Below are 72,089 nucleotides of genomic sequence, written 5' to 3'. Positions count from 1 at the left end.
CCACCACTACAGTATATATAATATGCCAGACAGTGGAAGGCCACGCTGGCCCTGACGGCCCACCACTACAGTATATATGATATGCCAGACAGTGGAAGGCCACGCTGGCCCTGACGGCCCACCACTACAGTATATATGATATGCCAGACAGTGGAAGGCCACGCTGGCCCTGACGGTCCACCACTACATATATATGATATGCCAGACAGTGGAAGGCCACGCTGGCCCTGACGGCCCACCACTACAGTATATATGATATGCCAGACAGTGGAAGGCCACGCTGGTCCTGACGGTCCACCACTACATATATATGATATGCCAGACAGTGGAAGGCCACGCTGGCCCTGACGGCCCACCACTACAGTATATATGATATGCCAGACAGTGGAAGGCCACGCTGGCCCTGACGGTCCACCACTACAGTATATATAATATGCCAGACAGTGGAAGGCCACGCTGGCCCTGACGGCCCACCACTACATATATATGATATGCCAGACAGTGGAAGGCCACGCTGGCCCTGACGGCCCACCACTACATATATATGATATGCCAGACAGTGGAAGGCCACGCTGGCCCTGATGGTCCACCACTACAGTATATATAATATGCCAGACAGTGGAAGGCCACGCTGGCCCTGACGGTCCACCACTACATATATACAGTATATATAATATGCCAGACAGTGGAAGGCCACGCTGGCCCTGACGGTCCACCACTACATATATATGATATGCCAGACAGTGGAAGGCCACGCTGGCCCTGACGGCCCACCACTACAGTATATATGATATGCCAGACAGTGGAAGGCCACGCTGGCCCTGACGGCCCACCACTACAGTATATATAATATGCCAGACAGTGGAAGGCCACGCTGGCCCTGACGGTCCACCACTACATATATACAGTATATATAATATGCCAGACAGTGGAAGGCCACGCTGGCCCTGACGGTCCACCACTACATATATATGATATGCCAGACAGTGGAAGGCCACGCTGGCCCTGACGGCCCACCACTACATATATATGATATGCCAGACAGTGGAAGGCCACGCTGGCCCTGACGGTCCACCACTACAGTATATATAATATGCCAGACAGTGGAAGGCCACGCTGGCCCTGACGGTCCACCACTACATATATACAGTATATATAATATGCCAGACAGTGGAAGGCCACGCTGGCCCTGACGGTCCACCACTACATATATATGATATGCCAGACAGTGGAAGGCCACGCTGGCCCTGACGGCCCACCACTACAGTATATATGATATGCCAGACAGTGGAAGGCCACGCTGGCCCTGACGGCCCACCACTACAGTATATATAATATGCCAGACAGTGGAAGGCCACGCTGGCCCTGACGGTCCACCACTACATATATACAGTATATATAATATGCCAGACAGTGGAAGGCCACGCTGGCCCTGACGGTCCACCACTACATATATATGATATGCCAGACAGTGGAAGGCCACGCTGGCCCTGACGGCCCACCACTACAGTATATATGATATGCCAGACAGTGGAAGGCCACGCTGGCCCTGACGGCCCACCACTACAGTATATATGATATGCCAGACAGTGGAAGGCCACGCTGGCCCTGACGGCCCACCACTACAGTATATATGATATGCCAGACAGTGGAAGGCCACGCTGGCCCTGACGGTCCACCACTACATATATATGATATGCCAGACAGTGGAAGGCCACGCTGGCCCTGACGGCCCACCACTACAGTATATATGATATGCCAGACAGTGGAAGGCCACGCTGCGGAACTCATTCAAAGTTTCATTTCACGCTCACAATTTGCTCATTAGAAATGTGGGAAATGATTTGTTTAACAAAATAATTTACAATTGCACATTGTTTGTACAGGTTTCCAACTGGTTTGGAAACAAAAGAATCCGATACAAGAAAAACATTGGAAAGTTCCAGGAAGAAGCCAATATGTATGCTGCCAAAACTGCAGTCAACGCGACCAACGTATCCTCACATGGAAGCCAGGCTAATTCGCCCTCCACCCCAAATTCTGCAGGTAAAGAACAATACCAATGGGTTACCCTTTTTACAGATAGGCTACAATATTTGGAAGGCTCTGAATAAACTCTCTATATCAGACAAGGATAAAAAAGGCTTTGTCCAAGAGTAGGATACCTGGGCCCCATATCAATGCTTTCTGCCCCTGTTGTTTTTCTTTTCAATTAACATAGCTTTTCTCCTATTTTATCTCAATACTTATTCTTTTACACTGTCAGAACATTACATTTTTGTTGTACCATTTTCATTTACAAATTGAATGAATTAATTATTCTTGTTGTCCATGAATAACATTTGTACAGAAACACATCACATATCATGATGCTAATCATTTTGACTGTAGAAACATACTATCATTCTACTTTCATATTGACAAATAAGCACAACAACAACAACCGCCCCTGATGTTGGTGTTTGACTCACCTTTGACTCACCCCTGATGTCGGTGTTTGACTCACCTTTGACTCACCCCTGATGTTGGTGTTTGACTCACCTTTGACTCACCCCTGATGTTGGTGTTTGACTCACCTTTGACTCACCCCTGATGTCGGTGTTTGACTCACCTTTGACTCACCCCTGATGTTGGTGCTTGACTCACCTTTGACTCGCCCCTGATGGCGGTGTTTGACTCACCTTTGACTCACCCCTGATGTCGGTGTTTGACTCACCTTTGACTCGCCCCTGATTTCAGTGATTGACTCACCTTTGACTCTCCCCTGATGTCGGTGCTTGACTCACCTTTGACTCTCCCCTGATGTCGGTGCTTGACTCACCTTTGACTCGCCCCTGATGTCGGTGCTTGACTCACCATTTGACTCTCCCCTGATGTCGGTGCTTGACTCACCTTTGACTCGCCCCTGATGTCGGTGCTTGACTCACCTTTGACTCTTCCCTGATGTCGGTGCTTGACTCACCTTTGACTCGCCCCTGATGTCGGTGCTTGACTCACCTTTGACTCGCCCCTGATGTCGGTGCTTGACTCACCTTTGACTCGCCCCTGATGTCGGTGCTTGACTCACCTTTGACTCGCACCTGATGTCGGTGCTTGACTCACCTTTCCCTCAGCTTTATGCTGCCACTCTCTAATCTGTCTGCTCACTTTGGCCCTAGCCCTAACTCTATATTCTAACTTTAGTTCTATATTCTAACTCTAGCTCTATATTCTAACTCTAGCTCTATATTCTAACACTAGCTCTATATTCTAACTTTAGTTCTATATTCTAACTCTAGCTCTATATTCTAACTCTAGCTCTATATTCTAACTTTAGTTCTATATTCTAACTCTAGCTCTATATTCTAACTCTAGCTCTATATTCTAACACTAGCTCTATATTCTAACTTTAGTTCTATATTCTAACTCTAGCTCTATATTCTAACTCTAGCTCTATATTCTAACTTTAGCTCTATATTTTACCTCTAGCTCTATATTCTAACTCTAGCTCTGTATTCTAACTCTAGCTCTGTATTCTAACTCTAGCTCTATATTCCAACTCCAGCTTTAGCTCTATTAACTCTTTGCATAGTGCTTCTCCGGGTCTAACCATGGACGGGGCCAAGTGGCTGAATCCTGCTCTGCTTGCTCCTCTTTCACTCTGCTCTGTGATTCCAGTGCTCCCTCCCTCTCTCCTCTTCCAGGTTCTGCTGGCTCTTTTAACATGTCAAACTCCGGCGACTTGTTCATGAGCGTGCAGTCTCTCAATGGGGACTCGTACCAAGGTGCTCAGGTTGGAGCCAACGTGCAGTCACAGGTAGGGCCCTATAACTAAGCAGTACAGAAGACACTACTATAGAAACAGACCCAAGACCCACTTCCCGAAGAACAGGCCTTGTACTCTATCTTAATCGCACCACAGGAATCTCAGTACTGCTCTAGTGTCTGGATCACTTTGGGCTCCTAATACCACCACTACATAGGGTTTTCAAGGTATTGTTATCGACCATTGTTACTAAAACATGCATACAGTGAGTGTAGTGATGAAAATAATGTAATACTCTCTGCAGCACTTTTTATATGCCACAAGTTCATCCTTTCTACATTCTTCTAAATACATAATAACATGTTTTGGTTATCTTGCTTTTTCTTGTCAATAGCTGGATGTAGTTCATGTGCGTTTTGTCTGCCTGGACTGTATTATAATACTACTTTCCTTCTGGTCTTTCTGTTTGTCTTGTCTGCTCTGACCTTGCTTTGTCTGTGTTCCTGTGTTGTGTTTCAGGTGGATACCCTTCGCCATGTTATCAGTCAGACAGGCGGATACAGTGAGGGCCTCACAGCCAGCCAGATGTACAGTCAACAGAGCATCAATGTCAGTTGAAAACAACTCTCTTCCCTACCAATTATTTCAAAGCCATAGGGCTCAGAATGACACTTAGTTGGATTTGTCTCAGCTCCACCACAGTCACCTAGTTGATTGCTTCTGTATCGGTCATGCCACGAGCCATGCGCTGGCCGGCAGAACGGCGTTGGGCTGGCCACACACACACGGCACAGCCGCCTGAGCCTGTCACGTTCAATCAGCTCTCTCGCAGCACCTGCAGCCGTGCAGGGACGGCACAAGCAGGTGACACCTCCTGCGACGCGAGGCTCGGGTCGGCCCCTCCCCCCCGACGCTCACGCCGACCACCTGACCCTGATTATCGCTGCAGGTCCAGAGGCCCGGTTAAAATCCTATCAGAACAACCCCAGAGTAGTCACACAAATAAAAATAAACAAACTGCTAACCCCTAGACAAAGCACTGGGGGCGTAACATGGGGGCATATTTCCATCATGTTATATTTCATTTGTATTTTTTAGGAGATTGGGAATGTGTGTGTGTGTGTGTGTGTGTGTGTGTGTGTGTGTGTGTGTGTGTGTGTGTGTGTGTGTGTGTGTGTGTGTGTGTGTGTGTGTGTGTGTGTGTGTGTGTGTGTGTGTGTGTGTGTGTTTTGGTTGAGGGTGGGGGAAGAGGAGGGGAAGAAGGGGGAGGTTAGCTGGCGGCTGCAAACAGCAGGGAAATTCACAGCGACAAGCCGTGTCGTAAAAGGGGAAATCGATAAGACAGACACAAGAGAGCGGAGTGTGGACTTAGGACAGCAATCCAAGCGAATTGCTCAGATCATGTTCCCACCACTCTAATGGCCCTGACAGCAAGCTGCGGCGGCGTGCTGTGGTGAAAGCTACGACGAGGACGAGAGAGGACGGTCACAGTCACACACAGCCACGCAGCTCGGCTGCTGGCTTCCTCTCCCGTCCCTAAGCCTCACTAGTCGTGCCTCAATGGCCGTATGATAATGAGATGAAATGTCTCCTGTGAAGAAAAAAACATGTATGTAGTGTATTCAAATCCCCCTCCCTGGCTCGCTCTCCGCTCGTCTCCCTCTCACAGAACAGGCTGTGATAACCCTGAGAGAGCAGTACTAAAGTTTTGAAGCGCTGTTCTAAGACAGCACTCTGACCTCATGGATATCGTTATCCTTGGGGGCCTGCTTGCTCCACTGTATCCTAAAATGTTACAATATGTTATTTTCCACACATGTGCATAGCCTTAAAAGAGCCTCTTACTGCATAACAAGAGAATAATATTATCTTATCTGTATGATAAGAGAAGGATATCTATCATCTTATCTGGATGGTAAGAGAAGGATATCATCTTATCTGTATGATAAGAGAAGGATATCTATCATCTTATCTGGATGGTAAGAGAAGGATATCTATCATCTTATCTGGATGGTAAGAGAAGGATATCTATCATCTTATCTGGATGGTAAGAGAAGGATATCATCTTATCTGTATGATAAGAGAAGGATATCTATCATCTTATCTGGATGGTAAGAGAAGGATATCTATCATCTTATCTGTATGATAAGAGAAGGATATCTATCATCTTATCTGGATGGTAAGAGAAGGATATCTATCATCTTATCTGGATGGTAAGAGAAGGATATCATCTTATCTGGATGGTAAAGAGAAGGATATCTATCATCTTATCTGTATGATAAGAGAAGGATATCTATCATCTTATCTGGATGGTAAGAGAAGGATATCTATCATCTTATCTGGATGGTAAGAGAAGGATATCTATCATCTTATCTGTATGATAAGAGAAGGATATCTATCATCTTATCTGGATGGTAAGAGAAGGATATCTATCATCTTATCTGTATGATAAGAGAAGGATATCTATCATCTTATCTGGATGGTAAGAGAAGGATATCTATCATCTTATCTGGATGGTAAGAGAAGGATATCATCTTATCTGGATGGTAAAGAGAAGGATATCTATCATCTTATCTGTATGATAAGAGAAGGATATCTATCATCTTATCTGGATGGTAAAGAGAAGGATATCTATCATCTGATCTGTATGATAAGAGAAGGATATCTATCATCTTATCTGGATGGTAAAGAGAAGGATATCTATCATCTTATCTGGATGATAATAAAATAGCACATAAAATATGGTTCCTCGTTCTCAATATAGGATTTGGGGAGATATAATAAATTATTTATATATTTTAGTATTCTGGAGTGGGTTTGATTACTATGTAGTTTATTTCCTTTGTCTCTCTGGAGCAATATACTTCAATAGTATTTGTGTTAAAAATGACAGATTTACCTCAGTATCAAACCCATTCACAAAGCAAAGCGCAGGAAAGCTGTCAGCTTAGAAACAGTGAATGACCTTTGTGCTCGTCCAGCTTTACAGACGGAGAAGAGAGAGAAAGAGAGGTCGGGAATATGTCCTATCTACTTGTTTTACGATGAAAAGCCTCCCCTCTCTGTTGATAATGACTGAGCAGATGCATAATGTGATTTGTGGTAGACTAGAGCAGTAATTACAGTTAGGAAATAGACAGAGTGTCACCAAAGTCATACATTTTAAGACATTTATTTTGCTCCATTTTTTAGTACAGACTTTCTTCTGCCTGAAATAACGGGCTTTGAAATTAAAGGCTGTCGAGGACCATTTCCATTTTTTCTGATGGCATGAAATTTGCAATTCATATCCCAAATTCTCTTTAGCAGCTCGTCTCCAGGACTGGAAATGGCCTACAAGTATTTCATTGTGTTTTCATTCAATCTCCCAATGTCATCATTTTCTACCATTGATTCCTCTTAGGACTGTTTTGTGACTTTTGTTTTAAGGTCCTTTTCAGATGTTGTCATTGTTATTGTGTGTCATTAAATGTGGCAGGGGTTTCTATCAATCCCAGTGATACAAGATTCAATCATATTGGTTTTGAAGTGAAGACAAAATGTTTTCATAATAATCATTTTAGCACACTGTATGTGATCTGACAGTGATATTTGTGATTTACAGAATTTTCAGTTGCTTCAAAAAAGTACAATTGTTATGACAATTTCATTCTGAAATATGAGGTCTAGTTTACTGTCATTTGAGTGAATTAGATGTTCATCCAATGCAGATTTGGCTTGAGGCTGTAGGGGATTATAGGTTGAGTTGTTTAGGAGTTGTTCTAGCATTAGGACTAAAGCCCATACCGTTGTTACTACATGTGCCCTCAGGACTTCACAGATACAGCATTCAATGCTGCAGATGAGATGATATAATAATCTTATTGAACTGCATAATGAATATGTACTCTGAAAGAAAAGAGAGAAAAAAAGCATAGAAAACCTTTTTTTACATCTTTGAACTTGTCCCATCGCTGAAACTCTGCTACGGACTCGGGAGAGGCAAAGGTCGAGAGCCATGCGTCCTCCGAAACGCGATCCTGCCAAGCCGCCCTGCTTCTTGACACATTGCTCTCTTAACGTGTAGCCAGAGAAAACCTGTTATGGGTATATGCCTGTGTCCCTTGCCTGTACTCATCTTTCCTCTCTCCGTCTGTCTCTTTGGTCTCTCTCAGGCAAACGGAGGCTGGCAGGATGCAACCACCCCCTCATCAGTGACATCACCCACAGAAGGACCTGGAAGTGTTCACTCTGACACGTCCAACTGATCCCTCCACCCTCCACCACTATCCAGACACCCCCAACCTCGATCAGCCAGCCCCCAGTCAGCTCCCCTTCAGAACTGGAGGTATCACTAGACTGGTCACAAAGCAAGAGACCTCTCTCTACAGGTGGGGACGACAGGATGAAACGCCATCATCACCACCACAGACAGTTCTTCATGTCTTCTGTCCCGTCTCTACAACCAACTATGACACAGTCAGTCAGTAGCCTGTGTAGGGCTCTGTTCTCCCATTTATCTACGACCTCATTCACTGTCTGTCTGTACAGTTTTCTTCACCAGATATCCTTGTTGCCTCTGTGTGATCCGACTTATAACACAGTAGGCAAATAGTTACAACACATATACACAGTATTGCCCGTATCTTGTAGATTGAAATGCTTTTCTCACTACCTCTATTGAAAATAACAACAAAACAACAACTTCTAAAAAAGCATCATTTTTTTTTCTTTGTAATAATTGACATTGACAGTAGCTCCCAATCTCCCTTGTCCTGTCTCAAGGGTTGTTTTGAGGACAGTTTTGCCTTTGTGACAAGTTTTACCCGATATAATTACTTAATTCCCAACATTTGTTTTGTCCATAGTGCCAAAGTTCAACACAGAAGGGGAATTTTTATAATATGATATTGTGCTTGTGGAAAAATACATATCCATCTGACTATTCACATCACATACCGTAGCTTAATGACATTTGTTGTTAGTAGCTAACAATGGGATGATTTGAAAGGAGAACCTTGAGATTCAAATGGTCCTCCTCATCTTACGCATTCTGTTTCAGAGCTTCTACAATGGTCAAAATAAAACATGGCACATTTTTACTGCAACAATGGCGTGTGTTCTGTTCATACTGAATGATGGTCAACAATGCATAAGCAAAACACAGAATAGTAACGGTATACTCCAGAATTAATGGAAGGGATGGTTTGGAAGGTTATAAAGAAATGGATCATGGTGATTCTAACTTCATGGTTATTCTAGCTTCATGGTGATTCCAGATCATTTTTTAAAACTGATACTCAGTCCACACTACAAACAGAGCAAGAAGCTTATAGCTTCATGGTGAATCTATGTATCCGGAACACTTAATCAGTGAGTACATTAGCATCAATTAAAATAAGCCAATATAATGTCTTTAAGCACAGGTACTTCCAGTGATTACCCTATGAAGGGTAACATATGTATTTGTCAAAGAGAAGAACACAGACACATTAATAATATGCTTGTATCATTTTCATATGTTGAACATATGGTGTGTGTACACACACACACACACACACACACACACACACACACACACACACACACACACACACACACACACACACACACACACACACACACACACACACACACACACACACACACACACACACACACACACACACACACACACACACACACACACACACACACACACACACACACACATACACACATACACACATACATACATACATACATACATACATACATACATACATACATACATACATGCATACATGCATGCATACATACACTACCATTATCACTGTACATCAGTGTTATCAAAATAGCCAAATACTGCTGGTAACCAAAACCACTTGTGTAAGGTGTAAGTGCAAAAAAGGCATTTTAATGTAAATGTTCATTCTGATGTTGTGTAACCAGGTGGTAGTCATGGAATACACAACTAAACACAATTCTGAAATCTTTCTCAAAGTTACTCTTTTCCCTCATAATTTCATGTTATTGATTCTAATTTGTATCATTTTTTTTGTTGAATAGTTTATTTCTGTCCATTTATTATTGTCACTGAGTTTGAACATCCGTCATATCATTCTGTTTTTACATTTTGGTTATCAAGGTTGGTCTCTACTCACTCTTATATTACAGCTTTCTCCTAGCATTTGACTTGAGTCTAAATTACGCAAAAAAAAATCAAAAATGTGATATTACATTTATTCATTTTGTTGTAGCTACAGTATTTGCTTACACACCCTACCATTCCCTTGATACCAAAAAATAACTGCAGAAGCTTCATCTCTATAGATTAGATTCAGCTTAACCAATTTAGCTTTGTTTGTTTTGTATAATGGTGTATTATCTGAAGTATTCATCTCATAGAAATGTTCAGGTACTCTCTCTGTACTACAAAACCAAAAATACACTAGTGTTTGTTTATAGATATGACATGGAAAAGACTAACCCTGATAGCACACAGACAGATACAGAAGATGTTGGGATATATTTTTATGTCCTCATGTTGTGAATAAATTGCATCATCATTTTTATCTTTATCGTTTTGCTTTTATTTTGCGTGGTTACAGGATTTACAGTACGTTACATTTGATTGTCTTGCTAGCATAATGTTAATTTGCTAAAGATTGCTCTATAGAGTATCAGTAGATGTGGACGGTATCCATTTGAAAACAAAGCAGCTACAGTAGGCCGTCATTGTAAATAAGAATTTGTTCTTTACTGACTTGCCTAGTTAAATAAAGGTTAAATGAAATGAAAAAGTCATGTTTGACAGACACAGACAGATAGTAGGAAAGAGGTCCTCTCACATTACAGATATAATCCACACAATTCATTTTGTACTTTCAGTCTAAAGCATTGACACACAAGCTTGCTTTTAAGATACACACAAGCTTGCTTCTAAAATGTTTACTGTCTGTTAATTAACGGTGATGTGAAAGGTTAGTGTCCAACCAAATCCGTATACAATGATAACAGATATACATGATACAGTGTAACTAAAATACCACACAGCTGAATCCACCATAGTCCTTCTTTCAGAAACAGTACATTTTATATTTGATATCATTTTTGAAGACGTGGATGTGTACTATGATGAGTGAAGCAGAATATCTTTTCAGTTGACAGACAACATGTGTACCCTATGAGTGGACTATGTTGGAGTGGTGTTCCCTGGCCTTTCCATCCAGATGTTTGTTTTCTGTTGTTGATCATTTTAGCCATGTGGCCAGCAGAACAATAGCTTTTGTGATGCAGTGCCCCTAAAAAAAACGTTACTCTACTTTTCACATTGCCTGTCCAATATCACCGTATTATTGAAAGCGTCATGTAATGATGCTTTAAGTTTTTGAATATAAAAGGAAAAAATTACTATAAAAAGAAATAAGAAACTGTAAAATTTGTCAACATCAAATGTTTTCTTTGTTGCATGTATTTTGTTCTTTAATAAAATACCGTACTGCAGTGTTTTTGAATGTTACTTATTTTTTTATAAAGATTTCAGAGTGAAATCGTGGAGCCGTTTACTTGACAGGTTTGAACTTTTAAGATCTCTACAAATGTAAAGAAGGTATAAAAATGGAAACCGCAAAACTATTGTCTTTTTAATTCCTATTTAAACCCGTTTTTCTGTGGAGAAAAAATTAGCTAACAAGGTGTAGTTTTTATGGTCTCTTTCTTTGTACTAGTAATGCATATTCCAAATAAATTGTTTCTTTTGCTGCATACTTTTGTATTGTCCTCATTGATTTTCCTTGTCACACAGATGCTATGAAGATGTCCATACATTAAAGGCACAACCCTTAATGAATTTATCCAGCCCCATCCCTCAGCTTTATAGCAGAAACAAGTAGTGGGGCGGCAGTTGACCGAGAAACAAATCAAGCATTGTTGATTTTAGACATGTAAGACATGCCAAGAAAAAAGTGAACTGTCTTTTTATTATGTTTTTGTGTAGTATCTCCTCCAGACTTCAGTAACAGGGTCATGAGTTACTGTCGGACACAAGTTTTACACGTCTCAGACTTGTCAATCCTTCACCTCTGGATAGCATCGCACATCACACTTGAAAAACATGGTAAAGCATCAGGCGTTTTCTCACTATTGACATAGCGTCAGAGCTGGGTTGAACTAGAGAACATGCGTTGGGGACATTTTCTCCGTTTTCTAAGTGAGTTTTCTAAAAAATCTGTGTGCTTACGGCCAACAGACAGACACTCGCTCCCTTCCCCCGCTCCCTTCTCCCCCCCCCCTCCACACATAGCAGAGGGAGCCTTCAAGGCACGGTTAATGTGCGTTCCCTGAGAGAGGCGGGGTGCTCACTTATCTCTCTCTTCCAGATAAATGAGACAGGATGTCTGATTCTACTCTTCCAATGCATCTGTTTCTTCTTCTACATACTGAAAAAAGGAAAGAGAGAGAAAAGGGGTTGAAATCAACTTTTGGATTAGGAGCTAGGAAGGGTCTCCAAAAGGATCAGAGAGAGCAGCCAAATCACAGAGCGTGACAGAGACTGTGGGAGTGACATATGCAAACATGATCAAATATAATTACATGTGGATGTCTCCTTGCTTCTATCAAAGGGTTTCTTGTTAGGCTCTGTTAGCAGGATGAAAGAGAGGAACTGTTGGACGTGTACTGTATGCTTTAACATATTCACCATGGCTTTACAAACCTAAAAGGCATTGTGAGTTTAAGTAATTACTGTAGGTTCTCAGCAACCTCTTGAAAAGGCATAAATCCCATACAGAGCAGCAAATTGGTTGCCCTTTCTATTGAATCATGAGCAAATAGCCTGGTTAATGGTTTACACCTGTACTAAGCCATCCATATATGTTTTTACATGTTCCTTTATTTAACTGGGCAAGTCAGTTAAGAACAAATTCTTATTTACAATGACGGCCTAGGAACAGTGGGTAAACTGCCTTGTTCAGGGGCAGAACAACAGATTTTTACCTTGTCAGCTCAGGGATTCGATCTAGTAATCTTTCGGTTACTGGCCCAATGCTCTAAACACTAGGTTTTAATTTTTTTTATTTCACCTTTATTTAACCAGGTAGGCTAGTTGAGAACAAGTTCTCATTTGCAACTGCGACCTGGCCAAGATAAAGCAAAGCAGTGTGAAACAGACAACAACACAGAGTTACACATGGAGTAAACAATAAACAAGCTAATAACACAAACAAGTCAATGACACAGTAGAAAAAAGAAAGTCTATATACAGTGTGTGCAAAAGGCACGAGGAGGTAGGCAATAAATAGGCCATAGGAGCAAATAGTTACAATTTAGCAGATTAACACTGGAGTGATAAATGAGCAGATGATGATGTGCAAGTAGAGATACTGGTGTGCAAAAGAGCATAAAATAAAATAAAAACAGTATGGGGATGAGGTAGGTAGATTGGGTGGGCTATTTACAGATGCACTTTGTACAGCTGCAGCGATCGGTTAGCTGCTCAGATAGTTGATGTTTAAAGTTGGTTAGGGAAATAAAAGTCTCCTACTTCAGCTATTTTTTTACAATTTGTTCCAGTCACTGGCAGCAGAGAACTGGAAGGAAAGGCAGCCAAATTAGGTGTTGGCTTTGGGGATGATCAGTGAGATATATCTGCTGGAACGTGTGCTACAGGTGGGTGTTGTTATCGTGACCAGTTAACTGAGATAAGGTGGAGTTTTACCTAACATAGACTTATAGATGACCTAGAGCCAGTGGGTCTGGCGATGAATATGTAGCGAGGGCCAGCCGACTAGAGCATACAGGTCGCAGTGGTGGGTGGTATATGGTGGGTGCCTTTACAATTTCTTATCAATATTCTTTATTCTAGTAAGAGTAACACTTCTTATAAATATTCAGTAGCGTAATCCCCTTGAAGATCACTTGGTTTTGAGGTGGCAGACGCTTGTTCGGGTATCATGGGCAAACTGAAGGGACACATAGTGTAAAAAGCATGTACTTTCTCTAGTTCTGTCAATACTGTATATAGTGCTATTACCAGCTGCACTTCATGAATAAATTCCTTCTCAAACACAAACTGTTTCCGCCATATTGGCTGTTTTTCTGGAAGGTCAGCAGCCAAGGGACTGGTGTCTGGGAAACATATTAAGTTAGGAAGAAGAACAATGCAAATCAAGGGTCTGCTGTTAATTGCTGGCCAGTATTTAGAATCCCTCACGGTCCATCACAGCAATTCAGAGATAACAAAATTAATAATTAATAATTTTCCTAAAATGTTTTAAATTAAATATCCTTAGAATGTTCTCCTGACATTCACTAAAATGTTGTGCACAACATTTTTAACAACCACCACAGAACATTCCCCAAAGAATCTCATTAGGTTTACAGGTAATGTTATAACACAATGTGCCAGTAATATTTTCACAGCAAACCAAAATTGGTTCTGTGAAAGTTCCCAGAACATTCGTTAGGTCGCGGCCAATGTTCTCATAACACAAAAACTCTCCATTCGTGGCAGTGATTATAGAATGTTTGTATAACAGGAAGGCTGTTTAAGCTCCCAATTCACCACTTTACTGACAACGTTTTGATCCGAATCAGATCTTCGTCAGGTCAAACAGACTAAAATCAGGTCAAACAGACTAAAATATACACATTTCACCTCACATGACCATTATGCACATGACCCATGGTGGGTGTGGAAACAATTCAATTCACTTTTGTGAATAGTCAATCATAATTAACCACAGATGTACATATCATCATAAAGGATTATATACATACAAATCTAGGTAACAATAAAAATAATAAAATAAAAAATATGACCTTGAAAACTATTGGAATCCCCACCCATTTGACCATTACGTGCAGGATTCACGGTGGCCGTAGACATAATTACAGTGGCCTACTTCAAAAACCTCTAATAATTTGATATCAATGAGCAGCTACAGAAAATCTAATACATACGTACAAAATCACCAAGTGGAGACCTGAATGGCAAGGCAAATAAACGTAACAGAATCACGTAAGAAATGGTTTGATATCAAACTCTTGATTCAGACCTTTAGGAGACATGGCAGACAAACGGTAATTCCAATGCAATTCTCTTCTCACTAATAGATGATCAGTATTTCCACACCGCCTAGGACTCTAGACATGTTCCATACCAACACCAAGAGAGCTGATGTTGTGACGAGCCTCAGTCTGGTGAGAACATTGTGGTGACATCACAAAAGATGTTCCCAAAACACAAAATATGCTCAGTTGTGATGGCATTTATGCAATGCTTAAGTTAAGTTGCACCGAACATTTCTTTAATTTTGTAAGAATGAAATAAGTACGTTTTTATGATGTTCAATTTCATAGCTTATTTGTTTTAGGTTTAACATAACATTCCATTGATGTTCACGCAGTATACATTTGACCTTGTCTTGGAGGTCTTCAGAACATTTAAAAAATATATATATTTAAGTTTCACCTAATATTACCACAACATTCTCAGCATAGCAAATGAAAGCAGATTGGAATACATCCCCATTATTTCTCTCCAGATTTAATGGCAATTCTTATTTGAGGACTGCATTGCAGGTGATTTCGAGACACATGCCATTTTTACTTTCATTTATAGGATATTTGAACAGCATTTACTCACACAAACACATTTACATTACATTTACATTTAAGTCATTTAGCAGACGCTCTTATCCAGAGCGACTTACAAATTGGTGCATTCACCTTATGACATCCAGTGGAACAGTCACTTTACAATAGTGCATCTAAATCTTAAAGGGGGGGGGGGGGGTGAGAGTGATTACTTATCCTATCCTAGGTATTCCTTAAAGAGGTGGGGTTTCAGGTGTCTCCGGAAGGTGGTGATTGACTCCGCTGTCCTGGCGTCGTGAGGGAGTTTGTTCCACCATTGAGGGGCCAGAGCAGCGAACAGTTTTGACTGGGCTGAGCGGGAGCTGTACTTCCTCAGTGGTAGGGAGGCGAGCAGGCCAGAGGTGGATGAACGCAGTGCCCTTGTTTGGGTGTAGGGCCTGATCAGAGCCTGGAGGTACTGAGGTGCCGTTCCCCTCACAGCTCCGTAGGCAAGCACCACAACCATATACTGTATTTTATGTTTCATATGTTGAGTCTGCACATGTGTGGTTTAGAATTTGCAATGTTTGGGTCCCAAGCCAGGTCTTTTATCCTCTGCGCCACCAGGGAAGCTTTCTTGCATATATTTTTATTTTATATATATGTAGCCATGGCAGTATGGTCAATAAGGAATTCCAGGATTCCTTTTTAGTCTTTAGCCTGGTAACTGGGTTATTCACCATCCTCTTCATATACTGAGTACTTCTGGGCCCATATTTACAACGTATCCAAGACTATGAGTGCTGAGCAAGGATCATTTTTGCTTTTCAGATCACGAAAATTAAGTGAGAGAGGACCATATCAAGCGTCTTAAAATAGGAATTGTATCAGGTGCGTTTAAAAAAAAGTTGAACAGTCCATTTTTACACGTTTTATTTTTTACAGTTGGTCGAAATTCTGCATTTGTATTTATACGTCTGGACAAAATAAAGACATAGTATCTTTTAGTAGATTTTTAATTTTAAAAATTCAAACAAAACATGGCACCCACTAAGGTCGATGTCCGCACCCCGTGGAAATTAATTAGCATAATACAAAACCCCCATAAAAATTTGTCAATTTAAACTCGAGATATGTCCACCGCATCCTCCTAAAAACTTCTGCAATTGTAGTGAAAGGTGACAGAGCTAGAGCTGTGTATTGTCAGACCACGAGACATCTCGAAAATCGGGCTTCTCACTAAATCATCTGTAGGGCCAAAAGGTTTGGACTACAAATTATGACCCCTCTCTGGAAAGAGGAGACTCTCATGAACACGATGGTGTCCTCTGAAGTCGATACATCCTCTCCGCCAACTTCTGTCTGTAGCGTCCGAACAGTTTGTGATACACACTAATATGACCCGTGTGGGAAGGTGAGACTCTCAAGAAGACATACACTATATATACAAACGTATGTGGACACCCATTCATTTAGTGGATTCGGCTATTTCAGCCACACCCATTGTTGACAGGTATATAAAATCGAGCATACAGCCATGCAATCTCCATAGTCAAACATTGGCAGTAGAATGGCCTTTCTGAAGATCTCAGTGACTTTCAACATGGCACCATCATAGGATGCCAACTTTCCAACAAGTCATTTCATCAAATTTCTGCCCTGCTAGAGCTGCCCCGGTCAACTGTAAAATTGGCAAACATTTTTTGCTTTGTCATTATGTGGTATTGTGTGAAGATTGAAGAGGAGAAAAAAACTATTGAATCCATTTCAGAATAATGCTGTAACGTAACAAAATGTGGAAAAGGGGTCTGAATACTTCCAACATAGTATAATGCACAATGCACACAAATATCCCGTGCCAATGCAAACATTGACCGTCTCAATGGCAAAACAATAAACAATGCACACTCCTCATATCAAGGTTAGTGTTATTCAGAGTGCATATTGTGTGTTAACAAAACCAATGCCTGCCCGCACAATTGACATACACTGTATGAATACAATACACCGTATGAAGGGCTGCAATAAAAGCCTGAGGGAATGGCTGAGGAAGCAGAGACATGGCAAGCTCTGAGGGGCTGCGGTCTGATTACAGGGACTGAGGTGCTGAAGGGTTGTGGTCCTGGAAGGCAGGAGATAATAGAGCCTCTTCTAGGAGAAGAGATCGGTAAGGGAAGGGCCTCTCTCTGGGTCCTGCTGGGAAGGAGTTGATATGATGATGGGCAGTTGGAGATGGACACATCATGGTGAGGGAGATACTGCAGTGTTGACCAGGGTTGGGGTCAATGCCATTTTAATTCAGTCAATTTAGGAAATTAACTGATTTTTTTTTTATCCTCCTGAATGAGTTGAAGTCAGAAGTTTACATACACCTTCGCCAAATACATTTAAACTCAGTTTTTCACAATTCCTGACATTTAATCCTAGTAAAAATTCCCTGTTTTAGGTCAGTTAGTACCACCACTTTATTTTAAGAATGTGAAATGTCAGAATAATAGTAGAGAGAATTATTTATTTCAGCTTTTATTTATTTCATCACATTCCCAGTGGGTCAGAAGTTTACATACACTCAATTAGTATTTGGTGGCATTGTCTATAAATTGTTTAACTTGTGTCAAGCGTTTCGGGTAGCCTTCCACAAGCTTCCCACAATAAGTTGGGTGAATTTTGGTCCATTCCTCCTGACAAAGCTGGTGTTACTGAGTCAGGTTTGTAGGCCTCCTTACACGATTTTTCAGTTCTGCCCACACATTTTCTATAGGATTGCAGTCAGGGCTTTGTGATGGCCACTCCAATACCTTGACTTTGCTGTCCTTAAGCCATTTTGCCAAAACTTTGGAAGTATGCTTGGGGTCATTGTCCATTTGGAAGACCCATTTGCGACCAAGCTTTAACTTCCTGACTAATGTCTTGAGATGTTGCTTCAATATATCCACATGATTTTCCTCCCTCATTATGCCATCTATTTTGTGAAGTGCACTAGTCCCTCCTGCAGCAAAGCACCCCCACAACATGATGCCACCACCCCCGTGCTTCACGGTTGGGATCGTGTTCTTCGGCTTGCAAGCATCCCCCTTTTTCCTCTAAACATTAAGATGGTCATTATGGCAAAACAGTTCTATTTTTGTTTCATCAGACTAGAGGACATTTCTCCAAAAAGTATGTCTTTGTTCCCATGTGCAGTTGCAAACCATAGTCTGGCTTTTTTATGTCAGTTTTGGAGCAGTGGCTTCTTCCTTGCTGAGCGGCCTTTCAGGTTTTGTTGATATAGGACTCGTTTTACTGTGGATATATATACTTTTGTATGTGTGTTCACAAGGTCCTTTGCTATTGTTCTGGGATTGATTTGCACTTTTCGCACCAAAGTACATTAATCTCTAGGAGACAGACTGTGTTTCCTTCCTGAGTGGTATGACGGCTGTGTGGTCCCATGGTGTTTATACTTGCATACTATTGTTTGTACAGATGAACGCGGTACCTTCAGGCATTTGGAAATTGCTCCCAAGGAAGAACCAGACTTGTGGAGGTCTACAATTGTTTTTCTGAGGTCTTGGCTGATTTCTTTGGATTTTCCCATGATGTCAAGCAAAGAGGCACTGAGTTTGAAGGTAGGCCTTGAAATACATCCACAGGTACACCTCCAATTGACTCAAATTGTGTCAACTAGCCTATCAGCAGCTTCTAACGCCATGACATAATTTTCTGGAATTTTCCAAGCTGTTTAAAGGCACAGTCAACTTAGTGTATGTAAACTTCTGACCCACTGGAATTGTGATACAGTGAATAAGTGAAATAATCTGTCTTTAAACAATTGTTGGAAAAATTACTTGTGTCATGCACAAAGTAGATGTCCTAACCGACTTGCCAAAACTATAGTTTGTTAACAAGAAATTTGTGGAATGATTGAAAAACTACTTTTGTGACTCCAACCTAAGTTAATTTAAACTTCCAACTCCAAATGGACTGAAATTAATTAAACTCTGGTCTAATTTTTGTATATTCAAATTGGTTTAGGTCTAGTTTTCATTTTTGGAAACTTCAGTTTGGCAAAGGCACTAATTGTTGTTTGAAGGAATGCCTGCGTCTTGTCTTTCCTTTGCCTCCCACATATCTGTAATACATTTTTCTGATTCCTCTGGTACTCAAAGTTTCATAAAGGAGACATGTTTGCAAGCGTTTTAATCAGATTTCACAGATCAGTGTGTCATCATGGTCTTTCATGTGACTTAAACCTTATACTTTTGGCCCATTTTTTGGTGTGGGAGTTTGATGTTGTACTGAAGGCTATAATGTTGCTTTATGATGCTAGCCCAAAGCTTTCTTAATGAGCCAGATATGGACCTTATCCTCTTCTTCAAAGTATGTAGAGTCTATTTCCCTCAAACTGTGCCAAAATCAATTATTACAAAGCCAAAATTCAAATCCAACCCATAAGAAAAACCATCAATCTTCTCTGGAACATAAATCCAAACCGAACTGAGAAATGCTAAACATTCTCCTCTCCAGATGATCAAGGACATAGATATACTGGCATTGCAATCACCTCGCAGACAAAGCCAGAACAAAGTGAGCATTGCGAGACTATCTTGCTGGGCTAGCTACATACATTCACAAAAATAACCTTTGTATCTACTACAGAGGTGTTTTCAGGGGGAATATGGGATTTTCAGAGAGGATCATGGATATGGAGGAAGCTGTCATGTTAAGTATTCATCAAAAACTCTCAGGGAGAAGAAATGTGTAATTATCATGTAACATATGTAAGTATCATAATTGTCAGAGAAAAAGGCAACAAATCTCTAAAATATCACAGTGTATGTTTGGACCATGAACTTGCATCCTAAAGACTGAAGGATTTACTGTAGATTGTGGAATATTTTCACAAAAGACTCAGCTGTGAAACACTGCTGACCCCTCATGGTCAGTTCAAAGTTCAACACCATGTCTATGAAGACTAATCCAAAGGAAGATGGCCTGACTGACACACCAGCAATGCCACATAATTTACATATTAGTAATTTAGTAGACGCGCTTATCCAGAGCGTTTTACAGGAGCAATTAGGATGAACTGTCTTGCTCAAGGGCACAACGGATCGGTGATACTCCAACACTATTAACCGTTATGCTACATGCCACTACCTAGAGATAATGGCTTTATGTTAGGTGGCATTCAATGACATCCTGAAGCTCATTGCATCCTAGAAAAGATTAAACACTTTCTCTTAAACGGAAATAGCAGATTTCACCCTATCATTAAAAGATAAGAATCAATTATTGGAGGATGAATCCGAATCAGATTGAGCATGTGATTGAGGAAACAAGAGCAAATTATGAATCTAAAAAAAATCAATAGGAGAATGACAAGAACAATGCACCCTCTAAATTCACCACAACCATTTCATAGCTTATTTTCCACACGAAGGCACTTCTGGTGCACCACGCAATTCATCTTGTGACAAATGTTCCATACACATTATTACTGAAATATTTAACAGGAGAATTCATCTTTCCACATATTATCCTCCAGTACGTGCTAATTGAATGTGGGTAGAGGTCAGCCCAACCCTCAAACCTACTTCATTATCACAACACTTCTCATGCTCTACTGGGACAAAAAAAAAGGGAAAGTACAAAATACGTCATTTGACAAAGGACTCACATCTCCAGGAAACATAGATTTTTATTGTATAAAGAGTTGTAGCCCTACATTTCTTTCACATAGAGGGAGCTGCAGTAGGGTCAAAACAAAGCAGTAACAGCCTGTTCAGGAGTCTCTCTCAGTTAGCCCAAATGGACACAATGTCCATCTGCCTATAGTCCACTGTTTATAAGACATCTATAGAAAGTCTGACCCTGTGCATCTTCTAGCTGTCTCAGCAGACTCTCCTTTCTTACCAGGGCATTGAGGCTGACACAGCGAGACGTCAGACCGGCAGAGGACATTGTGTATGTAGGTCACCCAGCGACCTGTGTCGTATCGTGTGACAGCCACAGCGGTCATTGTCCCTGTGCTGTAGTGCCGGCCGCCCAGCGGGAGGTGGGATAGGGATTAGAGTGGACAGACCACGGTGGGGCTGAGCACAGAGCCCCCCAACACGTCAGCATGAACTTTCTCATTTCCTCCCTTAACGACTTTGACATTATCAGGCCAGGCAGTGCAATGTCCAGCCGCATTACTCTCACCGGGCTTACATTATTCAGAATGGCCGGAATGGTGAAGGGATACTGTAAGAGGCAGTGCTAGGGTTCAGATGACTGGAGAGGCAACATGGTGAAGGGATAGGAGGCAGAACTAGGGTTCAGATGACTGGAGAGACAACATGGTGAAGGGATAGGAGGCAGTACTAGGGTTCAGATGATTGGAGAGACAACATGGTGAAGGGATAGGAGGCAGAACTAGGGTTCAGATGATTGGAGAGGCAACATGGTGAAGGGATAGGAGGCAGAACTAGGGTTCAGATGACTTGAGAGACAACATGGTGAAGGGATAGGAGGCAGAACTAGGGTTCAGATGACTTGAGAGACAACATGGTGAAGGGATAGGAGGCAGTACTAGGGTTCAGATGACTGGAGAGACATGGTGAAGCAGTTGAAGTAGGTTTTGAATATATTCCTTTTGACTGACACTAAACCCCACAATTGTATTATACATTTCTGAAAGACATAACATAATGCAGACTTGTTTACATGTTTGTTATTTAGCAGACACTCTTATCCAGAGCGACTTACATGAGGTATTAGGGCTAAGTGCCTTGCTCAAGTGCACAAAGAGATTTTCACCTAACCGGCTTGAGGATTCGAACCAGTGACCTTTTCTGCAACAATGACCAAGTTCTCAAACTGTCTTGTCCCTTGAATATAAATGGAAAGACAGTGCTATCTAGTGTTCACAAATGGAAGCACATCTGACAAATTTCTGCACTTTCACAGTATGATACTTTCTTCGAAAAAGTATGTATTTCATAAAAAGATAACATAGCATACATATATCATATGAATACTTGCATTACTTTACATGGCTCACTCTGTAGGCTCCCTATCAGTATGGGATAGAGAGCGGATCTTATCGGTTGTAAGGGTGCATTGAGGAGGCAGCCTTGATGTTTGTCTTGATGTTGCATGGCATTTTCCCTGAAAAATAAAATAAACAAATCAGTTACAGAGCAGTCTTTTTCTCAATACCTGAATGGTCTGGTACATTTAAAGTTATTTTTTTGTCCAGGACTAGGAATCTGTGTCTGAAAAACCAACTGCCCTTATTATTCAGGTCTATAGAACCTTTAGTTATGGCCTTAAAGTGAATAAAACACTTAAGTGTAGCAAAGCAAGACTCAGGTCTATATGACATTCAGGATCTTCATACCTGGCTGTCCTTGCTGCTGAGGAGCACCAGGCCCCATGCCTTGCTGCTGGCCTGAACCCCCACCGATGGTGACCTGCTGTAAGGTGGGACCTCCGCTCATCATGGGCCCTTGTCCTGTGTGTCCAGGGGCCACAGGACCAGGGGGCCTGCACTTCGAAAGCCCCTTCCCAAATCCCACCGCTGCCACCAGTGCATTGGTGTCAGCAGGGTTGAAAGATGGTTTGTTCTGCCGTATAGCTAAAACAGAGTGGAGAGTGCATAAGTATAAACTCCATGCCATGGATTTTAGGTTAGACCGCCTGTACATCTTGAGTACATAAGCATCAATAAACTCCATAACAGTTCTTACGTTAGCGTATCTGTAAATGTTCCCAGGTAAAAAGGGAATCTTGGTTCAATCAGTGTACCTGCACTGTCTGCATCCCTGTCATCGCGAGGATTGTTCAGTTTCTCCAGTAGATTTGAACAGAGTTTGTTCAGTGTCTGGATTTGTTTCTGTTGGGAGAAAAACAAGGCATTATTTTGTTACTCCAACTTGAGTTGTTGGATAGATAGACTACAATGTACATGGGTGCATTACATGACAAGCACCATTTTACTTTGTGTCTTCCCACCACACAACATGAGTTTGTGTTCATTTGGGCATATGTAACTAACTGTTATAGTACCGTAACCTCATTCCACAGCTTGAAATGTACGCACAAAACGTTCGCAAACAGTTACATGTGTTTGAGAGGCAGATGACCCTGGTCTGAGCCGTTGTACGGCCAGTGTGGCGAGAAAGGGAGGAAGCTCACCTGCTAAACAAACACAGTGACGTCCGTCACGCTGGCTTGAAGTGGCTTCAATATTTTATTATCCTTTTCAGCAACAGGTGGATGTATAATTTCCCTCAGTAGTATGAAAATGATACAGGTCTCCTTATGTGAACCAGGGAACTGCTTTCCTCTCAAACTGCAGTATGATTAGATGAAGACCAAGTCGGTTTACCTGTGCCACCTCAGGTCCTATCCGGGCAGCTTCCGCACTCAGCTGTTTCTCCTGCTCCTCCACCTCAGGATCAGGCTTGGTGCGCAGGTGATCCGGCACAATCTCATGGCTGAACACAGGCACGCGTTGCTCTGTCAGTTTCTGGAGAGAGGGGGCAGTGTGTACGGCGGTAAGCAAAGACTAGGGTATGTCATCACCAATAAATCCATGATTATCGAAAATTTCAAGAAGCATTTCTCTACAGCTGGCCATGCTTTCCTCCTGGCTACCCCAACCCCGGGCCAACAAACAGCGCCGCACCCCTCGGAGCTACAGTGGGAGAACAGGTATTTGATACACTGCCAATTTTGCAGGTTTTCCAACTTACAAAGCATGTAGAGGTCTGTAATTGTTTATCATAGGTACAGTTCAACTGTGAGAGATGGAATCTAAAACAAAAATCCAGAAAATCACATTGTAAGATTTTTAAGTAATTAATTTGCATTTTATTGCATGACATATGTATTTGATACATCAGAAAAGCAGAACATAATATTTGGTACAGAAACCTGTGTTTGCAAATACAGAGATCATATGTTTTTCAGACTGTGGACCCAGCTCTCTTCAGGTCATTGACCAGGTCCTGTCGTGTAGTTCCGGGCTGATCCCTCACCTTCCTCATGATCATTGATGCCCCACGAGGTGAGATCTTGCATGGAGCCCCAGACTGAGGGTGATTGACCATCATCTTGAACTTCTTCCATTTTCGAATAATTGTGCCAACAGTTGTTGCTTTCTCACCAAGCTGCTTGCCTATTGTCCTGTTGCCCATCCCAGCCTTGTGCAGGCCTACAATTTATCCCTGATGTCCTTACACCCTCTCTGGTCTTGGTCATTGTGGAAAGGTTGGAGTCTGTTTGATTGAGTGTGTGGACAGGTGTCTTTTATACAGGTAATGAGTTCAAACAGGTGCAGTTAATACAGGTAATGAGTGGAGAACAGGAGGGCTTCTTAACCTGTTAATCCTACCCCCTACTTTTTCGAACATTCTGTTAAAAATCGCGCAACATTTCAGCGCCCTGCTACTCATGCCAGGAATATAGTATATGCATATGATTAGTATGTGTGGATAGAAAACACTCAGACGTTTCTAAAACTGGTTAAATCACGGCTGTGACTATAACAGAACTTCCGTTTCAGTGAAAAGTTCAGGAAAATCTGATCACTGAGAATTGGAAAATATATCAATGCGCCACTTGTATGTATTGTTGAATGGAAACCACATTACCTGGAGCCGAGATTGCAATTCCTACAGCTTCCACACGATGTCACCAGTCTTGTCAATTGCCTAGGCTTTGTTTCTTGGTCAAACGAAGAAGAGACAGCCCATTTCCTCCGGTCTCCGACAGGATGTTTTGGAGTAGAAATTTCTGAACATGATTTGAAGACGTCGAGCTATTGAATATACATCGCCCCGTGATCAATTTGATAGATTATTAGCATTTACTAATACCTAAAGTTGCATTACAAAAGTATTTAAGTGTTTTGTGAAAGTTTATCGTCGACTTTTTTAATTTTAAAAAATGACGTTGCGTTATAAAATGCTGTTTTTTTCCTTGATCACGCAGTCTTCATAGATCGATATATAGGCTATATATGGACCGATTTAAATCGGAAAAAAAGACCCAATAGTGATGTTTATGGGACATCTAGGAGTGCCAACAAAGAAGATTGTCAAAGGTAATGAAGTTTTATATTTTATTTCTGCGTTTTGTGTAGTGCCGACTATGCTAATTATTTTGTTGCAGGTCTTTTGGGGTGTTGCATGCTATCAGATAATAGCTTCTCATGCTTTCGCCGAAAAGCATTTTAAAAATCTGACTTGTTGGCTGGATTCACAACGAGTGTAGCTTTAATTCAGTACCCTGCATGTGTGTTTTAATGAACGTTTGAGTTTTAACGAGTGCTATTAGCATTTAGCGTAGCGCATTTGCATTTCCAGATGTCTAGATGGGACGCATGCGTCCCGGGTCGACCCAAGAGGTTAAAAAAAAACTAACAAGTCCGTGAGAGCCGGAATTCTTACTGGTTGGTAGGTGATCAAATACTTATGTCATGCAATAAAATGCAAATTAATTACTTAAAAATCATAAAATGTGATTTTCTGGATTTTTTTTTATAGATTCCATCTCTCACAGTTGAAGTGTACCTATGATAAAAATGTCAGACCTCTACATGCTTTGTAAGTAGGAACACCTGCAAAATCGGCAGTGTATCACTTGTTCTCCCCACTGTACTTGCCCGAGCCTCCCCAGCTTCCCCTTCACCCATATCCAGATCACAGATGTTCTGAAAGAGCTGCAAAACCCAGACCCGTACAAATCAGCTGGGCTAGACAATTTGTACCATCTCTTTCTAAAATTATCTGCCGCCATTGTTGCAACCCCTATTACCAGTCTGTTCAACCTCTTATTTCGTCCGAGATCCCTAAAGATTGGAAAGCTGCCACGGTCATCCCCCCTTCAAAGGGGGAGACACTCTAGACCCAAACTGTTACAGACCTATATCCATCCTTCCTGCCTTTATAAAGTCTTTCAAAGCTAAGTTAATAAACAAATCACTGACCATTTTGAATCCCACTGTACCTTCTCCACTGTGCAATCCGGTTTCCAAGCTGGTCACGGGTGCACCTCAGCCACGCTCAAGGTACTAAACGATATTATAACTGACATCGATAAAAGACAGTACTGTGCAGCAGTCTTCACCGACCTTGCCAAGGCTTTCGACTTTGTCAATCACTTCTTATTGGCACACTCAATAGCCTTGGTTTCTCAAATAACTGCCTTGCCTGGTTCACCAACTACTTTGCAGATAGAGTTCAGTGTGTAAAATCGGAGGGCCTGTTGTCCGGACCTCTGGCAGTCTCTCTTTTCTCTGTATATATCAACGATGTCACTCTTGCTGCGGGTGATTCCCTGATCCACCTCTACGCAGACATCACCATTCTGTATACTTCTGGCCCCTCTTTGGACACTGTGTTAACTAACCTCCAGACGAGCTTCAATGCAATACAACTCTCCTTCCGTGGCCTCCAACTGCTCTTAAACGCTAGCAAAAATAAATGCATGCTTTTCAACTGTTCGCTGCCACACCCGCCCGACTAGCAGCACTACTCTGGACGGTCACTACTCTGGTTCTTACCTAGAATACGTGGACAACTACAAATACCTAGGCGTCTGGCTAGACTGTAAACTCTCCTTGCAGACTCATATCAAACATCTCCAATCCAAAATCAAATCAAGAATCGGCTTTCTATTTCGCAACAAAGCCTCATTCACTTACGCCGCCAAACTTGCCCTAGTAAAACTGACTATACTACCGATCTTCGACTTTGGCGATGTCATCTACAAAATAGCTTCCAATACTCTACTCAGCAAATTGGATGCAGTCTATCACAGCGCCATCAGTTTTTTTATAACTAAAGCGCATTATACCACCCACCACTGCGACCTGTATGCTCTAGTCAGCTGGCCCTCGCTACATATTCGTCGCCAGACCCACTGGCTCCAGGTCATCTACAAGTCTATACTAGGTAAAGCTAAAGCGCCTTATCTCAGCTCACTGGTCACGATAACACCGACCCGTAGCATGCGCTCCAGCAGGTATATCTCACGGGTCATCCCCAAAGCCAACACCTAATTTGGCCTCCTTTCCTTCCAGTTCTCTGCTGCCAGTGACTTACATTTCCCTCACTAACTTTAACATCAGCTATCTGAGCAACTAACCAATCGCTGCAGCTGTCCATAGTCCATCTGTAAATAGCCCACCCAATCTACCTACCTCTTCCCCATATTGTTTTTATTTACTTTGCTGTTCTTTTGCACACCAGTATCACTACTTACACACCATCATCTGCTCATCATCATCTGCTCATCTATCACTCCAGTGTTAATCTGCTAAATTGTAATTACTTTGCTACTATTTATTGCCATACCTCCTCATGCCATTTGCACACACTGTATATAGACCTTTTTTTCTATCGTGTTGACTGTACGCTTGTTTATTCCATGTAACTGTGTTGTTGTTTCTGTCGCACTGCTTTGCTTTATCTTGGCCAGGGCGCAGTTGTAAATGATAACTTTTTCTCAACTAGCTTAACTGGTAAAATAAAGGTGAAATAAAATAAATAAATGTGTGTCTGACAAACTATTCTCCTCTAGCCTGGTTAAACCAGACTCAATGCTGTTCTCACCATTGTTTCACTGCCTGAGTACAGCATTCAGTCTGGTTTAATCAGGCTAATCCTCATCCACAGAAAAGATACTCACAGCTAGTTCTTCATCCCTGTCTGGAGACAACAGCAGGGGGATGATGATCTGCTGGCGGAAAGATGGCGTCTTCTCATTCCGCAACAGTTTATTGATGGTGTTCAACTGACCAGACAAGAGGGCAAAGTTGTCCAACACAGAGGGCCTATTGTCCAGGTATAGAGAGACAACAACTTCATGAATTAACTATTAGAGTACATTTATTTTCATACAATTATATTAATTTATCCAAATAGGTAACCAAGTCTCGCAATTGCTTTCAGCAATGCCATCCAAAAGCAACACTGGGACCTAGCTGGCTTACTCCAAACGTATCATATGCAATTTAGATACAAAGCCATTTTTACATCAGCCGATCAGATGACGATGTGTGAAAATATGGCATAATTTAACAGCCCGACACCCAAATGCGCATCCAAAAAGTATAATGCATAATTATGGAAGAATCAATCAAATGTATTTAAAAGCCCTTTTTACATCAGCAGATGCTTATACAGAAACCTAGTCTAAATCCCCAAACAGCCAGCAATGCAGATGTAGAAGCACGGTGGTTAAAAAAAATCCCTAGAATGGAAGGAACCTAGGAAGAAACCAGGCAAGTATACGATCTAAAGTTAGCTAACTAACGTTAGTATTTAGCTCGTCACTTGCTAGGTAGCAGATTGTAACCGGCTAATGTGATGCAGTCAGCCATCTGGGAACAAAGCAGCTAATTGTCTGACTAGACGATATTTTTAATAGCTATAGCAGCTAAGTTAGTCACTTACCATGTCAGTCGTTCATACTCGTTTTCCAACTTGTAGATGAAACTGTGAAGAGCGTTTTTTAGATGAGCTACGCGGGAAATAAGCGATTCCACGGATGCGTCCAGCAATTTTTCTTCCCGTTGCTTGACAGAAACAAAAAAAGACAGATTTGATTAATAACGCGTTAACATTTAGCTCTTAGTGAGTCGCTAGCAGTAACTTGGGGCAACGTTAGCTGAATACAAATACGCATGTAATGCGCTATGAGTAACTGTACTTCATTTAAGACAATTTTCTGGTTCAGAATTTAACATTTTGTCGAAAAGCCACCTTACCTGCATTTTATTAGGGTAGCGAAATAAATATCTACCGGAAGTAAATAATGCGTGCAACAGTGGGCATGCTCCGCTCAGAATAATTTTGGTTTACGTTTTAAGTTCCAAACCTTTGTAATTAGCCAGACAACCGTGTGTTACTTTGAGTCCTTATGCCGTGAAATTCTCAATAAAATATTTTAGACCACTTATCTGCACTCTTTTTCAGAAAGCTGGCATATTGGAATCAAAAGTAGAACTACAAAACCGTTGAAGGCCTAACTGTTGAACTCCGGTGGAGAAACGAATACCGAAGCATCCAGGTCACGTGTGGTTTATAACTAAATAAACAAAATACAACAACGACTAGCCTGCAGTCGTGGATGAAAACGAAGTGAATAAGTCAGTATATGTCAGTCGTTATGCCATACAAGGCATGGCAGACAAACAGGACAATGAGATAATTTACTGAGGTTCATGTGTTTGTAACTCTGAGTTGCCACTAGCTTGTTAAACTAACTAACCTCTACAATTAATTTCAAACAGTCAGCAGAGTAACTTGAGCTAGGGGTGTTGCAAAACGCTCGCGCCTGAACTGACCTAGCATACTAAATTCCACTCCATGGTGAAGGAAGTGGAGTTTAGTCCGCTAGAAGTGAGCATACCAAAGATGTCCCCTGTATTTGCTGTCAAATACAAGGGACAATTACAACAACTAGCTAGCCATATCAAACGTATCTTATGCATTAGCTTGAGAGGCCGTATAAAGCTATAGACCGGTTGTTTTGCCAGTGCGTCACATGAGTCGAATTGGGATCAGATTGCTGCTCATTTAGCTTTATGTCACCCATTTTATGGCATATGATAGTGTCAGGAAGACTTCACACAAAATATGCAAACTGATGTAAGGTAGTTTAATGTGATTAAGCCGTGTTGTGACAGAAGTCCAGTATCTTGCTAATATGTAGGCTATTAAACCACATTACTGAACAAAGGGCACAGAGTCCTTCCCTTGCAGACCAGATAATTTATTATTTTAATTCATGAGGATGTCAAAGTTCATCAGTATGTTGGCAGAAGCAGGGTCCAGGACAACATCCTGACTCTTCTCAAAGGGCTCTGTCATTTTTTTCACGAGATAACACCAAATGTTCTAATTCTTACTCTTTTGTCTTCTTCAGGTGGAGGAGCCAGACCAGGTGTACCTGCTAATGAAGGAGGAATACCGTATCTCACGCAACGTACGTCTTGCCTGGTTCCTGGGCAAGCTCAATCGGGTCATCTGGCCGGTCCCAAAGTCTGAACTGGTGGGTTAACTAGCCCTACTGGAGGAGATGTAGATAGACTTTTGTGCTGTCGCTCCAATGATAACGACTATAAGTGTTGGCAAAACAGCGTAAACAGATCTGCGACCAGCCCAGAAATCATGTAAAGTGTTAAACAAATCAGAATATATTTTATGAGATTCTTCAAAGTAGCCACACTTTGCCTTGATGACAGCTTTGCACACTCTTGGCATTCTCTCAGCCAGCTTCACCTGGAATGCTTTTCCAACAATCTTGAATTTTTACCCACATATGCTGAGCACTTGGCTGCTTTTTCTTCACTCTGCGGTCCAACTCGGCCCAAACCATCTCAATTGGGTTGAGGTCGGCTGATTGTGGAGGCCAGGTCATCTGATGCAGCACTCCATCACTCATTCTTGGTAAAATAGCCCTTACACAGCCTGGAGGTGTGTTTTGTCATTTTCCTGTTGAAAAATAAATTATAGTCCCACTCAGCGCAAACCAGATGAGATGGCGGATCGCTTCAGAATGCTGTGGTAGCCATGCAGGATATGTGTGCCTTGAATTCTAAATACATCACATACAGTGTCACTAGCAAATCACCATCACACCTCCTCCTCCATGCTTCACGGTGGGAACCGGACATGCAGAGATCATCCGTTCATCTACTCTGTGTCTCACAAAGACACAGCGTTTGCAACCAAAAATCTAAAATTTGGACTGGTCTAATGTCCATTGCTCATGTTTCTTGGCCCAAGAAAGTCTCTTTTTCTTATTGGTGTCCTTTAGTAGTGGTTTCTTTGCAGCAGTTCGACCATGAAGGCCTGATTCACACAGTCTCCTCTGAACAGTTGATGTTGAGATGTCTGTTACTTGAACTCTGAAGCATTTATTTGTGACTGCACTTGAAGAAACTTTTAAAGTTCTTGAAGTGTTCCTGATTGACTAATCTCCATGTCTTAAAGTAATGATTTATTTGAGCTTTATTGCCATAATATGGATTTGGTATTTTACCAAATAGGGGTGGTATACAGAAGATAGCCCTATCTTATCACAACACAACTGATTGACTCAAATGCATTACGAAGGAAATAAATTCCACAAATTAACTTTTAACAAGGCAGACCTGTTAATTGAAATCCATTCCAGGTGACTACCTCATGAAGCTCGTTGAGAGAGTGCCAAGAGTGTGCAAAGCTGTCATTAAGGCAAATGGTGGCTACTTTGAAAAATATAAAATATATTTTATTTGTTTAACATATTTTTGGGTTACTACATGATTCCATATGTGTTATTTCATAGTTTTGATGTCGTCACTATTATTCTACAATGTTGAAAATAGTAAAAAATGAAGAACCTTGGAATGAGTAGGTGTGTCCAAACTTTTGACTGGTACTGTATATATATAAATATTGGCTCATAACTCCACCTATACAACAACAACAGGCCTAGCACTATACACCTTTTAAGCAGGCTTCATTAAGACAAGGGCATGTCAAATTCAAGGCCTTTCAGGACCTTTTTCAATCACTTAATTGGACTCAGTGTTATACAATTTCATAATTGATATAATTGTACATATAGGGCCTAATATAGACACCCCCCCCACACACACACAAAAATAGAATGCAAAAGGTGTTTTTTTTTTTTAACATTCTAAAATACTGTATTTGAGAATAATGTGGACTTGCCTGACTAAATACATTGGATGCATGCAGACTGTTTTAAGTACAGCTTTTTTCCATTTACGTAACATTGCAAAAATCAGAAACTTTCTGTCCAAAAATGATGCACTTGAGTGGGTTGAGTCACTGATGTGATCTTCCTGTCTTGGTTGGCGCCCCCGCCTTGGGTTGTGCCATGGCGGAGATCTGCCCTGTCTCAGGATGGTAAGTTGGTTGTTGAAGATATCTCTCTTTTATCTTTATTTAACCAGCAAGTCAGTTAAGAACAAATTCTTATTTTCAATGAAGGCCTAGGAACAGTGGGTTAACTGCCTGTTCAGGGGCAGAACGGCAGATTTGTACCTTGTCAACTCGGGGGATTAAACTTGCAACCTTCCGGTTACTAGTCCGGTTTCTAGTCCAACGCTCTAACCACTAGGCTACCCTGCCGCCCCAGGGTAGCCTAGAGCTTTGGCAAAGTGGGTGGGGTTATATTCTTCCTGTTTGGCCCTGTCTGGGGGTATCATCGGATGGGGCCACAGTGTCTCCTGACCCCTCCTGTCTCAGCCTACAGTATTTATGCTGCAGTAGTTTGTGTTGGGGGGCTAGGGTCAGTTTGTTATATCTGGAGTACTTCTCCTGTCTTATCTGGTGTCCTGTGTGAATTTAAGTATGCTCTCTCTAATTATCTTTCTCTCTTTCTTTCTCTCTCCCGGAGGACCTGAGCCCTAGGACCATGCCTCAGGACTACCTGGCATGATGACTCCTTGCTGTCCCCAGTCCACCTGGCCGTGCTGCTGCTCCAGTTTCAACCGTTCTGCCGGCAGCTATGGAACCCTGACCTGTTCACCGGACGTGCTACTTGTCCCAGACCTGCTGTTTTAAACTCTCTAGAGACTGCAGGAGCGGTAGAGATACTCTTAATGATCGGCTATGAAAAGCCAACTGACATTTACTCCTGAGGTGCTGACTTGCTGCTTCCTCGACAACTACTGTGATTATTATTATTATTTGACCATGCTAGTCATTTATGAACATTTGAACATCTTGGTTATGTTCCGTTATCATCTCCACCCGACACAGCCAGAAGAGGACTGGCCCACCCCTCATAGCCTGGTTCCTCTCTAGGTTTCTTCCTAGGTTTTGGCCTTTCTAGGGAGTTTTTCCTAGCCACTGTGCTTCTACACCTGCATTGCTTGCTGTTTGGGGTTTTAGGCTGGGTTTCTGTACAGCACTTTGAGATATCAGCTGATATATGAAGGGCTATATAAATACATTTGTTTTGCTGTAGCCCAAGTGGCCATTGCAGGCACATAATAAAGCCATGAATAGCTGTAGCATTATTCTCACTATTTCAATCACCATTTTATAATCAGAAAGCAACCAAAAAAAGGTTCCTTTTGTAATGGAAGGATTTGTATGGAAAGAGAAGTTGAAGCCTGCATTAGATATATTGTCCTCATAATAACCACATGTGGTTTTACCGCAACAGAGTAGTGGTGGGAAACAAACAAAAGTGGCCACATCTCACACAAAAACGGATAAATAATGAAATCACAGATAACTAAAAGTGAGCAGGAGAACTTATAAATTGTCTACAATAATTACAACGACTTCTCAAGCATCAAATTGAGTAAATGTCTGATCTTCATTGTAAGCCTATTCCAGTATTCAATTTCAGCTTCAAGCCCCCTTGCAAAGCGTCCCTGCAAGATAAATAGTGGGGGTACGTCGTACCAGTAAAACATGAGTCTATCACAATAATGAAAACAAAATGTCAAATCTATTGGCTATTACACCACTATTTATCATTACCGCATGCCAGAGGAATGATGAATTTGCGAATGGACTTGAAAACAGGTGGTATAACCTACACACCAAAATGTGGTGGTTCGACGAGAACACTGACATTTTGTCAAGGCAGAGATGAGTGGTCGACAATGAGATGCGTGCGGACAGCAGTGGAGGCATAAATTCTGTGAAAGATGTGGTTTTCTATTCACCACTGTTTGGATGTAGGAAATATGTTGCAGGTGGATGAATTTGCACGGGTAGCCTAGTAAAGGAGGCATTTGAAGTGATTTTTGACAATCAGATGAAAACATGACTGGTAGTGTTTATGCCACAATAAAAGGTCATACGTTTATGGTCCGACGAGGTCCTATTGAATAGGGATTATTTATGTCATTCTATGATTAGGCCCATAAAAAGTACTGTACCGGGAAGAAATTCTATCTACTTTCACCCGAGGGTGTTACATAAAAACCAAAATGTATTTGTCACGTTATTTCATTACCAGATCATATTGTGAATAAGTCCATTAGGCTATGTAATTGGTTGTCATTATATCCAGAATTATTAATAGGAATAGTTTTGGGTGTTGCACAATAGTCTATCCGACACAATTGTGTACAGTAAACTCTGTCCAATCTGAGGCTAAAAAACATATGAAAATGTGAACTCATTACCTTGATGCTTTCTCTGTTAAATCTTGCGAGACCCTGCTGTAAATCAAGCAAACAACCGATGAACATCAATTCGCTAGGGATATTAGATCTAACGTGGATCCAGGACCAGCTGTCTTCACCGTCATAAAAAATGAGACACCAAAATATTCTAGACGTTCCTCACCAACAGTTTTTTACAGCACTTGGGCTGTTGTTGCAACAGCTGTTCTTCACTTGACTGTCATTCAGAAATTCCTTCCTGGATCAGATGATGATGTGGGAAAATATGGCATAATTAAACAACTCGACACCCAAATGTGCATCCAAAAAAGTATAATGCATAATTATGGAACAATCAATCAATCAAATGTATTTAAAAGCCCTTTTTACATCAGCAGATGCTAATATAGAAACCCAGCCTAAAACCCCAAAGAGCAAGCTTTGCAGATGTAGAAGCACGGTAGCTAGGAAAAACTCCCTAGAAAGGTAGGAACTTAGGAAGAAACCTTGAGGGGAACCAGGCTCTGAGGAGTGGCCAGTCCTCTTCTGGCTGTGCCGGGTTGACATAAGAGTACGTGGCCATTAATGCCAGATAGTTTTTTTAAAGATGTTCATAGATGACCAGCAGCGTCAAATAATGGTCAAAATGGTTGTAGAGGGTGCAACAGGTCAGCACCTCAGTAGTAAATGTCAATTCACTTTTCATAGCCAAGCATTCGGAGGTTGAGATGGCAGATGCGGTGGAGGGAGAGAGAGAGTTGTAAACAGCAGGTCCGGGACAAGTTAGCATGTCCTGTGAACAGAAATACAAAGTTTTATGTCTGGGGGAAATACAACACATTACTGAGTACCACTCCATATTTTCAAGCATAGAGGTGGCTGTGTCATGTTATGGGCCTTGAAAAATAGGGGTAGGGTTGTAGAGAATTGAAAGACCATGAATGTAATAAGAAACCTTAGGTGCTGGTTTAAGACCGATAGTAACCACTACAGAATGTCAGGTCAGAACAAGGATTAGGAGGATGTCCAGTTTAAGGGGAGTTTAATGTAAGATGTCCACACACATCACACACACACACACATATATCCACTCATGGTTCAGATAACTGAGAATCATATCCAGTGAGAACTGACATTAACTATGTGGTCGTTTAGATGCACACACAATTAAACATCAGACATACAGGGATTAAGTCCACAGGAGAAAGAGTTCAGCAGGAGGGAAACTGGGGAAGTGCTCATCAGGATGGGGAAGCATGTTTTGACCACACAGCGTGCTCGGGTCATAGACTAACTGAAAATGAAGTCCCGGGAATCAAGGCAACTGATGGGCTGAAGGAGATGTGGTGATAAGTATTTGGCGTGACCTTGACCAATAAATAAGACACTGACAAAGGTGGGGGTCCTCTAAATGGGAGACTAAGCTGCCCAACTAGAACTAACCAGGATGGCTAGAATCAGCTGTCTGCTTTAACAGGTATGCTAAAGCAAAGGAGAAAATCCTACAGGGAAACCTGGTTCAGTCTGCTTTCCATCAGACACTGGGAGATGAATTCACATTTTACCAGGACAATAATCTAAACACAAGGCCACATCTACACTGGAGTTGCTTACCAAGATGCCAACTTTCAGTTTTGACTTACATCTATGGCAAAACCTTGAAATGGTTGTCAAGCAATGATCAATAAACAACTAATTTGAGAGGTTGAAAAATAAAAATAAAAAAGGGCAAATATTGCACAATCCAGGTTAGAGCCTTACCCAGAATGACTCACAGCTTTAATCGCTGCCAGAGGTGCTTCTACAAAGTATTGACTCGGGTGTGAATACTTATGTAAAAGAGATATTTCTGAATTTCATTTTCAATAAATTTGAAAACATTCCTAAAAATATGTTTTGACTTTGTCGTTATGGGGTATTAAACAGTGCTTAATTTGAGCCGGATCCTGCTAGAACCAGATCCGGGAGCTCTCTGAGTTGACTTTGTTCATTCAGACACCTTCTTTCTCAGATCCGGTACCTCTCGCGGCATTATTTATAAATTATTTCACTGTTTGCAAATACATAAATAAAATATATTTTTGACTTTTTACCCATTTTTCTCAATTTCGTGATATAATTGGTAGTTAGTCTTGTCTCATCGTTGCAACTCCCATATGGACTTTGTACGAGATGAAGGTCAAAACACGACCCTGCCAAGCCGCACTGCTTTTTGACACTGCTTGCCTAACCTGGAAGCCAGCCGCACGAATGTGTCAGAGGAAACACCATACAACTGGCGACTGAAGTCAGCATGCATGCGCCTGGCCCGCCACAAGGAGTCTGATGGGACAAGGACATCCCGGGCCGGCTAAACCTTACCCGGACAACTCTGAGCCAATTTTGCGTCGCCTCATGGGTCTCCCGGTCGCGGCCGGCTGCAACACAGCCTGGGATCAAACCCGGGTCTATAGTGACACCTCAAGCACTGCTTTTCATTTTTTTTTTGTGCAAACAGTGAAACAATGAATAAATAATGCCGCAAGAGGTACTGTTAAATTAAGTTGGCTCCTCGTTATTTCTCCTGCCCCATCATCATGTAAAAGTGTGGTGATCCTTCTGTGTAATCATCCTATCCTGCCACACTGATTTAAACTATCAAAAGAGTGGGTGGAATGTACAGTTACATCCTCTGCCTCAGTTGTAAAAAAGCCAAAAAAACAAAGAGCCGTCAGAAAAAAGGTTTTTGAACATGCTCCAACCAAGGTACATTTGGTGTCAGCCAGCCTTGTAGACAAGGACACCCAGGTTATAGTTACTCTATAGACAGTTTTTACATTTTGAGTGCTATCTTCCCAACCTCCTTAGGAGGCTAAACATCACAGCCACAGGCCCTCTCGTAGCTTTGAGCAAGAAATTGACTGTCAGTAGTTAAGTGGACTTGATACTGGGATTGTCATTGTGGGAGGTTAATGTGAATATGTGCATCATATTGTCACATAGGCAGGAAGCCTATATATTCTCGTGTGTCCTGCTGTAGCCTATATTGATTTATTTGATTTGAAGTTATCTTCCGATATTGTGATATTGGTTCTACTGCTACATGATGTCTGGTAAGCCCCACAGCTGACTGTGTGTATGTGGCGGGCTTTCTGCAGTGATGTCTTGAAAATAATATGAATTTGAGTCTGGTAAACCCCACAGCTGACTGTGTGTGTGTATATGGCGGGCTTTCTGCAGTGATGTCTTGAAAATAATATGAATTCGAGTCTGGTAAGCCCCACAGCTTACTATGTGTGTGTATATGTTCTGCAGTGATGTGTAACAACGTTGCTGTACATTGATGTCTAGAAAATGAGGCAATAAGAAATTCAGACTTGTATAAGCCCTGCAGCTATACTCAAGTACGTGGGCAAAAATTATTTGAATTAATCAGCACCTTGGAGAGTGCTGTCCATTTCACCACCATAGATAGTAGGCTACTTGGCTGTTTATTCTGTCTGCTGTGCTGCTACGTTGTTTGACTTCTTTTTCTCAATGCGTTCTGGTATCTCAGAGCCCCCCCCCCCTCCATTTTCATGTTTATCTCAGTTTATCATTCATTTTCTCTCTCATAGTTTGATGGGCCAATCCCGTGCCCTGGGTTCGGCTGTGACATGATCATGGAGGAGGTGCCTGTGAGGAAACATGGCGTTTCCATGGTGACTGCAGACGTAGGGCTGGTCAGCATGGTGTGACAGGGCATCCTAGCTCTACAGCTGTTGCCCCCCAACTCCATTGCAGGTTGGTTTAGAATGTCCATACTTACTGCATTTCTTTGTTCAATCGAACAATCAAGGTTGGTTTTCCACACTGTGCCTATTTGTCATTGAAAGCCTAGCTTTTTACCACTGCTCCCTAGGGAAGAGTGACATTTGTTTCAGTCAGTTTTACCTGCCTTAACCTGAGTTGATCCTGTTTTGTGGTAACCCATTAAACCAAACTGTCAATCAAATTTGTCCAGGTGTAATCATAATTACTGATGGGGTGACCAGTGTGCCTGACGTGGCTGTGTGTGAGACCCTTCTGAACCAGCTCAGGAGTGGAACCATCACCTGCTCCTTCATTCAGGTACTGAAACATGCCACAACATAGCCCTGTGGGTCAACTGCTGTGTATATTCAGTGTACATTACAACATACGGACACACCTTGAGAGCTGCTATCTACTGTGCATTTTTGCATCTTCTCAACTGAGGCAAACAACGAGCATGGAATCCAAACTGAGTTCATGCTCTGTTTAACAAAGTGAAGCTCATGGATTCAGTTTGGATTTTAGGCCAGCAGGCAACTGCCCTTCAGAGAATCCATCTAGTAAATATTGTCTCTCTCATTCAGTAACACTATTTTTGTAATCAAAGTTGGTTCTGAATAAATCTTCACATATTGTAGATAATCTATAGTTGTGGTTGGTTTCATATTTTGTTTCCGTTCTCTGTGTATGTTGTCAGGTGGGCGGGGCCTACTCATACGACTTGTATTTTTTGCTACATCCCTAACGTTGAGCTGATGAAGTTCATCTCCTTGGCGACCTTTGGCTCCTACCTGTCTAGCCATCCTGAGCCTGACCTGGCCAGTCAGAACATGAACACCTACCACAAGGCCTTCCTCACATACTCTTTCCTCAAGACCAGCGAGTCCATGAACCCTGAGTATGGTATTTTGTCAATTATCACTCTAGAATTGTTGTTCGCCATTACAGTTTTGCTCAATGTCCTGAGCCAAAACAGGATTTGAGTAGATCACTTTCATATTCTCTGATTTTTGTAATATCCCACCATTAGCTTTTAAATTGCACAGCACATCATGATACTACAGACATGTCGTTACCCTTGTCACATTGTTATGCCGGCATTATGTCGGAAGTTAAACATGAGTAATTTGACATCCACTTAGTGGTCACTGATTATCAACTACAGATTGCGCTATGACTACGCTAATCCAGTGGTGCAAACAGTGCTGCCGCCAGGGATTTTGGGCCCCCATGAAAGATATCACTTTGGGCCCCCATGAAAGATATCACTTTGGGCCCCCATGAAAGATATCACTTTGGGCCTCCATGAAAGATATCACTTTGGGCCTCCATGAAAGATATCACTTTGGGCCCCCATGAAAGATATCACTTTTGGCCCCCATGAAAGATATCACTTTGGGCCCCCATGAAAGATATCACTTTGGGCCCCCATGAAAGATATCACTTTGGGCCCCCATGAAAGATATCACTTTGAGCCCCCATGAAAGATATCACTTTGGGCCTCCATGAAAGATATCACTTTGGGCCTCCATGAAAGATATCACTTTGGGCCTCCATGAAAGATATCACTTTGGGCCTCCATGAAAGATATCACTTTGGGCCTCCATGAAAGATATCACTTTGGGCCCCCATGAAAGATATCACTTTGGGCCCCCATGAAAGATATCACTTTGGGCCTCCATGAAAGATATCACTTTGGGCCTCCATGAAAGATATCACTTTGGGCCCCCATGAAAGATATCACTTTGGGCCCCCATGAAAGATAACCACCACAGGCCACACCATCCCTGCGCAATTGCTGTAACCATACACCTCCAGAACCCAATCGACCCGTTCAAAGCTTTAAATAACTCTACCTTTGCATGCTTGCAACTCTCTTGTAGTCCAATATTTACTGTACAATATTTACTGACAGTGAGCTGTGAAAATATAACACTGTGCAGACATTCAGGCAACACTCTGCAGTGGAATTTGCTATTTGATGCAAGACTGATACCCTCTATAAGAAATGAGCAATTACAATTATTGAATGTAAAATTCTCTTAACTTTAATGAATAACTTAAAATAAATATAACTTAAATATACATTAGCCTCTTCAATTCAAATAAATTAACATTATCATCTATAGAAAGATATAATAAACAAAATAATAAAATCAGCAGAAGATTTTTGAACTAAGTATACCTACCAACTTGAAAATAAGCAGCTGTAAAAATTGGAAACAAAATGAAAAGGCCTGATGGTGTCGCTAGAGGTAAGGCCAAGTGGACACCAAATCAATAGGTTCCTTCCACTTTGGGTCTTGATTGTGCAAAATGACTTTTATGGCAATCCAGCCATTACTTTGAGATATATCTTGTTCTTAGTCTGTTCTCATCCCTGTTCTCAGCCTCTGGGCATCGTGTTTGTAGTGATCCAATATCCATAGCCATTTAACAGTTATCACTGACCCTTGCTCAGCCTTACTCACCAAGAGCCCAGTGCTGAGCCTTCTTGCTAGCAAAGTCACTGATCTAGTCTTTGAAGTCCAGCTCTTTAGCTAACTGACTTTCAACGGACAGCATGGCAAGACTGTGAATCCTGTCCTGGGACATAGTTTTGACTTACTGAAGCTCTCTCTCGCCACCCGCAACAGTCACAGGCAGTGTGCAACATATAAGTACGAATCTTAGAAATTGCATTCAGGAGACCAAGAGGGGACAAGTTAGGGGGGGTGGGGGGTGGCAGCATATACCGTGTTCAGGTGTCTTACTTCATTTTGAAGTAGATGTAAGATCTCTGGAATACTTCATGATCAGTGGTTGGCACACAGAAGGGACTTTATCCTCACTAATCTGCCCAACATTCAGAACAGCAGAAATTCTTCTACAATATTTGCATTGCTGTGGAACCTAGTGTCCAAGTCACTTATGATGTTGTCCATAACAGTAAAAAAACACTGTTTCGAAACACCGTTGCTGCACTGTCCTGAGCCGTCTCCTCTTGAGAGGTCTCATCATGGAATCTCTTTCTCTGGCGGCTGTGTTCCTTGCTAAATTAAGGTACAACATCCATTTGCGTAACAGTCACTGTTTCTCTAAGAGCCTGCATCTCTTCCTTAAAGGCTCTGATATTAGCTGCCTCTGTTTCAAGATTTTTCCTGACTGGAGAATCACATTCCTGTCCTCAATACATTGCAGTACCTGCAATTATGCCAACTGACATGTCATTGAACACAATGCTGCTCACCTCCTTCTTCAGTTGGGAGTAGGGCTGGTTCAGGGAGGTGGGGATGGGGAGACAGGGCTACTGACCCTGAAGCTGCATCTGTTGGGCCTGGCACCGGGCAGGGACAACTGATTTTAGTATGAACTACAAAACTCCTCAAAGTTTGCCTGCATTGATTAAATGTCGGCTAAAAGATGAGCGAAATGTAAACACTCAGAACATTCTGTGAAGGTATTAAGTAATTAATGTTAGAGGAGCAAAAGTAGCCTATTTCACTATGGACTAAGCTAACAGGTTAATTTCCACCACTCACGGACTACATCCCACCTTTCTTTGTGAAAAATTAGGTAACATACTGTCGCCCTTTCTTTTCTCTCTCCTGTCTTTTTCTTTTCTTTCTTTTCATTTTTGGAAGCCAGATATTTCTTTGGGAAGCTGAGACATGATGCTCCACCAGCACTCCTCACTCGCAATTCACTGCTAGCAAGTACCGTTTGTGCCTGGTTTGGGGGCAGGACCGAACCATTTCATGTAGATAGAGGGAGGGGAGGGGGCAATACAGAGGCTCTCTGGATGTTTACTTTTTGACAAAAACAAGACAAATCAACCATTTAGTTTTATTAGTACATTGTAAATAAAATATTGTATTAATGATTATAGGTTAATAATTTAATATTGAAAATGTTTTACCTAATGTTCTAATATTTGTTTAGGGCCCCTGTCAGTCACAGGACCTAACAGAATCGTCCTAACTTTCCCCCCATATGGCGCCCCTGGGTGCACAGTACTTAAGTAAAATTACTTTAAAGTACTACTTAAGTCTTTTTTGGGCTGTACTTTACTTTACTATTTATCTTTTTTACTACTTTTACTTCACTACATCCCTACAGAAAATAACATACTTTTTACTCAATACATTTTCCCTGACACTCAAAAGTACTCATTACAATTTGAATGGCTAGCAGGACAGGAAATGGTCCAATTCATGCATTTATCAAGTGAATATCTCTGGTCATCCCTATTGCCTCTGATCTGGGGGACTCGTTAGACACTGCATCTTTTTAAAATTATGTCTTGAGTGTTGGAGTGTGCCCCCAATATAGGGAATTTTAAATTATTTATACCTTTACTTTCAATACTTAAGTATATTTTGTCTGTTTTTCTGCATACACACAAATCAACAGAAAAATAGTCTGAGAGCTGAGGACATTATTTGTTCTCTTTATTTAGTTTCCGGGACATGTCTATGATCATTGTTGTCTGTCGTCTGCTGTGTACCTGATCCCCATCAGAGTGCAATTTAGGCTGAAACAAGTTATTTTATAGATAGTGTTCTTGATTGAACTCCTTAGCGCTCTCTGTGACAGTCCAAAGTGGCTTTTGTACGATTCTCTTGTCATTTCCAAACACCCCATTATTATCCGTGTGAATCAGGATAAACCCGCAGAGATGTCTGGCTGCTCTCTGAATAGAAGTCGATCTTTATAATGTGAGGTTTAACATGAAGAGATGCTGATGAAAGAACAGGCTTTAATGGCTGGCTAGACACCTAGACAAGATACAATTGATTGTCTTTTTGTCTGTTTCTGATGCTTTTCAAAGTGAGAGGGACCAGAGTTTTGGTCGGGCAAAGTTTGTCACAGTCCATATTGCAACAGGGGAAGTGAAAACACATGATGTTGATAATAGTAATTCTTTACCTTGCTTCTCAATAATTACATTTACATTTACATTTAAGTCATTTAGCAGACACTCTTATCCAGAGCGACTTACAAATTGGTGCATTCACCTTATGACATCGAGTGGGACAGTCACTTTACAATAGTGCATCTAAATCTTAAAGGGGGGGGGGCAGTAATAGTACCCAATATACAGTATAAGCTACTGTATATTGAATCACACGTCAGGGCCTTCTTGTTGCCGTTTCTTTAACACTGCATGAATTAATTCACTTATTATTTATTTGTATGTGTGCTTCACAGTGTCTCAGCACAAGCTGTTCAATGAGCACCTGGTGTCAGCTCGTGGGAACCCTGCATTAGTGATGAGGAGGAAGAAGCACGCAGAGAAGGAGGTGCACACCCACCTGGTCAGTGTGGTGTCGGTCAGACTGAGAGAGGGATACACCATCAGGGAGATCAACCTTACCAAAGGTACAGGACTCTTTCAGACTAGTCACATTACCACACAGCAGTACTGTAGTTGTGTCACTACAACTTGAGGTCAGTCACTATGGCTGAAGGTAGAGTCTTAGTCTGAGTCACCAATAGTAGAGTCACGAGTCATCCATTTTTAATATGTCTTATTCTTTTACCAAACAAATGTTCTATAGTTATAATGACACCAATATTTAATTTAGTGAAACCCCTTAGAATTACTAGACCTTTAGGGTCAGGGCTGGGTAGGAGACCTTTAGGGTCGGGGCTGGGTAGGAGACCTTTAGGGTCGGGGCTGGGTAGGAGACCTTTAGGGTCGGGGCTGGGTAGGAGACCTTAAGGGCCGGGGCTGGGTAGGAGACCTTTAGGGTCGGGGCTGGGTAGGAGACCTTTAGGGTCGGGGCTGGGTAGGAGACCTTTAGGGTTCCAGATGCTTATGCAGTAAAACAGTTGCAGTAAAATGTGATGTGGATGCTAGATGGTGGCTTTGAGATATCACTGGTTTAAGAGTGTACTTTTTGAGGTACTGTGTGGCACTGGTGAGGTACTTTGAGCCAGTGTTGTAGTGCTCGAGTTCTGAACTCATGACTTTTGACTCAACAAGGGCTCGACGATTGGTAACTTGGACTCGCTTTCTCGTGACTTGGACTGGATAGGCTGCTTTGATGAGCAGAATATTAGCAGCACTGGGTGCACAGACCAGCGAGGGTTCTGTTCTCTAGCAGTGGGAAGGATTCGCCCATACCGGCACACAGCCTACGCCAGCTTGTGAGCTGCAGGGGAGAAAGCAATGATTTTGGGCAGGCAGGCTCCGCTCTGCCTCCGATCACAGGCTACACATCGCGCAAGTGACTCTCTTGCTTCCCTGTAACCACCAGTCACCAGGCTTCCTGAGTTCGAGTCGAGTCCTGGTTAAGAGACACAAACTGCTTTACGAAATTGAAAACAATACTAGTATTGAGTTTAATAGTAAAAAAACAGTCGCACAACAGAACAGTCTACTGTCTACACTTGTTTTGGTGTTTTTATCAAATCATTTTAATTCAATTGTTTGTAATCATAGCTAAAGTTTTTATTGCTTCTGATTCCGCAACGTGGTTAGCCTTTTTACGGCTGGGACCGCAAGTTTGTGTTCCAAATTCCTGTTGTTGTGTCTCTGACTGATTAAATTATATGACAGGCTATTTTATCAAATTGATTACCTAACATTTGATTGATTACGTGATTGAGTTAAACAATGCAAAAACTAATTTTTTAATAACCTGGGGCACCACGGAAGAGTGTTTTATAGGGCTGCTGTCTTCCGAATAAACTCTTAAAGATCTGAAGATCTTTTATATCAATAGCAGTCAATTATTAATCGTCACCTTATTCAGTCTCGTCTGAAAGTTGTAAAATACTTGGTTATCTTCACGAAGCCTGGCTAACAAGTTGAATCAGCAATACAAAAATGTGTTTATTTATTTACTAAATACCTAAATAATCACATTGAATTACATATACACAGGATGGATCATACATCGATTACTAATCATGTCATAAAAGAAAAACCGGTATGACGGCTGGTTACACAAAGAAGGGCGGTTGGGTTTGAATGAAAGCGCGGGAAGACTGAGGGAAAAGGGGATTGGGTCTCTATCGGACCCTGAGAAGCTATGCTACCGTAAATACAGAATCTTATGCATTCTAATAACCGCCCATTCGGAAAAGGAAAATGCAAGATATATATTACACTGAGCTACTCTTCGATAGATGGGTCGAAGATGGAAGACTGGTTTGCCCAGCAGAGATCGCCCTTGTCCTTTGTAGAATATTTCAGGTCGTATTGTTGTAGAGCAGATACGTTGAAGTACCCTGTCTTCTCATAGGATTGTCTGTCCTTTCCTAGGCCACGTACGTTTATAGCTGCAGCTGATAACTCAACGCCTAGGATGTATCACTTCTTTAATGAATAAGTGTTCAAAGTTCATACCAAGTTGCCATACTCAGCTCGTGCTGTATTCTTGCTGCTCGAAATTCATCCTTCCAGCATGGTGATCTTCACCTCCACGTTGAAATGGACACCAGTCCTAACGTCGCCGGGAACTAAGGTTGACCTCCGTCAATGGGCTTTTGTATTGGGGGAGGGAGGGAAGGGCGTGTTTCATAGTTCTCAACCAATGTCTCTTCACTTGGGCGTGGCTGAGTGTTGTTTACAATTCTCTAATTTAGAAGCTAAAATCTGATGACTAGAATGTGTAGACTTTCCAAGATATAATTTACGTCATTCTATCAGATATAATGTTTTATTTATTTATCCGTTATTTTACATTTACATTTACATTTAAGTCATTTAGCAGACGCTCTTATCCAGAGCGACTTACAAATTGGTGCATTCACCTTATGACATCCAGTGGAACAGTCACTTTACAATAGTGCATCTAAATCTAAAAGGGGGGGGGTGAGAGGGATTACTTATCCTATCCTAGGTATTCCTTAAAGAGGTGGGGTTTCAGGTGTCTCCGGAAGGTGGTGATTGACTCCGCTGTCCTGGCGTCGTGAGGGAGTTTGTTCCACCATTGGGGGGCCAGAGCAGCGAACAGTTTTGACTGGGCTGAGCGGGAGCTGTACTTCCTCAGTGGTAGGGAGGCGAGCAGGCCAGAGGTGGATGAACGCAGTGCCCTTGTTTGGGTGTAGGGCCTGATCAGAGCCTGGAGGTACTGAGGTGCCGTTCCCCTCACAGCTCCGTAGGCAAGCACCATGGTCTTGTAGCGGATGCGAGCTTCAACTTACCAGGTAAGTTGACTGAGAACATGTTCTCATTTGCAGCAACGACCTGGGGAATAGTTACAGGGGATTAATGAGCCAATTGTAAACCAGGGATTATTAGGTGACCATGATGGTTTGAGGGTCAGATTGGGAATTTAGCCAGGACACTGGGGTTAACACCCCTACGATAAGTGCCATGGGATCTTTAATGACCTCAGAGAGTCAGGACACCTGTTTAACGTCCCATCCGAAAGACGGCACCCTACACAATCACTGGCCTGGGGCATTGGGATATTTTTTTAGACCAGAGGAAAGAGTTCCTCCTACTGGCCCTCCAACACCACTTCCAGCAGCATCTGGTCTCCCATCCAGGAACTGACCAGGACCAACCCTGGTATGCAGGGTGGTATGCTGCTGGCACAATGTCACAGACACCAATTGATCTGACATCATATTATTCAAGTACCAACGGACACTTTCAACTGGTTGGATTACAGAAATATTGTATTTATGGGGGTCATAAACCTCATACAACGTCATGACACTTAAGTAGTAGTTAGCTGCCAGCCGTCATGAAAACAGAGCAGGCTAATGCTAGCAGTGCTAGCCCACCGGTGTTTTTATCCACGGCTGGGCACAAATGCTTTAGGTGTGAAATTCTTTCCACACAATCACAAGATGAAGATAAGATGGAACTGATAAATTGAAAAGGGATTTGTCTGCCCTAAATGCACCACCATCAAGCAGCTTAGGGAATAGGTCCTTCTGGCTGCTCAATCGGCTGTGAGAAAAAGATGACCTGCTTTCTAAGTACAACGACTTTGCTATAGCCCAGGCAAACTGACTCTTACTTATGGTCTGGTAGAGCTCCAGTCCTCGCTGTCAGAATAAGCAACAGAGGACTTGGTAATCATATCAACTCCCGTAGAAATGGCACTATGGTTATTGAGAGTAACCTCATTTTTGTATCTCTAACTCCGGCTTCTAGTGAGTTTGTACAAACTGTCATATCCTACCATTCTGATAGATTGAAGACTGTCCAAAGATGTGGTTGCAACATTAATAATTTGGTTGTTATTCCATTGGTGTGGCACACACTCATTGTAGCTTTTAAATGTTAGAGCAATCACTGGTAAAAAACCTTTCTCGTGAATGACCTCCTGACTGAGCACAAAGTTGAAAAAGCCACATCCAAACGTAGCGCCACTTGGAGTAGTGAGGAAATAAATAAATTGGACAAATTGCAGAAAGGCAGAGCGGAAGTTGCAGGTCCATTATGATATTTTGAGGCGGCAAATATAACAAGTCAGAATATTTTGAGAGTGCTCTTCTCGACCATTGATGGCCTGATAAATCCTACCCCCACAAACCTCTGAACCTTCCTCATCTAAATGTGATGAGTTTGCAGCATATCTTTAAGATAACAAACATTAGGCTAGGTGTCAGTCAAGCAAGACCAGATGAGAAGTTTGATATGTTCTGGAGCCTTCCATGCAAAGGCACTATGGCGTTATTTTCCCTGGTTGACACAGACATGCTCAGGAACGTGATATCACAACTTAAGCCTTCTACCTGCCTTCTCCATCCTATCCCCACCAACTTCTTCAAAACAGTTTTAATTGCATATCTGAAGAAGGGTAAGCTATTGTTAACCACTCCCTGTTTACAGGCACTTTCCTCACTGCACTAAGAATAATATAGATTCTTCACCATTAGCAATTTTCGGCCAATCTCTAATCTTCCATAGTTAAGCAAAATTCAGGAGAAACTGTTTTTCAAACATCTAAAATATTTTTGGGGAAGTGCCAACTGTATTTCTGAAAATTCCAATCTGGTTTTCATGCACACCTTATCACAGATGTTAAAGTGGTAAATTATCTTCAGCCAACAGATGCCCAACTCTTGGATTTAAGTGCTGCATTCGACACTGTTGACCATGATGTCCTTCTGGATAGACTGGAGAGGTGGGTTGACCTTTCCGGTCCTGTTCTAAATTGGTTTAGGACCTATTTAACCGGTCAATAGTTTTGTCACCCTTGGTGAACATAGCTCAGAGAAAATAGATATCACAAGTGGCTTTCCACAAGGTTCGATTTTGGTTCTGGTACTGTTTAGTTTATAAATGTTACCCCTTGGCAGTGTTATCAGAAAGCACAGCATTGATTTTCACTGCTACGCAGACGACACACAACTTTACATTTCTGTGTCACCGGAGGATTTTAGCTCCACAGATACATTATTTGACTGTATTAGTGATTGAAATACTTGGATGGCTCACAACTGCCTCCAGCTAAATCAAGACAAGACCGAGGTACTTATTATTGGAGCCAAAGCACAGAGAGAATCTGTCCGCACATTTTAATTAATGGGCAATAAAGGTTAACCACCTTGGTGTCATTTTAGATTCTGAACTCAATTTCGAACCACATGTTCGGTATGTGACCAAAATGGCTTTTTACCACCTGAGGAGCATTGCCAACATGTGGACGTTTCTGTCTCAGGCTGATACTCATCCATGCTTTTATTATAAGCACGCTTGACTACTGTAATGCTGTCTTGTCCTGTCTACTAAGCATGCCATTGGTCAACTACAAAACATATAGAATGCTGCAGCTCAGGCACTAACCAAGACCAGATGGAGAGCACTGGCTTGCCTGTGAGTTTTAGAATTAATTTGAAGTTTATTCTATTGGTTTTTAAATCAATCCACTATTGTGCACCCCAATACATATCAGACGTGCTTGAAACACCTTTTTAACTTCCTTAACCTTTTGGTCCTTTTTGAGTCTTTCTAGTTTTGTTATTCGTTTCTGTAACCTCTTATGTTTGTGTAGTAGTAAATATTTTAAAGTTTTTTTTTCCTGTGAAGCTCATTACGTTGCATTCATGTTTGCAATGTGCTATGTAAATTAAGTTTGATTGAGGGCAAAATGTGTAGTAGGAATACCGCTGCTAGTCATTGTGCAACTCGTGAGCTGCATGTTGCTCTCAGGAACTAATTGGCAGCTTGCGAAAATATATATTTATTTAGTAGGGGTCCTCACCCAGGGGATCAAAACATCTGGGGGTCCTTGATGTTAAAAAGTTTGAAAACCCCTGTACTATACAGCCCCAAGTAACCTCAAGTTATCATCTACTATTCACGTAAAAACCTCCATATAGATCTGTTTTACTGCAGGAACATTCATTAGGCCCAGTCTTCCAGACTAACTTTATACATTTCTATAAATGCTGTGTTTCAGTGTCTGTTCTGCTCCCTTTCCCACTAGGTGGCACCCAGCTGGAGGTGAAGCTGGTGTTGCTATGGAAACAAAACATACAAATAGAGTACAATGCATTTTCACCATTAGGGACTGAGCCTAGTTAGTTTATTTAGCCTTTATTTGACCAGTTTGGAGGTACTCTGTCTGCTCTAAGTAACATTGATTCAGCAAATAGAGGCTATTTTGAACGTTTTACTGACAAATATTGTGATCGTGGTTTTCTGTACTGTGTTGTCACAAGCCACACCGACTCTATTTACCTCAGGACACATAGTCACAGTCTATATCCCAAATGCCACCCTATTCCCTACATAGTGCACTACTTTTGACCAGAGCCCTGTTTTGTCCTCCAGGTTCTCTCCCTACAGCACAGTTGCTCTAAAGACTCCTCCCAGTCCCAGTTTGCCTCATACTGGAAGCCCATCCTGTACATGGATGCAAACTTCTGGCAGAGATGGCTTCACATGCACCACATCACCATCATCCTGGGGCACGACATGTGAGAGATGCCTTGAGAGATTGTACCTTTTTTGTTGTTGTCAATTTATCAATATCATCCTTGGGAGCAGTCTTTACAGTCCTCTCCCAGTCAATAGTAGAGAGAGAGAACTGTGGACCTTCTCTTGTTCCGTTACTGACTGTTTCAGGTCTACGCACCAACTATTGTACAGTTGTTCCTCCTTTAAAAGTTGCGAGCTTACGCTGCGGGACTTAGAGGTAATTTGTGGTTTAGTACGGCTATTGTAAAGTGACTGTTCCACTGGATGTCATAAGGTGAATGCAGGTGAATGCACCAATTTGCACCAATTTGTAAGTCGCTAAGTCGCTCTGGATAAGAGCGTCTGCTAAATGACTTAAATGATGTAAATGTAATGTAATGGTACCCTGCGTCACCACTTCATTGCTCCAGTCGAGCGCAAGGGGGAGTTAGAGCACTGATTATGCTTTTGGTTCCTAATGTGTCTCTAGGAATCTACCATTTTTATGTCTCTGCGACCAGTATGACAGAAGTTAAATATTTTTGTATTCTAATTTATATAATTATTTCAAACAGTAACATGCAAAATGCAAAACACAGAACAGCCAGAGGGAGTATACAAAGAAATAATGAAGAGAAAAAAAATCCACATTATATCGAATGAAAAAGACATGTTTGTAACGAATACATTGAGACATTTTGTTTAGCATGCATTTTAATGATTTAAATAGTTTTCCAAATACGTTTTTTTTAATTCAACAGGCCTTTTTCTTCATAAATGTTTATTTGTGTATGAAAATTGTTCCTAATAAAATAAAGAGATGTATGACAAACTGACATTCAAATTGTGGAATCAGTGTAGTAAAATAATATGTGAAACAGTACCAGTCAAACGTTTGGACACCTACTCATTCAAGGATTTATCTTTATTTTTACTATTTTATACATTGTAGAATAATAGTGAAGACATCAAAACTATGAAATGACAACTATGGAATAAAAAAAAATTCATCCCAAAGGTGTTCGATGGGGTTGAGGTCAGGGCTCTGTGCAGGCCAGTCAAGTTCTTCCACATCAATCAACAAACCATTTCTGTATGGACCTCACTTTGTGCACAGGGGCATTGTCAAGCTGAAACAGGAAAGGGCCTCCCCCCAAACTTTTTCCACAAAGTTGGAAGCACATAATAATCTAGAATGTCATTGTATGCTGTGGCGTTAAGATTTCCCTTCACTGTAACTAAGGCGCGTAGCCCGAACCATGAAAAACAGCCCTAGACTATTATTCATCTCCACCAAACTTTACAGTTGGCACAATGCAGTTGGGCAGGTAGCGTTCTCCTGGCATCCGCCAAACCAAGATTCATATGTCAGACTGCCAGATGGTGAATCTTGATTCATCACTCCAGAGAACGCGTTTCCACTGCTCCAGAATCTAATGGCGGCAAGTTTTACACCACTCCAGCCAACGCTTGGCATTGCGCACGGTGATCTTAGGCTTGTGTGTGGCTGCTCTGCCATTTAAAGCCATTTCATGAAGCTCCCAACAAACAGTTCTTGTCCTGGCATTGCTTCCAGAGGCAGTTCAGAACTCTTTAGTGAGTCTTGTACAGACTATTTTTATGTGCAGCGCACTTCCGTGGTCCGATTCTGTGAGCTTGTGTAGCCTACCACTTCGCGGCTGAGCCATTGTTGCTTCTAGAGGTTTCCACTGCACAATAATAGTACTTACATGGCCAAAAGTATGTTTTGTTGCGAAAACATGTTACTATCGATGTTCCTTAACAGATTTAAATTATTTTCCCAAATTAAGGACTGGTAGCTGCATGAACAATGTTGGAGAGCCCATGGCATACATAGTTTGCGCGGAATATCACTTATTGGGCAGCTAGAGCATGCTCCTAAAACAGTGTGAAGTGAAATATGTGTTCTTATATGTTTTTCTCAGCTGCTCATATTAAGCATATGCTCCACTATAAACCTGAAGTAGCCTACAAAACAGAACGGTGGGAAAGCGTGCAGGCTCCATTCGCTATTGGGGTGCATACAGAGGACGTGTCTTTTTTCCCTTGCCCCTGTTCCTGCCCCTGTCCCTTGCCCCTGTTCCTGCCCCTGTCCCTTGACCCTGTCCCTGCCCCTGTTCCTGCCCCTGTCCCTGCCCCTGTTCCTTGCCCCTGTTCCTGCCCCTGTTCCTGACCCTGTTCCTGCCCCTGTTCCTGCCCCTGTTCCTGCCCCTGTCCCTGCCCCTGTTCCTGCCCCTGTTCCTGCCCCTGTCCCTGTTCCTGCCCCTGTCCCTTGCCCCTGTCCCTTGCCCCTGTTCCTGCCCTTGTCCCTTGCCCCTGTTCCTCCCCCTTTTCCTGCCCCTGTTCCTGTCCCTTGCCCCTGTTCCTGCCCCTTGCCCCTGTTCCTGTCCCTTGCCCCTGTTCCTGTCCCTTGACCCTGTTCCTGCCCCTGTTCCTGCCCCTGTCCTTTGACCCTGTTCCTGCCCCTGTCCTTTGACCCTGTTCCTGCCCCTGTCCTTTGACCCTGTTCCTGCCCCTGTCCCTGCCCCTGTCCCTGCCCCTGTTCCTGCCCCTGTCCCTGCCCCTGTCCCTGCCCCTGTTCCTGCCCCTGTTCCTGCCCCTGTCCCTGCCCCTGTTCCTGCCCCTGTTCCTGCCCCTGTCCCTGCCCCTGTCCCTGCCCCTGTCCCTCCACCTCTCCCTGCCCCTGTTCCTGCCCCTGTCCCTTGCCCCTGTTCCTGCCCCTGTCCCTGCCCCTGTTCCTGCCCCTGTCCCTGCCCCTGTTCCTGCCCCTGTTTCTGCCCCTGTCCCTTGCCCCTGTTCCTGCCCTTGCCCCTGTTCCTCCCCCTTTTCCTGCCCCTGTTCCTGTCCCTTGCCCCTGTTCCTGCCCCTGTCCCTTGACCCTGTTCCTGCCCCTGTTCCTGCCCCTGTCCCTGCCCCTGTTCCTGCCCCTGTTCCTGCCCCTGTTCCTGCCCATGTCCCTTGCCCCTGTTCCTGCCCCTGTCCCTTGCCCCTGTTCCTGCCCCTGTCCCTTGCCCTTGTTCCTGTTCCTGCCCATGTCCCTTGCCCCTGTTCCTGCCCCCTTTCCTGCCCCTGTCCCTTGCCCCTGTTCCTGCCCCTTTTCCTGCCCCTGTTCCTGCCCCTGTCCCTTGCCCCTGTTCCTGCCCCTGTCCCTTGCCCCTGTTCCTGCCCCTGTTCCTGCCCATTTGATAATGGGCCATTCTAAATCTAAACTAATTTGACATATTAGTAAAGATTAAATTGAGAATAGTTTGATGGGTGAAAATATTATCACTTGAGAGATCAGATATGCCGTCTGAGGCCCAAGGAACAAAGAATCTTCTGTTGAATCTGACAATTAATTTTTTGACACTTTCTCAAATCATCAATAGTCAATAGTCGACCATGCAGCCCATATATGTTTTGATTTCTAAGACATTCTATGCTTTTGTCACTCTAGGTTAGACTACTGGTTTGTATCATTCACAACTGAAGTTGCCAAATAACTCTACATCTAGCATATAGGACCTGTTTCAAATGTTCATATGCACACTTACGATCTGTTTTTGGGAAAAATATCCTTTCTATTTTATTCAGCTAAGTACAATTATATTATTCTTACTATAAAATAGAATGTCACTGAAGACTCATACATAAGCATATCTTGTGTGTCACGGGACTCATACATAAGCATATCTTGTGTGTCACGGGACTCATACATAAGCATATCTTGTGTGTCACGGGACTCATACATAAGCATATCTTGTGTGTCACGGGACTCATACATAAGCATATCTTGTGTGTCACGGGACTCATACATAAGCATATCTTGTATGTCACGGGACTCATACATAAGCATATCTTGTGTGTCACGGGACTCATACATAAGCATATCTTGTGTGTCACGGGACTCATACATAAGCATATCTTGTGTCCCCAGTCCACCTGGCCATGGGTTTCAACTCAATTCAACCATGCTGGTCATTTATGAACATTTGAACATCTTGACACTCATACATAAGCATATCTTGTATGTCACGGGACTCATACATAAACATATCTTGTATGTCATAATCGGGACTCATACATAAGCATATCTTGTATGTCACGGGACTCATACATAAGCATATCTTGTATGTCACGGGACTCATACATAAAGATATCTTGTATGTCAGGCAAGGGACTCATAAATCATAAGCATATCTTGTATGTCACGGGACTCAAACATAAGCATATCTTGTGTGTCACGGGACTCATACATAAGCATATCTTGTATGTCACGGGACTCATACATAAGCATATCTTGTGTGTCACGGGACTCATACATAAGCATATCTTGTATGTCACGGGACTCATACATAAGCATATCTTGTATGTCACGGGACTCATACATAAGCATATCTTGTGTGTCACGGGACTCATACATAAGCATATCTTGTATGTCACGGGACTCATACATAAGCATATCTTGTATGTCACGGGACTCATACATAAGCATATCTTGTGTGTCACGGGACTCATACATAAGCATATCTTGTGTGTCACGGGACTCATACATAAGCATATCTTGTATGTCACGGGACTCATACATAAGCATATCTTGTGTGTCACGGGACTCATACATAAGCATATCTTGTGTGTCACGGGACTCATACATAAGCATATCTTGTGTGTCACGGGACTCATACATAAGCATATCTTGTGTGTCACGGGACTCATACATAAGCATATCTTGTATGTCACGGGACTCATACATAAGCATATCTTGTGTGTCACGGGACTCATACATAAGCATATCTTGTGTGTCACGGGACTCATACATAAGCATATCTTGTATGTCACGGGACTCATACATAAACATATCTTGTATGTCACGGGACTCATACATAAGCATATCTTGTATGTCACGGGACTCATACATAAGCATATCTTGTATGTCACGGGACTCATACATAAACATATCTTGTATGTCACGGGACTCATACATAAGCATATCTTGTGTGTCACGGGACTCATACATAAGCATATCTTGTGTGTCACGGGACTCATACATAAGCATATCTTGTATGTCACGGGACTCATACATAAGCATATCTTGTGTGTCACGGGACTCATACATAAGCATATCTTGTGTGTCACGGGACTCATACATAAGCATATCTTGTATGTCACGGGACTCATACATAAGCATATCTTGTGTGTCACGGGACTCATACATAAGCATATCTTGTGTGTCACGGGACTCATACATAAGCATATCTTGTATGTCACGGGACTCATACATAAGCATATCTTGTGTGTCACGGGACTCATACATAAGCATATCTTGTATGTCACGGGACTCATACATAAGCATATCTTGTATGTCACGGGACTCATACATAAGCATATCTTGTGTGTCACGGGACTCATACATAAGCATATCTTGTGTGTCACGGGACTCATACATAAGCATATCTTGTATGTCACGGGACTCATACATAAGCATATCTTGTATGTCACGGGACTCATACATAAGCATATCTTGTGTGTCACGGGACTCATACATAAGCATATCTTGTATGTCACGGGACTCATACATAAGCATATCTTGTATGTCACGGAACTCATACATAAGCATATCTTGTGTGTCACGGGACTCATACATAAGCATATCTTGTATGTCACGGGACTCATACATAAGCATATCTTGTGAGCTAAATGAACAAGCCTACAGCCAATAGCAGGAATCATCAACTAGATTCAGGCGCGGGACAATTTTAACTTGAGTGGATGGTCTGGGGGCCGGAACATAATTATAAATAATTTGTAGACTGCAAGAAGACCAAACAGATAGAAAATATGTAATAATAACTGGGCCGCCAGATGGGGGTTTCTGGCCTATGGCATGGAGCACAGCCATATAACATAGGCCTACAGTAGGCCAACTCATATTCTGTTCTTCTACATTTTTTTTCACATCATAATGTTTCTTTATACCTGACTAAAATAAATAATGGATTTAATCTGATGGTATGTATTAAACTGATTTATTCTACTTTTTAAATGTAGATGATCCAAAAGGTAAGCATTAATGGCTTGTATGTGTGTAGACCTGGAGATGTTAAGCATGACAATAACATCTGACAAAATTCCATGACCGCCACAACCCTAGACACAGAGAACATTATTTTTTGAACGGTAGGGCTGTGGATCAAAAAAACAGTCAGTATCTGGTGCTACCACCATTTGCCTCATGCAGTGTGACATCTCCTTCGCATAGAGTTGATCAGGCTGTTGATTGTGGCCTGTGGAATGTTGTCCCATTCCCATTCAATGGCTGTGCGAAGTTGCTGGATATTGGCGGAAACTGGAACATGCTGTCATACCCATCACTCCAGAGCATCCCATACATGATCAACATCCGGTGAAATCCTTTGTATTTAGGCTAGCTACCAGCCTAGTATCCTGTGCTAGTTTTAACTGATTGTGACCTGCTTATCACCATAAAGTGCTATTGCTACAGTGCCGTGTGTTTTATAGATGTTAGTAACATTACCGTGTCAATAAAGCTCTGAGCGATGTTGATTTCTCTGCAGATGTCCAAATGTTGATGTCATCTGGGCTGGACACAGAGCCCCAGGGTAATGGAGAGGAGGGTAATGTAGAGGATGATGACACCCTGATTATCAGCAACAAATCACAGGCCGATTCTCACTCTGTCTCCACCAATGGGCTGGATGGTGGGTTGACTGGCGAGCTGATGTCCCCTGTGGTGGTGGTCCTGTGGGACCCCGGTCGCGCCTGCTCTCCCCTGGATCTGGGAGCTCCACGGTGGAGCATGATAACTGGGAGAGCCGGCCCTCTGAGCCAGAAAATGGCACCAAAGGTGCATTTATATTATTCTTAGTCTGTTGCTTCCAACATACATACCTCCTCACCAACCCCATCTCTACCTCTCTCTCTCTCTACCTCTACCTCTACCGCTCTCCCTCCCTCTACCTCAGCAATAACATAATATTACTGTTGTGGAAGGGAAAGGATGGGGCTCCCAGAGCAAATTGTGGTTGTTTTGCTTTCTGGCGTCACGCTGAAATGAATCCCCCCTCTCTAGTTGTAGCTGTAAATTATTCTCTCTCTACCCCTCTCTCCACTTCTCTCTCTTTCTCCCTCCTTTCTTGCTCTCTCTTTCCCTCCCTCTCTCAGGTGTGGATGAGAGGGATGGGGTGCGGTTTGCTGAGCCTCAGAAGGGAGACTTCCACATCACGTTCAGTAGCCAGGTGTCCCAGCAGAGCTCATGGGACCTGTCCCATCCGTGCTGCCCTGTATATGTCTATAACGGTTCCCTGGGCTCTCTGAAGGACCAGCTAGTCCATCCCCACTTCAACAGGCAGCCAAGGGACATCTTCAGGTATCGAGTAACACACACACTTGGGCTACTGATGGGAAGCACATCTGTGTTCAATAGTATTTGTTTTCTTTCAAGTACTTTATCTGCATTTGATTGAGCTTGCGTGACACCATGGAACTAATGGAATATTCTCAGCAGTGGAAATAGACATATGGGACACTGGGCAGGCTCAATCAAAATCTCCAAGTATTATGAGGAACAAATAGAATTTCAACCCAGGTCCAGGGAGGGGAATGCCATCAATCATATGTGACTGACTCTTGAAACTCTCTATCAAAAGTCGTACCATGTCATACCTGATTATACCCTTCATAAGTTTACCCTTCACTCAACATTGGTTGCCAGCAAGGTCATTGTGGTTACCGGAGCCACATGCTAATGTTATTTTCCTTTACTATCGTGATAAATAGACCTCAAGACGTTGATTCCTAGGAGATGCATCAGCATATGAAGTTCAGGTAGAACAACACTGCTAGCTTACTGCTGCTTCCATCATCCTGCCTGTCTCCTCCTCTGGTGAGATCCATCTCAATTCATCTGTCCTCAATTTCTTGCATCTTTGCTTTGAGGGGATGGGGGATGGGACCGATACGGTTGAGATGGAGGTGTAGGGAAAGGATGGAAGGAGTCATGGAAAGATTAACTGAGCTGTGGTGTCTGGATCGGTGCCTGTGGGAGGAGCTTAGGCCTAATCACATGCTCCCATCTCCTCTGTTTTCAGACCAGGGAGAGGCTCCTGGGGTTGAGTAAATCACTATCTCACTCCAGGCTTGTGTTGCTATGGGGCTGTTGGTATCTACCTCCAGAGAAGACTGTCGCCTCTAGACATTTTGACTTGATATTCAATAACATACTTGAAGGCTTGACTCCACAAAGCATTACCCTTATATTTGCTGGAGCTCCTAGCTTCTTTAAGGAGGCCGTCTCTCTGTCTACAGTCATGTACTAATGGGTAGAACTGCCAAAAGTCAACATGTCTGCTGTGTGAACTGACAATATCTTACTTATTGTAGGTTCCCAGGTTCTTGCAGATAGGGTAATTTTGTCTTGACATTTGCAGACCCTACTAGCATTGTGCTATTAAAAGAGCTGTTAGGGGAGCTGGTAGGGGATGCTGAAAGATGCAGGTGGGTGAGGGCTGGTAGGGGATGCTGAAAGATGCAGGTGGGTGAGGGGGTAGTGGATGCTGAAAGATGGGTGAGGGCTGGTAGGGGATGCTGAGGGCTGGTAGTGGATGCTGAGAGAAGCAGGTGGGTGAGGGCTGGTAGGGGATGCTGAGAGCAGATGCAGTGAGGGCTGAAGGGATGCTGAAAGATTCAGGTGGGTGCTGGTAGGGGATGCTGAGAGCTGCAGGTGGGTGAAGGCTGGTAGTGGATGCTGAGAGATGCAGGTGGGTGAGGGTTGGTAGGGGATGCTGAGAGCTGCAGGTGGGTGAAGGCTGTTAGTGGATGCTGAGAGATGCAGGTGGGTGAGGGGCTGGTAGTGGATGCTGAGAGATGCAGGTGGGTGAGGGCTGGTAGGGGATGCTGAGAGCTGCAGGTGGGTGAAGGCTGGTAGTGGATGCTGAGAGCTGCAGGTGGGTGAAGGCTGGTAGGGGATGCTGAGAGCTGCAGGTGGGTGAAGGCTGGTAGGGGATGCTGAGAGCTGCAGGTGGGTGAAGGCTGGTAGTGGATGCTGAGAGATGCAGGTGGGTGAAGGCTGGTAGTGGATGCTGAGAGATGCAGGTGGGTGAGGGTTGGTAGTGGATGCTGAAAGATGCAGGTGGGTGACAGCTGGTGGGGGATGCTGAGAGATGCAGGTGGATGAGGGCTGGTAGGGGATGCTGAAAGATGCAGGTGGATGAGGGATGGTAGGGGATGCTGAGAGATGCAGGTGGGTGAGGGCTGGTAGGGGATGCTGAAAGATGCAGGTGGATGAGGGATGGTAGGGGATGCTGAGAGATGCAGGTGGGTGAGGGCTGGTAGGGGATGCTGAGAGATGCAGGTGGATGAGGGCTGGTAGGGGATGCTGAAAGATGCAGGTGGATGAGGGATGGTAGGGGATGCTGAGAGATGCAGGTGGGTGAGGGCTGGTAGTGGATGCTGAGAGAAGCAGGTGGGTGAGGGCTGGTAGGGGATGCTGAGAGAAGCAGATGGGTGAGGGCTGATAGGGGATGCTGAAAGATTCAGGTGGGTGAGGGCTGGTAGGGGATGCTGAGAGCTGCAGGTGGGTGAAGGCTGGTAGTGGATGCTGAGAGATGCAGGTGGGTGAGGGTTGGTAGGGGATGCTGAGAGCTGCAGGTGGGTGAAGGCTGTTAGTGGATGCTGAGAGATGCAGGTGGGTGAGGGCTGGTAGTGGATGCTGAGAGATGCAGGTGGATGAGGGATGGTAGGGGATGCTGAGAGATGCAGGTGGGTGAGGGCTGGTAGGGGATGCTGAGAGATGCAGGTGGATGAGGGCTGGTAGGGGATGTTGAAAGATGCAGGTGGATGAGGGATGGTAGGGGATGCTGAGAGATGCAGGTGGGTGAGGGCTGGTAGGGGATGCTGAAAGATGCAGGTGGATGAGGGATGGTAGGGGATGCTGAGAGATGCAGGTGGGTGAGGGCTGGTAGTGGATGCTGAGAGATAAAATATGTTAAAATATGTAAGTGAATTTATAAACAAAACTGACTGTATAAACAGGCTCCAGCTGGTTATTTAGAACTATAGGGCTGAAAAATGTGGTAGTGTCGTATTCTAAAATGTTGGTATCATGATGTTTTTATACAGTGACATTACCGTGGTACTGGTATACCGTACAACACTAGTATGTTATTTCCTATCAGTTGCTCTCAGTCTTTGCAGTTGTGTATCCACTCTTCCAGGACAAACACTTGGTGCCGACACTTTGGTGCAACACTAAATAACTGCGACTGGGAATAACACAGTGCTCTTCCTCCTTTATTTTTTGTTGTCCTCATGAGGACTCTGATGGGGAAGAGAAGAGACAACCTAGTGAAGAGGTTGTGTCAGAGGCTGAACCTGCTACGGAGGACGGTGAGGATCCTTGTATTTTATACGATCTATTTGACAATACATCAAATACTCTATACTCATCCTCTGGACCATAGAGAACATGTAGTTTAGGATACGTCATAACGGTGAGATAGTACACAGGATTTATGTGGGCAATAGGTAGCCTAGCGGTTGGGCCAGTAACCGAAAGGTCGTTGGTTTGACTCTCAGAGCTGACTAGCTGAAAAATGTGCCCTTGAGCAAGGCACTAATTGCGCCTGTAAATTGCTCTGGATAAGAGCAGCTGCTAAATTACATGTTGTCTACACTTATTTTGATGTAAAAATTTAAATCCACCTGTGTACCTCAGAGAACATGTCGGGCTGTTGCATTGTGACGGAGAGCGACACAGACCTGGAGGTGGAGTACCAGGAGAGGGCTGGAGGCCGGAGATCTTTAGGGGCAGCCAGAGAGGGGGAAGCAGGGGGAGAGGGGGAGGATATGAGTCCCTGTCTGACTCCAGCACAGTCAACCAGGACGATGTCTCCTTCAGAATCCTAGAGGGAGAAAGCCTGTTGGAGCCAGAGGGGCCACAGCCTGTTGGAGCCAGAGGGGCCACAGCCTGTTGGAGCCAGAGGGGCCACAGCCTGTTGGAGCCAGAGGGGCCACAGCCTGTTGGAGCCAGAGGGGCCACAGCCTGTTGCCTCCGAGCCAGAGAAGAGCTGCCACAGATCCATGCCCATAACCACGCTCCCACCTGCCTGGGTCATCCACCTCACCTGCTCTGTTAACATGAAGAGCTGCCACAGATCCATGCCCATAACCACGCTACCCACCTGCCTGGGTGAGTACACACTGCCTCTGTTCTGTTAACATGAAGAGCTGCCACAGATCCATGCCCATAACCACGCTACCCACCTGCCTGGGTGAGTACACACTGCCTCTGCTCTGTTAACATGAAGAGCTGCCACAGATCCATGCCCATAACCACGCTGCCCACCTGCCTGGGTGAGTACACACTGCCTCTGCTCTGTTAACATGAAGAGCTGCCACAGATCCATGCCCATAACCACGCTACCCACCTGCCTGGGTGAGTACACACTGCCTCTGCTCTGTTAACATGAAGAGCTGCCACAGATCCATGCCCATAACCACGCTACCCACCTGCCTGGGTGAGTACACACTGCCTCTGCTCTGTTAACATGAAGAGCTGCCACAGATCCATGCCCATAACCACGCTACCCACCTGCCTGGGTGAGTACACACTGCCTCTGCTCTGTACCTGGCACCCCTCACAGAATAGACTCAAGTCAATAGACAGCATGTGAATCAGACCTGGGTTGAAATAGCTGCACTTTGAGTTTGTCTGGCACATTGGAACCAGTGGACTAGTTCTTAAAGTGCTAACCCTTTCTGGCACTACAGGCAGGCTCACTCCTACACTCAACGTATTTGCAAGACAACAAATACTATTTGAACTCAGGTCTGGTGTGACGTTTTTTTAAATGATATTAAATGCCCTACTGTTTATGTTGAGACGTGTACCGTGTTATTGCAGGTGAGGTGATCATGTGTCTGGAGAATGCCCCTCAGGCTGTGAATCTGAATAATCTGTCTGTCACACTGGACATCTTTGTTCTCACCTTACCCCTGGAGATAGAGGACATGCAATCAGACTTGAGACACGACAGGTTAGATCCTACTTTAAAAAAAAAATTGGTTGAAAATGACAGATTTGGTCAATGATAAGCGCATAAATTGGAACACAGTGGCTGCACAGTAACATACTATGAATGATGTCAGAGCATGAATGGTTTTGGATTGCGTAAACAACAACAGTAGCTGTGTGATTTGATGGGGATGCAGTGCTGTCTTCCAAAGAAAACAACTACAAGTGTGCTTGCTTTAGTTCCTCAACGGCACAGCTAGGAGAGCTGAAAAAAACAACTTCTAGTTTGACTGTTCTTTGACTGTTCTTTGAGTACACTTTGGAGAGGTGTGTGGAGCCACCAGTTTGTCCTCTCACTCAAACCCTTGTCATTGTTTTGTCTTATGTTGCACCTACCCCACATTTTCAGATTGTGTTAACAACAAATGCAGCAAAAAGTACAGTAAATGTAAAATGCACATAATCAACCGTGTAAAAAGTCTTGTCAGGTGAACTGTTGTGTCCTCAATTTTGGTCTAATAATTTTCACATCAACCCCCAACAGTTCCCTCTCAATTGCTACCATGCTTATGCATATGCATGCCATATTTATTTTGTGAGAAACATTTATATTTAGGGGTAAGGTGCTCTTTGGTTCCCCAGGTTTGTGAATAAAATTTAAAGAATTTGGAGCTGAAACTTGTAGGATATTACTCATCCAAACACACACAGGCACTCTTACCAGACACATTATCATTGCATTGATAAGGTGCAATGTGGATGAGCATAGCCCTGTGCTGTATACGTTCATCAAACTGCATTTCTTTCACAAGAAGAAGATCATGTTGACTAACAGCCTGCACTCTCTCTAGGTACACGTCAGAGTGTGTCTCTGAACCACGCTCCAGGTCAGCCCTCTTCCTACCGCTCTGATGAGGATGTGATGGGCGACCTGGACAGAGTAGTAGACGGGTGAGTCTTTGGAAGGATGAGAAGCAGAGAAGTCTTGTCCTATATCTGTTTGTGCTGTATAGCCGTTGTCAGTTGGCTTTACAGCACAAACAGTTCTGGGACCAGGCTAAAGGAGTAGGTGTTAATGGGTGATTGATCTTGATTTTACTGGACTGCTGGTACCTGCATCTGATGGTCAGGGTGCTTTCAAAACAACTGGGAACTCTGGGAAAAAAACTAGGTCAAATCATGACATCAGTGATCTTCAGGTCTGAAAGTCAGAGATGTGAGTTGGATGACCGTTCAAAACGATTTTTCCCAGTCGGATCTCGTTTTTTTACGACTTCCCAGTTTTCTTAAACACACTGAAGTCCGACTGAGCAGAGAAAGGGGACACCCTCTTTCACCTAATGGCAAAACTCGAGTCGCACTGCACCGCATCTGTCTCATACTCAAATTCATGTTGTTCTTATGACCAGAGAATTTGTTTTTGTTGTTGTCGATATTAAAGTGGACACGACAAGCTGCTTATAATAAAGTGTTGACAGTGCTGAATAAAACATGTAATATAGCTCTTAGCTGTATTCTTTGACAGTCTCTCTGTGGTCGTGGTATTATTAAATCTTATGTAAGTTAGTATCAAACTTTGCTGTGACTTCAATTCTTAAAAATGGGAACACTTAACCGCTGCGCATGGCTTCTGAATCAAGTGCACCTACCGACAACAGCGCAACGAATTAAACAGAAAGGAGTGCAAGCCTTTATCACAGCCTTTATCATTGGCTTTTCTACAGAATTGTTAGGTGTTCCACTAGGAATGACTTGAAGATGGACCAGTCAATCGCCATCGACTGGTTGGTGACCACTGATCTAAAGGGTAGATAAAAGCATGTTGAGGGTTTGGCTGATGATGACATTTGTCAGCCTGCATGATTTCTGTGACTTTGCAGTAGTTCATTATTTCTATATTTCAACAGGGTTGGAGGAGACTCTTTGTCCAAACTCCCAATTCCCGATCAAACTAGCCGTGTTAGCCGCGATGGAGGAGGTAAGTTCAGTCTCTGTAATCTCGATCTTGATATGATTTGAGCTAGTCGAACCACTAAATAGACGGAATTCCTCTGTCACTGAGCTACATATTTCAGGCCCATTCACTCAGATCTCCCTGTTGCCTCTCGCTGTAGATCCGTTGGCTCCTGGAGGATGAGATTGTGTCAGCTCTGCGTCACTCCCGGGTCATCAGCTTGTCCACGCTACAGGAGGTGGCGGGTCATGTGCTTCGCTCAGGCGGGCGACCACGCTGCCACTGTGAGGTCGTTCCTCTGCAGTTTGTCTTCGGCCCTCAGCAGTCCCTGGAAAAGTTCAAAGAGGTGGGCTGGGATGATGACCAGGAGGGGTGACAACTGTTCTTCTTTCATATGAGAGATGAGTTTCTGTCCTTTTTTCTGGGGGAGTCAATATGTTTTTCCCATCGTTAGGAACCTTGCATGTTTGTTGCACACCCAAGTTCTACTCTGTCAATTGCTTTTAAATTAGGAAAATTGGTATTGGAATTTCCTGGATTAAGATGGAACTGACCCTAACCCTTCAATCTTACCCTCAACAGGAGTTCCGTAGGATGTCAGCAGGACAACTTCCACTACATTTCTCGGAGTAGACTCCACCCACAGAGGATCCAGGCTTCTAAGAGGCTGTCTGAGAGCGCTGTTAATACTGGGTGTTAACAGGCCACCCAACCCAAAAATCACGCTGCTGATGTTGACGACAGTGCCAGGGCTCCGTTCAATCATGGGGGGGTTTCAACCTGACCAACTAGTTTATTTCCATACATCCTCTTTCATGATCCTTTGAGTCGAAATAAGGTTTCCTATCTTTTTCATGTTTTTTTCTGAATAAATGCAATTTGTATGAATTAATGAATGTATGGATGAATGTGTATGAATTTGAACTGAATTAATTATTCTATATGTTACATTATTTCCTTCCAGGTGCAGGGAGAAGAGAAGAAGCCTGCTGTTGGGGATGTTAGTGATTCTGGTAGTGACCTAGCCCAGGACCCCTGCAACCCTCCAGCCAAATCTACCTGGGATGACTCAAAGGAGGGCCCCAGACCTCTGTTGAGCTCAGCCGGTGCAGCCTCCATAGCCGTGGGGGATGGACCTCGGGAGAGTTCTCTTGGTGTCTCCACCGGCCAACCTCGACTGAGCTCTGTGGGCAGAGGAGGAGAGGTGATAGGAGCTGAGCTCTGTAGGCTCCTCCTTCACGGCCATGGGGGATCAAGGCCAACCCAGCACCCCTCACCTCAAGCCCAGTACCGACCGCTCCTCAGAAAACACCGAGACCCCATCCGCAGTCAGCCTGGCCGAGTCGGTGCAGTCCACCACCCACAGTGAGTGTCCCTGTCCCCCAGAGCCCAGACCCAGACAACATCTAGGACCTTAAGTGATGAGAAGTTACAGCTACACTGCTTGGGTGATATTCCGTTTTTCATATTTAAAAAAACAAGTGCAACAAGGAGGCTCGCTGTTTTTGTAACGCTGTGAAATGACAGAACCCATTCACATGGTAACTTCCTACAGTCCTGTATGTTTGCCCATACTGTTTTTTAATGGAACCATGCTGTGACCTGCCATATCTCCCAGCAGAGGAGAGATTACTAGTTCAGCTCTTTGTCTGTGTGTGTCTATACAGTGCATTTGTCTGTGTGTGTCTATACAGTGCATTTGTCTGTGTGTGTCATCTATACAGTGCATTTGTCTGTGTGTGTCTATACAGTGCATTTGTCTGTGTGTGTCTATACAGTGCATTTGTCTGTGTGTGTCATCTATACAGTGCATTTGTCTGTGTGTGTCTATACAGTGCATTTGTCTGTGTGTGTCATCTATACAGTGCATTTGTCTGTGTGTGTCTATACAGTGCATTTGTCTGTGTGTGTCTATACAGTGCATTTGTCTGTGTGTGTCATCTATACAGTGCATTTGTCTGTGTGTGAAAATGGGTGGGCTATTTACCAATAGATTATGTACAGCTGCAGCGATCGGTTAGCTGCTCAGATAGCTGATGTTTGAAGTTGGTGAGGGAGATAAAAGTCTCCAACTTCAGCGATTTTTGCAATTTGTTCCAGTCACAGGCAGCAGAGTACTGGAACGAAAGGCGGCCGAATTAGGTGTTGGCTTTAGGGATGATCAATGAGATACACCTGCTGGAGCGCGTGCTACGGATGGGTGTTTCCATCGTGACCAGTGAGCTGAGATAAGGCGGAGCTTTACCTAGCATGGCCTTGTAGATGACCTGGAGCCAGTGGGTCTGTCGACGAATATGTAGCGAGGGCCAGCCGACTAGAGCATACAAGTCGCAGTGGTGGGTAGTATAAGGTGCTTTAGTGACAAAACGGATGGCACTGTGATAAACTGCATCCAGTTTGCTGAGTAGAGTGATTTTGTAGATGACATCGCCGAAGTCGAGGATCGGTAGGATAGTCAGTTTTACTAGGGTAAGCTTGGCAGCGTGAGTGAAGGAGGCTTTGTTGCGGAATAGAAAGCCGACTCTTGATTTGATTTTCGATTGGAGATGTTTGATATGGGTCTGGAAGGAGAGTTTGCAGTCTAGCCAGACACCTAGGTACGTATAGGTGTCCACATATTCAAGGTCGGAACCATCCAGTGTGGTGATGCTAGTCGGGCAAGCGGGTGCAGGCAGCGATCGGTTGAAAAGCATGCATTTGGTTTTACTAGCGTTTAAGAGCAGTTGGAGGCCACGGAAGGAGTGTTGTATGGCATTGAAGCTCGATTGGAGGTTAGATAGCACAGTGTCCAATGACGGGCCGAAAGTGTATAGAATGGTGTCGTCTGCGTAGAGGTGGATCAGGGAATCGCCCGCAGCAAGAGCAACATCATTGATATACACAGAGAAAAGAGTCGGCCCGAGAATTGAACCCTGTGGCACCCCATAGAGACTGCCAGAGGACCGGACAACATGCCCTCCGATTTGACACACTGAACTGTCTGCAAAGTAATTGGTGAACCAGGCAAGGCCGTCATCCGAAAAACCGAGGCTACTGAGTCTGCCGATAAGAATATGGTGATTGACAGAGTCGAAAGCCTTGGCAAGGTCGATGAAGACGGCTGCACAGTACTGTCTTTTATCGATGGCAGTTATGATGTCGTTTAGTACCTTGAGTGTGGCTGAGGTGCACCCGTGACCGGCTCGGAAACCATATTGCATAGCGGAGAAGGTACGGTGGGATTCGAGATGGTCAGTGACCTGTTTGTTGACTTGGCTTTCGAAGACCTTAGATAGGCAGGGCAGAATGGATATAGGTCTGTAACAGTTTGGGTCCAGGGTGTCTCCCCCTTTGAAGAGGGGAATGACTGCGGCAGCTTTCCAATCCTTGGGGATCTCAGACGATATGAAAGAGAGGTTGAACAGGCTGGTAATAGGGGTTGCGACAATGGCGGCGGATAGTTTCAGAAATAGAGGGTCCAGATTGTCAAGCCCAGCTGATTTATACGGGTCCAGGTTTTGCAGCTCTTTCAGAACATCTGGTAAAGGAGAACCTGGAGAGGCTTGGGCGAGGAGCTGCGGGGGGGCCGGAGCTGTTGGCCGAGGTAGGAGTAGCCAGGCGGAAGGCATGGCCAGCCGTTGAGAAATGCTTGTTGAAGTTTTCGATAATCATGGATTTGTCGGTGGTGACTGTGTTCCCTAGCCTCAGTGCAGTGGGCAGCTGGGAGGAGGTGCTCTTGTTCTCCATGGACTTCACAGTGTCCCAGAACTTTTTGGAGTTGGAGCTACAGCATGCAAACTTCTGCCGGAAGAAGCTGGCCTTAGCTTTCCTGACTGACTGCGTGTATTGGTTCCTGACTTCCCTGAACAGTTGCATATCGCGGGGACTGTTCAATGCTATTGCAGTCCGCCACAGGATGTTTTTGTGCTGGTCGAGGGCAGTCAGGTCTGGAGTGAACCAAGGGCTGTATCTGTTCTTAGTTCTGCATTTTTTGAACGGAGCATGCTTATCTAATATGGTGAGGAAGTTACTCTTAAAGCATGACCAGGCATCCTCAACTGACGGGATGAGGTCAATGTCCTTCCAGGATACTCGGGCCAGGTCGATTAGAAAGGCCTGCTCACAGAGGTGTTTTAGGGAGCGTTTGACAGTGATGAGGGGTGGTCATTTGACTGCGGCACCGTAGCGGATACAGGCAATGAGGCAGTGGTCGCTGAGATCCCGTTTGAAGACAGTGGAGGTGTATTTGGAGGGCCAGTTGGTCAGGATGACGTCTATGAGGGTGCCCTTGCTTACAGAGTTAGGGTTGTACCTGGTGGGTTCCTTGATGATTTGTGTGAGATTGAGGGCTTCTAGCTTAGATTGTAGGACTGCCGGGGTGTTAAGCATATCCCAGTTTAGGTCACCTAACAGAACAAACTCAGAAGCTAGATGGGGGGCAATCAATTCACAAATGGTGTCCAGGGCACAGCTGGGAGCTGAGGGGGGTCGGTAGCAGGCGGCAACAGTGAGAGACTTATTTCTGGAGAGAATCATTTTCAGAATTAGTAGTTCGAACTGTTTGGGTATGGACCTGGAAAGTATGACATTACTTTGCAGGCTATCTCTGCAGTAGACTGCGACTCCTCCCCCTTTGGCAGTTCTATCTTGACGGAAGATGTTATAGTTGGGTATGGAAATCTCTGAATTTTTGGTGGCCTTCCTGAGCCAGGATTCAGACACGGCGAGGACATCAGGGTTAGCAGAGTGTGCTAAAGCAGTGAGTAAAACAAACTTAGGGAGGAGGCTTCTAATGTTGACATGCATGAAACCAAGGCTTTTTCGATCACAGAAGTCAACAAATGAGGGTGCCTGGGGACATGCAGGGCCTGGGTTTACCTCCACATCACCCGCGGAACAGAGAAGGAGTAGGATGAGGGTGCGGCTAAGGTCTATCAAAACTGGTCGCCTAGAGCGTTGGGGACAGAGAATAAGAGGAGCAGGTTTCTGGGCATGGTAGAATATATTCAGGGCATAATGCACAGACAGGGGTATGGTGGGGTGCGGGTACGGCGGAGGTAAGCCCAGGCACTGGGTGATGATGAGAGAGGTTTTATCTCTGGACATGCTGGTTGTAATGGGTGAGGTCACCGCATTTGTGGGAGGTGGGACAAAGGAGGTATCAGGGGTATGAGGAATAGGACTAGGGGCTCCATTGTGAACTAAAACAATGATAACTAACCTGAGCAACATCTATACAGTGCATTTGTCTGTGTGTGTCTATACAGTGCATTTGTCTGTGTGTGTCATCTATACAGTGCATTTGTCTGTGTGTGTCTATACAGTGCATTTGTCTGTGTGTGTCATCTATACAGTGCATTTGTCTGTGTGTGTCTATACAGTGCATTTGTCTGTGTGTGTCTATACAGTGCATTTGTCTGTGTGTGTCATCTATACAGTGCATTTGTATGTGTGTGTCTATACAGTGCATTTGTCTGTGTGTGTCTCTATACAGTGCATTTGTCTTTGTATGTGTGTCTATACAGTGCATTTGTCTGTGTGTGTGCTATACAGTGCATTTGTCTGTGTGTGTCTATACAGTGCATTTGTTTGTGTGTGTCTATACGGTGCATTTGTCTGTGTGTGTCTGTACAGTGCATTTGTCTGTGTGTGTCTACACAGTGCATTTGTCTGTGTGTGTCTATACAGTGTATTTGTCTGTGTGTGTCTATACAGTGTATTTGTCTGTGTGTGTCTATACAGTGCATTTATCTGTGTGTGTCTATACAGTGCATTTGTCTGTGTGTGTCTGTACAGTGCATTTGTCTGTGTGTGTCTATACAGTGCATTTGTCTGTGTGTGTCTATACAGTGCATTCGGAAAGTATTCAGACCCCTTCCCCTTTTCCACATTGTGTTACGTTACAGCCTTATTTTAAAATGGCTTTAAAAAATCCCCTCATCAATCTACACAGAATACCCCATAATGACAAAGCGAAAACATTAATACCGTATTTACATAAGTATTCAGATACTGGAAATTAAGCTCAGGTGCATCCTGTTTCCATTGATCATCCTTGATGTTTCTACAACTTGATTGGAGTCCACCTGGGGTAAATTCAATTGATTGGACATGAAGGCTCACACCTGTCTATATAAGGTCCCACAGTTGACAGCACATGTCAGATCAAAAACCAAGCCATGAGGTCGAAGGAGTTGTCCGTAGACCTCCAAGAGAGAATTGTGTTGAGGCACAGATCTGGAGATAGGTACCTAAAAATGTCTGCAGCATTGAAGGTCCCCAAGAACACAGTGGCCTCCATCATTCTTGATTGGAAGAAGTTTGGAACCACCAAGACTCTTTTAGAGCTGGCCACCCGGCCAAACTGAGCAATCGGGAGAAGTGCCTTGGTCAGGGAGGTGACCAAGAACCCAATGGCACATGAAAGTCCGCTGGAGTTTGCCAAAAGGGACCTACAAACTCTCAGACCGTGAGAAACCAGATTCTCTGGTCTGATGAAACCAAGTTGAACTCTTTGGCTTGAATGCCAAGTGTCATGTCTGGAGGAAACCTGGCACCATCCCTACGGTGAAGCATGGTGGTGGCAGCATCATGCTGTGGGGATGTTATTCAATGGCAGGGACTGGGAGACGAGTCAGGATCAAGGAAAATATGAATAGAGCAAAGTACAGAGAGATCCTTGATGAAACCTGCTCTAGAGCACTCAGTACCTCAGTCTGGGGTGAAGGTTCACCTTCCAACAGGACAACAACCCTAAGCACACAACCAAGACAACACAGGAGTTGCTTTGGGACAAGTCTTTGAATGTCTTTGAGTGGCCCAGCTAGAGCCCGGACTTGAACCAGATCGAACATCTCTGGGGAGACCTGAAAATAGCTGTGCAGCAACGCTAGCCGTCTTCCCTGACCAGAGCTTGAGAGGATCTGTCTCAGCCTCCAGTATTTATGCTGCAGTAGTTTATGTGTCGGGGGGCTAGGGTCAGTTTGTTATATCTGGAGTACTTCTCCTGTCCTATCCGGTGTCCTGTGTGAATTTAAGTATGCTCTCTCTAATTCTCTCTTTCTTTCTCTCTCTCTCTCTCTCTCGGAGGACCTGAGCCCTAGGACCATGACTCAGGACTACCTGACATGATGACTCCTTGCTGTCCCCAGTCCACCTGGCCGTGCTGCTGCTCCAGTTTTAACTGTTCTGCCTTATTATTATTGGACCATGCTGGTCATTTATGAACGTTTGAACATCTTGGCCATGTTCTGTTATAATCTCCACCTGACACAGCCAGAAGAGGACTGGCCACCCCACATAGCCTGGTTCCTCCCTAGGTTTCTTCCTAGGTTTTGGCCTCTCTGGGGAGTTTTTCCTAGCCACCGTGCTTCTACACCTGCATTGCTTGCTGTTTGGGGTTTCAGGCTGGGTTTCTGTACAGCACTTTGAGATATCAGCTGATGTACGAAGGGCTATATAAATACATGTGATTTGATTTGATTTTGATCTGCAAAGAAGAATGGGATAAACTCTCTAAATACAGGTGTTGCCAGCTTGTAGCATCATACCCAAGAAGACTTGAGGCTGCTTCAACAAAGTACTGAGTAAAGGGTAATCGCTGCCAAAAAAAAATGTGTTTTGCTTTGTCATTATGGGGTATTGTGTGTAGATTGAAGGTGCTTCAACAAAGTACTGAGTAAAGGGTCTGAACACTTAAAAGAACTAAAAAACAATGTGATATTTCCATTTATTTTTTGAAATAAATGAGAGTTCAAACATTTCTAAAAAAAATGTGTTTTGCTTTGTCATTATGGGGTATTGTGTGTAGATTGACGAGAAGTAATAAACTATTTAATCAATTTTAGAATAAGGCTGTATTGTAACAAAATGTGGAAAAAGTCATGGGGTCTGAATACTTTCCAAAGGCACTGTATGCGTGTCTGTGTGGATTGTCTCTTGTCGAGGCTGGCAGTGTGACAGATAGTGACACACCGATGAGGAGAGTGTGAGTGAGTGAATCTTCGGCAGTACTAGCAGCACAAGTCTCTTAGTCTGTTGACTGAGCTGGCAGCTTTACCGCGTTTCCACCCTTTAGGCTGTTTTCTCCCTCTCCCTCTCCAT

The 72,089-nt window shown here is 43.3% G+C and overlaps 2 protein-coding genes and 1 long non-coding RNA gene across 8 annotated transcripts in view; 2 read left to right on the top strand and 1 right to left on the bottom strand.

Moving 5' to 3' along the window:
• Window positions 1-9,380, top strand: part of LOC123996754 (pre-B-cell leukemia transcription factor 1-like) — a 112,800-nt gene extending 103,420 nt beyond the window's left edge. For 3 of the 5 annotated variants that reach the window (XM_046300417.1, XM_046300416.1, XM_046300418.1), the window contains 4 exons: window positions 1,887-2,046; window positions 3,684-3,796; window positions 4,265-4,354; window positions 7,900-9,380. In XM_046300417.1, coding sequence (XP_046156373.1) covers window positions 1,887-2,046; window positions 3,684-3,796; window positions 4,265-4,354; window positions 7,900-7,992 — 456 coding nt within the window. In that variant the 3' untranslated portion in view covers window positions 7,993-9,380. The remainder of the gene's footprint in view (window positions 1-1,886; window positions 2,047-3,683; window positions 3,797-4,264; window positions 4,355-7,899) is intronic. The other 2 variants (XM_046300420.1, XM_046300419.1) reach the window with 1 other exon arrangement.
• Window positions 9,381-20,942: 11,562 nt separating this feature from the next.
• Window positions 20,943-29,340, bottom strand: LOC123996753 (mediator of RNA polymerase II transcription subunit 8-like). Its single transcript, XM_046300415.1, has 7 exons — window positions 29,022-29,340; window positions 28,708-28,829; window positions 27,941-28,085; window positions 23,634-23,774; window positions 23,051-23,138; window positions 22,644-22,880; window positions 20,943-22,411 (listed from the first exon to the last, which is right to left on the bottom strand). Exons 1-7 carry the CDS (start codon window positions 29,025-29,027, stop codon window positions 22,344-22,346), a joined length of 807 nt encoding a protein of 268 aa, XP_046156371.1. The 5' UTR covers window positions 29,028-29,340; the 3' UTR covers window positions 20,943-22,343.
• Window positions 29,341-35,078: 5,738 nt separating this feature from the next.
• On the top strand, window positions 35,079-50,332 carry LOC123996752. Of its 2 annotated transcripts, XR_006832036.1 has the most exons (4): window positions 35,079-38,159; window positions 38,380-38,486; window positions 43,359-43,465; window positions 49,897-50,332. It is a non-coding gene; the product is annotated as an uncharacterized LOC123996752 (long non-coding RNA). The 2 variants fall into 2 exon arrangements; XR_006832037.1 differs by lacking the exons at window positions 43,359-43,465; window positions 49,897-50,332 and adding an exon at window positions 38,866-39,211.
• The last annotated feature ends 21,757 nt before the right edge of the window (window positions 50,333-72,089 follow it).

The sequence above is a fragment of the Oncorhynchus gorbuscha genome, linkage group LG15 (genome assembly GCF_021184085.1).
Source record: "Oncorhynchus gorbuscha isolate QuinsamMale2020 ecotype Even-year linkage group LG15, OgorEven_v1.0, whole genome shotgun sequence".
Classification (NCBI taxonomy): Eukaryota; Metazoa; Chordata; class Actinopteri; order Salmoniformes; family Salmonidae; genus Oncorhynchus; species Oncorhynchus gorbuscha.
The sequence above is the reverse complement of the archived record's forward strand: the minus strand, read 5'-3'. Positions and strand labels throughout refer to the sequence as shown.

Bases quoted from the DNA above. Each gene is read 5' to 3' on its own strand.
- LOC123996753 (XM_046300415.1), bottom strand. The intron at 23,139-23,633 runs GTAAACCGACTT...TTCTCCCAACAG, and splicing joins TAGGACCTGAGGTGGCACAG to AAACAAATCCAGACACTGAA. The intron at 22,881-23,050 runs GTACACTGATTG...ACTCTGTTTTAG, and splicing joins CAGGGATGCAGACAGTGCAG to CTATACGGCAGAACAAACCA.